We start from the raw sequence: 72,089 nt of genomic DNA on the forward strand, positions 1-72,089 counted from the left end.
GCAGCTTCCCTGAACCTTGGAGAATGGCTTCCTGCTTGCCTAGTAACTGAAAACCGACTCTGGTCTGGACAAACCAGTAAACTGTGCCATCAAGTGGACTGCAGCTACCCCTTCAACAAGCTCTGAACCCAAATCTTAGCTCCTTCTTACAAGGTTGTCCTTCCTTGAGTACTCCCCCTTATCTCTGGGGTACCATATGGAGCTCTCTTACATCTTATCTCTTTTGTCACAATTTTAAACTTCTTTTCCCCCTGTGGAACCCAGGAGAGAGGGAGGCAGCCAGGTCCAGGGAAACACCACTTCTTCAGCTGCTGCAAATGCTGAACTCCTGGGAGTCTGACCAGTTTAAAACTTTTTTTTTATATTAAGCTTCTCTTGTTTACAATCACTGTGTGGTTTCTGTTTCTAGATTGGACCCAGACTGATAGTTTCCCATCAAGCCAGGCTCAAAGAAGCAACACAATGAAAACCAGCCACTGAAAGTTTCCCTAGACTTAGTCCTAGATCTGTAAAATAGTTCATGTACCTGAAGAAATGCAGAATATATAAAAACTCAAAAATCTTAAAAGTTTTGAGGGCTCAAGAGGTTAGAAAGCTTATAGCCAAGTCATCCAAAATACAAAAACATTAATCTTATTTGATAAACTGTATTATCAAAAAAGAAATCTCTTCCATAATAGGTTTAATTTACCTCATTTTACAAAGGATTTGCAGGACATCACATAAATAAAAGACATGGTTTCTCCTATCTTGAGCTTACAACCTCATATAGGAAATTAGGCTTAGAATGATCAATTAACACTTTAAATTTACATGTTTCTGGTTATACATCGTTATGTAAGAGACAATATCAAGGAGACAAAAGAAAATCAATCATCTAGTATTTTTTGAGACATTTTCTCCCCTAGGGACACAAATTTGCTACAAGAGGAATATCAAAAACATAAACAAGAAATATAACAGCTAAATGAGCGATGGGGAAGGAAAATGGAGAGCCAACCTACCAGAGTTTGGAAAGTGAGAATGTTTGGAAAATTAAGTATTAACTCTGTCAGAGCTTTAAAGAAATGGCAGAATAAGCTTTAAATAACCAGAATGAAAGAAAACTGAGTATTTCAAGTATGGGAAATAATATGCATAAAGGTGAGAATATACATAGAAAGTTTGGGAGAATCTGAGTAAAGCAATTTAGCTGCAGCAAACTTGCTGAAATAAATCAGTAAGATTACAGTGGCGGTGTGTACAACAGTATCTTGTAAACACGAAGTCAGGATGTCTTTGGATGTATGAACTGAAAATGAGGGGAAGAATGGTTAAGGGTGAATAAATACTAGGAGGCAAATGGACTAGAGTTTCAGTTAATGTAATGAACTTGCTACATTGTAAAACAAAGTTATTAAAAAAAAAGTTATGCAGACATGTCTGGTCTATGGTAAGGACAATGTAGAATAAACTGGGAGGGTAAAAAACTAATATTTTTTGTTCAAAAAAGGAAAATGATCTTAGCCACAGATGAATTTTGTTCCCTTTCATGCTACTTGCCTATTGTCAAGTTTACTTCTTGAGAGCACTTCTAACAAAGAGGTTTTGAGACATAGTGAAAGGTGGGACAGGAAAAAAGGAAACAAATTCAAAGTTATGAGCGATTCCACATATTCAAAACATAGGGGAAAAAAAGAAATCTTGTCATGATTTATCTTCAGGCAACATTTTGGTATAACTGCATATGATTTAACAAGACATTATCCCAAACATTGAATACTAAATAACCCCCCAAATCCACATTTATAAATTTCAACAAGAAATAACGTGACTAGAGAGACATATAACCGAAACAAACCCAAGAAGACAGTTCCTCAGTTTGGTCAGAAATCTCTCTGAAGCTGAAATGAATTGTCCCAGAAAAAAACTCAGAGTTCTTACTGATTAACAAAGAAAATACAGTTGAGTTTCAAGTCTTCACATATGCATCACACTTTTATCCTTTGATCTCAAATAATTTTTGGAATTAGGTTAAATTTCTTCATGCTCAATTAAAAATCTGAAATGTCTTATTAAAATTTTATCACTTTTTCTATTTAGTATTTTTCAATATACCTAAAAGAGAGAAAAAGGTTGATAAAACTTTGTATTCACAATTCTATTTTTAAAATCTAATTGTTCTCATCTGCTTTAAATTCCCAACTCAGCAGTCTCAATACTGTTGTCTCCTTTTTTTCCTCGGGAAATCTCAAAATAAAAAATACTGAAATATTTAACAATTAACTAAATCAATTCCTTTAAGAATTTATTGAACATTTATCATTCACATTTTTTTCTTGTTTGAATCTCCTATATATATTTTTGAAAGGTTAGAATTAATCATTTAGATAAAGTTCTCTTTTTTGCTAAAAAAACTTAAACTTCCATATTTAATACAAAAGGAAAAATACTCTGGGGTAAGTATAATCAAGTTTCTTAAAATACTAGTTATAACAAAATTTTACAACAGGCTTATCTAATTTAGTACTGGATATATGTTCTTGCAAATGGGAGCACTAACCAAATCAGTGCTACTCAGAGTCAACACAGCATAATAATCCCTTTGGAGATGCTTTCTAGGTATACTAAACATATTATAAATGATCAACACATAATATGTAATTATCTGATATCTTTGTCTGCTCTGCCTTTAGAATTCGTTGAATACTGGATTTCACTGGAACATGCTCCGCTCAGATCTATGTTCATCCACTTAAAATCTATCTGCACTTTTAACGGCCAACCACATTTCAATCATCAAAGTAATGTCTTGTTCGATTGTATGCAAACTACCTGCTGTGAAGCAGAAGACCATATCAGAAATAAGAATGTCTGTGGCAAAAACACCTCCACAGAGTAAACAAAACAAACTTATTAGCAAGTGACTCTCAAACTGGGCAAAAAGAATAGTACAGTGACTGACTCACTAGGCAAGGAAAAAAAGACAGGATTCACTCCAGTCTTAGATATGTAAGTTCTATAACAAAGGTCTTAGATAGTGCTTTAAGTTGGGGGGAAAAATTCTTTGACCCAACGTACTTAGAAATTCCTATTTGACAGTGAAGCTACTTATTAGCAAAAATGCTCCAATTTGGGTAGTGTTAATTTGTACTATTTGTATACATACCTATTCTTTAATTTCATCAGGCTTTTTTAATATGCTTCACCATGTCTTATGAATTATTTCTTCATTTTGTTGGTAAAGATGCTTTCTGCTTATTAGATGCTCACTTGGTAGAAGTTGCAAAATTATAGAGCTCTGTTCAGTCCTAGCTAGTGACAAACCTTAAAGAAAGTTTGCTTTAAAGAAAGTTCAGCACTTACAAAATAGTTTTAAAATACAGAGTTACTTTCTAATTTTCCATATTCATTTAAGTTTAGTTATCAAATTTCATAAAGCAACTGGCCACTGATACAGTTTTTACTAGTTTGAGCTAACCTCAAAACTTAAATCTGGGAAATAATATCAAAATATTAAAATCTCAAATATACCCCCCCAAAATATTTTATAAACTGTCAAGTACTGTCAAGATTATCTTACATAGAATCAAAGCATTAATTAAATGAGGTTTTCCTGGAATTCACAATATAAAACATCCTTTTAGCACTGCATCAATTAATGTTATTTGCAAATATATTCTTAAATGTTTGCTTTATGAAACTTGAAAGTAACATACTTCCATATGGATAAGATACACCTTAACAATTTTGACATTCCTCAAGCTCCTTAAGTGGATACTAACTTTATATAAAAGAGTCTATTTAAGAGATTTTGGATAGAAACCAGGAAAAGCTTCTTAATGATCCAGAATCAGATGATAAAATGATGAGGAGGCTGAAGAAGTTAAGTCCATGTAAACTTCAAGAAGGGAAATCATCCATCTTTGACTATTAGACATCTGACAGCCTGAAGACCAAAGTCAGACTAGGACATATAGTGTGGGTCCTTACAGTTCACCTCCTGGTATTGTGGCACAAAATGAGGATAGGCCACAAAAATCTATGGACATTTTCAAGTCTGGATTTTAAAAAATATATAATACTTGAACCAATCACAGAATAATATATGGCTTCTAATTACTTTGTCAGTTTAAGCAATAGGAAAAAAAAATACATTTTTGTTCTGTGGTGATTACTTATTGGTTAGACTTTTATTTTCCTCTTCACATTTTCGGTGACTGTTTCCCACTGGAATCATCAACCAGGTCTCTCAGGCGAGATAAATGGTGCAAAGCCCTTCATTAAAAAGTATAAAACACATTATAAACCAATATTAAGGACTGAATAAGTAATGCAAAAAGAAATGGTGATTACATTGTTTCTTAACTTCAAAATTAGTATGAGAGATGTTTATGGAATAGTTTTAGTATCAAAACTGAAAACTTTCCTTTATAAAACCTTGCAATCTGAATAACTGAGGGTTAAAATACTTCATCTATAATTCTATAAACACTGACTTAAAAAAATTATATGTTTGACATTTAAGGGTTTTTTTTTTTGGAAAGTGTGCCAAGTAGCCTAATAAGAAACAATAATAGGTATCATTTGTGTCACACTTAAAGCAACTTTTTCATTAATTTTGCAGAATGAAATGATACCTTCTGATATACTGTATATATCATTTAAGAAATAAAGGACATAATTCATTTTTAACATGTACATTCAAGGCAGCTAAATTTAAATAGCACTAAAGAATCAGTTACAATTGAGGAAAACTCATTTTTATTGAGCATGGGGGAAAACAAATGACAATTACATTGAATAATGTAGTATTATACCAACAACCTGGTTTTTCTCAATCATCCCTCAGACAAACCAAGAAGATAGGAGCCCTTAACTTTCTAGTCTTCCTCTAAAATTATTCTTCCAGCTTTCTTTCTCCCTTACCCTTCAGATCCTTGAGTATCACTCAGAAAATATCAGTTAATCAACCATATTTCAGATCTCTGATAAATACGAGACCAAGAAAAACAGAAATAATATACCAGTAATGTCTAAGGTGAGAAATTAGTGAGAAGTTACTGGAAGGTGGTGACTATAACACCTTATTCTACAGTCTCCAACACAGGTTCAATTGATGTATATTAAATAAAATGCATCTTCCACTTTACCAAGGATAAGGAGATGGAGGAAATTAGTAGTGTTAATTACTGCATTATGTCTATTTCCCTGTACTCTATTTCTTAGACACTTTTACTCAAATGTATTAAGAATCTGAATTCTGCCATCCTTTTGGCAGCTTCTGTTAATTTTTGAGATTGTCATCTTCATTAACTAAATGACAATAACTCACCCAGAGCTACTAAGCAATCAGAGGTAAAATTAGACTTTATTATTTCTACATCCTATAGTAATATCTCTCTACTTAAAGAATTATTTTCTTCCTACAGACATATTTATGAGGAAGAAGATAATCTGTAAATATACTTGGGGCTTATCTTCCTTTTTCTTTTCAGGCTGTGATTCAAGAGAAATAAGATGACAAGTGGCTAGAATCTGATGTTACTGTTTACAAATCGGAGGGTCAACAGATCCTTTAGATTTAGAGGGTCTAAGAAATTGGATGGGGAAAAAATCATCTTTATTTTCACAAAATGCTACCTCTAAATTAGCATTTCCTTCCATTATGAATGTAAGCAACAGCCAAAATCTGTGACCTCATATGCCATAGAAATCAGAGGTATTTTCATATCACATTATAGTCATTGCAAGTATGTTTTATACTCATCACTACTTCAAAATTACAATAGTTATATAAGAGTTACAAAATTACAACAGTTATTAAACCCACTGTTAAAACATACATCCTCTAAGTCTTTCTGTCTACAGTCCAAAAGTTCATATGACATAACTGGCCAACTATTAGACAACTTTAAGTCTAGTTGTTCATCCACCAAATAGTGAAGTCTCACTGATAACCCAGACATCAATGCCTTCCAATATTCCCTTTCTTTAACTGTTTGCTGATCAATATGTGAAAGGTAAGTAAAAGAGCACACCATGGTTTAATGCATTTATTCAAGTTATGCAAAAGGCCTTCACACTAATACATGTTTTTACAAAATGAATTTCAACTTACCTGTATTTTAAACGTATTGTCTTATTTTAAATGCAATAAAGAGAAGCATATATTATTAGAAATGTATTTTAATATTTTCATAGTTAATTCACTATAACTGGTTTCCTTTCTAATCCCATATAGTATATTTTATGTCTTTAAAACAAAATGTCAGGTAGAAAGGGGAGTGGGTAATAATGGGAAGGAATACAAAAGCTAAGTAGAAGTGTGAAATCTTCAGTCTCCCTACTTCAGCTATTCAATCATTTGGCAGTTCCTTTCATCTAACCTCTATCTCCGTTTTGAGAATAAAGTGATCTGTTTAGAGAAGAGTCTATCAAAAGTGATTGGTATTTCAAAGTTAAGTGTAGGGAGAAGGGAAGGATAAAATTGTAGAAGGAAATTATTCTTGATTTTCTTCTCTCAAAAAGTGAAAAAGCAGGCTAATGGGGAAAACATTAACCTAAGGGTTGTATTACAACATTGAATAGTCATTCACCTTAAAAACTGAAATTAAAAAACTCATTTCTTATTGTGACAATGCATCTATTGATGATCATTCAAGTAAATACTAATCAACCCACAGAAACTCAGTAACACTGATTATGTGATGGCACTTTAGCTATACTTTACTCATTGACGTCTTACATTTGTTTTTCTACTAGTACTACTTACTATACTGGCTGTTCTCCTAAATACTATGTTTACTGGCCTATAGTCAGCCTAGTATCCAGCAAGAACTGAATGAAAGGCTTTTCAGAACAAATTGCCTACTATTTCCTAGATCTAAGTAAAGTATGAGCACATTAGAATAAAGAAAAATATTTGCTTTAGGGTCAAGTTTTGCAAGTCTGAGAGCTAATTCTGTGTTTCCCTAGTGTAGAATGAAGACCAGAAAATTGAGCAAGAAGAGATCTGAGAAATGAGACAATTTTCCAGCTATCATTAAGTTTGGTTTTCACAGCATGGCCTTTAGTATTGAGAATTACAAAATCTTACACATTCATCTCCAAATTACATGTAAAACAACACATTCTGAAGCCAAAAACAAATTATTTGTGGATGACTGATGATTCTGCAATCATCTACTACTGCTCACCTTTACAGTATGCAAGCAATATACAACTGCTCATTTTTTACGACCAGCCTAAGCACATGACATAATAAAAGATTCTAGAAAAGGCCCTTGTTCAAAATCTACAATTTTTTCACTTGCTTAAAGATAATAATTTTAGTATGTAAATACATAAGACAAAGCTAAGTGTTATAGGGATACAAAACAATTACAACTTTGATTCCTACTAAAAGCAAAATCCCTCCGGGAAAAATAACATTTTAAGCTGCTACCAATCATTTTATGCTTCAGATACAATGAATCTTTCTCAGCTATTTCTAATGAGAGAACATAAGAAAACTGAGTTTCCAAGGGAATAAAAAGAACCCATACTAAGATCCTGGAGTTTCCTAAGGCTAATGAAAGATATTTTAAAACTGGTCAGCAATCCAAACAGAAAGAAAAGAAGTTATTTGAGGAATGGGGAGAAACGTAATAAGAAAGCACCCAAGGTATAATCTGTAACTTCTGAAAAAGTTGGGTCTATTTATTTTAAAATATGAAAAGACCATAAATCTAAACAGAACATTCTGCAGTCTAGAAAGAGAAATTCTGAGACTGAATTTTTTTTTTTTTTTTTTTGCGGTACGCGGGGCCTCTCACTGTTGTGGCCTCTCGCGTTGCGGAGCACAGGCTCCGGACGCGCAGGCTCAGCGGCCATGGCTCACGGGCCCAGCCGCTCCGCGGCATGTGGGATCCTCCCGGACCGGGGCACGAACCTGTGTCCCCTGCATCAGCAGGCGGACTCTCAACCACTGCGCCACCAGGGAAGCCCTGAATTAATTTTAAATTATCCTTAAAACAGTCAATCTAAAGACTGAAAATAACGGGGGAAAATGTACTAACGTGCTTTTGTAAGTCTAAACTTACTTCCTAACAGTACAAATGCCTTACTGATAATACTTTTGAAATGTAAAGTAAAAGCCAAATTCAGATTTGCTTCAGCTGCTCCAACAGAATCAAAAGCTAAAAGTCATCTAACAAAACATGAATCTCACGCCTTAAAAATGGCATTCTATATGTAGCAAGACTACTGATTGCCTACGCTAGAAAGAAGTTACTACTATCAAAAAAAATTACAGAAAATGGTAAAAGCACCTATAATCAGTATCAATTTTTGTGGTTATTTAATTACTTATGGCTCAGGGTTCATTTTCACCGAGAAAAACATCTTCCAGGGTATGAACTTTAACTCGGAAAACACATTTACGCCTTTGACACAGGTGTTCATATCAAAGCTTGAGGTCATCTACTTTGAATTTTAAAGCAGAACGAGGTCTTTATCCTAGATAATCAACTGAGGCACTGTACCTAGTCTAAAAGGATAATGCACCACTATCACTAATGAGAGGAGTGTTAGGAACACAGGCTATAGAATCAGACTGTCTGGTTTGAATCCCGGTGCTGTTTTACTAGCTATGTAACCTTGGGCAAGTTACTTTATTACTTGATTTTTATTACTTGATCTGCATTATGAAGATAATAATAGTACTTAACCTCATAGGGTTGTGAAGATCACATGAATTACATACAAAAGCACTTAGAACACTGATACTTGGTAAATGCTCAATAAATGTTAGTTATTAGTATCATTATTCACTGAATCCTATTAAATATGAAACACTATATCCAAGACTATGTCAAGCTACAAAGAAAGAGGCATTAATTCTACCCAGAATACTAGAAGTAGAGGGGAAAAAATAATCACACATATATACATATTTTTTTAAGTATGAAAACAAAAATGACACATATATCTCATGACAATTAGAGTCATAAGTTTACATGTCTACTGTTTCACTTTTCCACCGCTTCCTTAGGTAAGAGAATCCTAAGCAAATTCTGAAAGGACAAAAGGTAGACCGTATTTGTTTAGCCCCACTTACAGTCAAGCAAAATGGTGTTTGTTACAAAGTAAAAAACCTTAAACTCAGTATTCCATCTTTTGAGGGCACTTCATATTCACACGATCAAATCCATAAAATAAATATCCATCTCTTCTACCAATATCATGACTATAGGAAATTCTTCCCAACTTTTTAAGACATGTAACTAAGAAAATAAGTAGATTAACACCTTAGGGCATTTAGACCTATCTTTATATCCAGGACATTATATCCACTTAAATTTCTGTGGCAATATGTCAAATAATGATATACTTACTTATGATTATTTATCTCTTCTAGAGGGAATATATGACAACACATTTCATGTACAAGTTGTTCTTCCAGAATATCCACACCAATACTATCTCAAATTGTTGGTATTACTCAGATATAAAAAGAGAATTTCCCTAGGTCATTCACATCTATTATATTTTAAGTGTCTACAGTTATCCCGTTAGGCCCTAGGAACATTTTAAATAGAAAATAGCACAAGTTTAAGAGAAAATTTCAGGATTAAACAATATGCTCTGAGAATCTTAAATATACCTAGCACACCTCCTCTTCCAGCTACTTTAATTCCATCCTGTAACCTTCTGATTCCAATCAGAGATGTCTGTATCCAATAACATACTCAGAAATTAACAGAGAACACTTACTTTTGAAGTGACCTATTAATAGGAGTCATACTTTCCTTCAACTGTAATTTAGAGAAATCATCTTCTGAAACCTATTATTAAAAACACCAAATACAATAAAACAGTGAAAATATTCTATAATTATACACTTAAATGCTATTTAATATGTGATTAATAAGAACATTAAAAATATTGTCTGCATTCCCAAGGAAATACTTCTAAGCAAATAATTTTCAGTAAAGCATTAAATATATATATATTTTTTTTATTCTAAAAATACTACAACTTTTTCATCTTGCAACTGTCCTAAAGTATGCTTCTAAATGTTTGTTCATTAAATATCAAATCTTGGCTTGAAATTATGACTTTACTGAACAAGGCTTTCTCTCAAGAATGTTTAAAAGGGGAAGGAAAAGAAGGATGGATTGCACTGTATGTTAGTGTGATGATCATCAGAATGTAAGGAGAAAAATGAAGAAATACAACTTAAGTGAGTAGCACGTGATAGTTCCTAAAATCTAGTACACTCACTTGTAATGAAAACTGAATTTTGTAAAGCTCTACTGAATAACAAAATAAACAGTATCAATTAAAATGTATTAAGTATTTTCCAGGTATTAAGTTTTTACCAGGTGCCAAGCACTATAGTAAGTACTTTCTATAGTTTGTTTCAATTTGTCTTCTCAACAATCTCATTTTACAGAAGAGGAAACTGAAATTAAGGAGGTTAAGTGATCTGTACAAATACTGCACTTGCTAGTAAGTGGCAGAATTAGAATTCACAATCGGGCTTGGGAGAACATAAGCTAGGTTTGTAAACACTATACTACTGTGAGGAAAATTCGACCCCTATGAAATATCAGCCCAAAGCAGAAACAGATTTCCAAATTCCTAGGAAATATACAAAAACACAATTACTTTAAAATAAAACTTTACATAACCATATTGAGTCAATAAACACATGGTAACAAAATTAAACGTCAGATGACAAAAGTAATGGGGAGAAGTCTAATGTTGAAAGGTTCTCTAGGCCACCTCAAATATAAACACAAGAAGTTGGACTAGACAGAATAATTTTATAGGGCATTTTAACAACTCTTACAATCCTTTCATCTACAGTTTTAATAACATCATATCTAAATACGATGTTGTATTTATAACCATAAACTTAATAGAACAATCCATTGAGGGGTGCACAACTGCAAAAATCTTACAGTATTAAATTTGAGTAAGTTACTTTCTAAAAAAGAGAATAACAGTTTAACTCTACGACATGTGTTATATACCATGCTTATTAACATAAAATTAGAGGTCAAGCTAAGAAAGACCTAGGAGGAAATCTTATCCTTCACAGATCTCAATTCACATTCATAGATCTCAATTCACATTCATAGATTTCAATTCATAAATTAAGTCTGTGCTTACTTGTTTAATTTCGCCTTTTGGCTCTGTGGTTTTATTCCAATTAAAACTTTCTTGCACTGCTTGAAGATTAAATAACATTTGTTTCAGGGCTTCAACAGGACCATGATGTTTCCCTCCAGAAAGAGTACAGCTCTAAAAGTTAAAACAGATGAATGATAAACCATCCAAATTCAGAAGGGGAAAAGTTGTATTTTGTATTATTTCCCCACAATATAAAATTAATGCAAAATCCAAATAATACATGTCAATAAAGTGTTCCAACAAATCAAAACTGTAACTCATAAACCTCCCCTTACCCAGTCACTTAAAGACAATCATTATTAACAGCTTGGCATATCCTTCCCAGTCCTTGTTCTTTTAAAATGAATGGTACATGTTTACATTTGCAATGCATTCACTTAGTACATTTAAAATTATAGATTTTTAGAACAGAAAGGTCTTCAGAGAGCAGGTAAGTCAGTATGCTCTTTTCAAGTGTGTAAATTATGCTGGTTATCAGCTGAACAAGGACTAGAATTTCAAATATCATATGCTCTGCACACTTCCAAATACCTTTTCACACAGGGAATGCTGGTTTTTCACCTCTTTATGGACCACACATTCCTTGCTACCTTAAAAACACTCACACCTCGATTACCACTGATCTTATCTGCATCCAAAGAAGGCAACAGCACTTAGCCACATAAGGTGGTCAGTTAAGAGAACCTGTGCAGGATATTTTTAAACTCCTTTTTAAAAGTCTTACCTTTATTTTTACATCTTTCAAATGAGTTGCTGTGTCCTGATAATCATCCACAAAGTGGAAAATAGGCCTCTTAAGATGTCTATAATTTAAAATATTTCAACATAGACAGTATAACATATATAGGAAGTTAAGCATAGTGGCCAAAAAGATTTTAAAGGCACTCTCCATAGTTATATGAACAGGGTATAAGAAACAGGTGTGGGATCGGTCAGATTGGCCATCATCAAAAACTCTAGAAACAATAAATGCTGGAGAGGGTGTGGAGAAAAGGGAACACTCTTGCACTGCTGGTGGGAATGTAAATTGATACAGCCACTATGGAGAACAGTATGGAGGTTCCTTAAAAAACTACAAATAGAACTACCATACGACCCTGCAATCCCACTACTGGGCATATACCCTGAGAAAACCATAATTCAAAAAGAGTCATGTACCAAAATGTTCATTGCAGCTCTATTTACGATAGCCAGGACATGAAAGCAACCTAAGTGTCCATCAACAGATGAATGGATAAAGAAGATGTGGCACATATATAAAATGGAATATTACTCAGCCATAAAAAGAAGTGAAATGGAGTTATTTGTAGTGAGGTGGATGGACTTAGAGTCTGTCATACAGAGTGAAGTAAGTCAGAAAGAGAAAAACAAATACCGTATGCTAACACATATATATGGAATCTAAAAGAAAAAAAAAAAGGTCATGAAGAACATAGGGGCGAGACGGGAATAAAGACACAGACCTACTAGAGAATGGACTTCACGATATGGGGAGGGGGAAGGGTAAGGTGTGATAAAGTGAGAGAGTGGCATGGACATATATACACTACCAAACGTAAAATAGATAGCTAGTGGGAAGTAGCCACATAGCACAGGGAGATCAGCTCGGTGCTTTGTGACCACCTAGAGGGGTGGGATAGGGAGGGTGGGAGGGAGGGAGACGCAAGAGGGAAGAGATATGGGAACATATGTATGTGTATAACTGATTCATTTTGTTGTAAAGGAGAAAGTAACACACTATTGTAAAACAGTTATACTCCAATAAAGATGTTAAAAAAAAAGAAACAGGTGTGGGAACGTAATAAAATGGTGCAGCTCCTGTGGAAAACAGTAGGGTAATTCCTCAAAAAACTAAATATAGAATTACTACAATGATCCTGCAACTCCCCTTCTGAGTATATACCCAAAAGAAGTGAAAGCAGAGATTCAAGCAGGTATTTGTACACCTATGTTCATAGCAGCATGATTCACAACAGTCAAAAGGCGGAAGCAACCTAAGTGTCCATCAACAGATAAATGGATCAACAAAACATGATACATACATACAATGGTGTATTATTCAATCTAAGAAAGGAAGGAAATTTTGACAGATACTACATGGATGAACCTTGAAGGCATTATGCTAAGTGAAATAAGCCAGTAACAAAAGGAACGATATAGTATGAGTCTTCTTATATGATGCTATGGATTGAACTGTGTCCCTCCCCCAGAATTCATGGTGAAGCCCTAACCTTGAATGTGGCTGTATTTAGAGATAAGGTTATAAGGAGGTAATCAAGGTTATGTGAGGTTATAAGGGTGGGACCCTGAAACCATAGGATTAGTATCCTCATAAAGAGATACTTAAGAGCTCAAGGAAAGGCCATGTGAGGACAAAGTGGGAAGGTGGCTTGTATGCAAGCCAGGGAGAGAGCCTTCACCAGTAACAGAATCAGTCAGCACCTTGATCTTAGATTCCCCCACCTCCCAAACTGTGAGAACCAAATATCTGTTGTTTAAGCCACCCAGCCTATGGTATTTTGTTATGGCAGCCTCGGCAGACTAAAACATATATGGTTCCTAGAATAATCAAAGTCATAGAGACAGAAAGTAGAATGGTGCTAGCAGAGGCTGGGGGTAAAGGAGGATGGGGAGTTAGTATTTAGTGGGTAGAGTTTCCGTTGGTAAAGCTGAAAAAGTTCTAGAGATAGATAGTGGTGATGGTTGCACAACAATGTGAAGGTACTTATTGCACAGAACTATACACTTAAAAATGGTCAAAATAGTAAATATTATATATACTTTACCAAAATTTTTTTAAAAAGAAAGAAAGAAAAAGAAAATAAGGATCCAGTTCCGCCTATACTCCTAGAACCTTGGAGACAGCACCTGAGGCATTATCTCTAAATGATCTGCATCCAGCCACTGGTTTAGAAGAAATTCAGGTTGCCTAATGCCAACCATAAAAATTACAAAAGCTTGCCTCTGCAATTTGCTATGTCTGCCTTGAGTGAACTTTTCAGGCAAAATTGTGGTCAGAATACCAAAAAAGAAAAGTACAAAACAGATTATATGAACTGTTCTGTGCCATTCACGAATGAATGTTTAATAAACGTTGGCATGTTTGATAGAATTTGTTGAGACTTCTCATTAAATCCTTGTAGTGAATGTCTCTGAATACGTCTTTTTGTATAGTATAGCTCTGACTCTCAGAACTATAGTAATGTTTCACATATTCAAAAAACAATTATTTAAACCACATAAAATGTGGGAATAACCCAATTTACACAATAAAAAAAATGAGCCACTTAACAGCATTACAAATGAACAACATGACCACACTGAAAGGAGTTGGGCAGAAAATAATTAACCACGGTAAGTTTGGAAAAGAATATTTTGACTGGCTATTGTAAGGCAAAAGACAAAAAGAACCACACACAAATAATATAATCTAATTTGTAAATGTGTTTCTTACAGCAGTATGGGTTAGCAATTCTGAAACTAGGCATACGCTAAGACTGAAAAAATAAGTAAACCTATTATAGATAATAAGAGTAAAGATTCTCACCAGATGAGAAAGAAGTTACAAATAAGGAACAGAGGGGTTAAAACAAACCCTGTGATATTGGACGGGAATCAGTAGTATCAGTACGAACTCATGATTTTATACCTACATATAAAATATACATATGTAAATAGATATACAAATATGTATGTGTGCACGCGTGGCTTAGTAAACTTATGTTTCCTAAGTCTGCCTGCTGAGGAAGTCTAGAATAAATAAAAACCCAGCAGCAGGGCTTCCCTGGTGGCGCAGTGGTTGAGAATCCGCCTGCCAATGCAGGGGACACGGGTTCGTGCCCCGGTCTGGGAACGGGAAGATCCCACATGCCGTGCAGCGGCTGGGCCCGTGAGCCATGGCAACTGAGCCTGTGCTCCGCAACAGGAGAGGCCACAATAGTGAGAGGCCCGCATACCGAAAAAAAAAAAAAAAACAAACAAACAAACAAACAAAAAAACCCAGCAGCAATAAGCACACCTAGTGCCTAGATCTCAGTTTCTAAACACCATTTTCCAATAAAAAGAACCATGGCTCCTCAGAGAAGTGCTCAAAAAAGCATAGGGACATGTCAAAAGGACACAGGAGCCAACCTGAAGCAACTCTTTATGGCCTAAACTAAAACAATTTAAGCAACAAAATAAGTAATAATATTGTATTGTATTAAACCTAGAATAAAATAAAATATCTATGAGTCCTAATATAAATAGTTGAATAAATAAATGGGGGAGAAGGAATAGCTCTTCATTACAAAAGAATTTCAATTAATAATGCAGACAAAAAGTCAATATCCACCAATGGATACTAAATTAGTAGATGAAAGTTTGATACTACTTGCATAGTCTCACAGTATCTCCCCTACGATATTTATTAATTACAAGGGGAAACCATGTTTTACTAAAGAGAAAACCAGTAGGCACCACGTGTTCAAGACTAACATTACAAGTATTAATACATTATAATTTTATATATTACATATTATTGTATTAATATATTGCTCTGGACTGAACGTTTGTGTCCCCCCCTACAATTCAAATGTTGAAGCCTAATCTCAATGTGACAGTATTTGGAGGAGGGGCTTCTGTGAGGTAACTAGGTCATAAAGCTAGAACTCTCAAGAGTGGGATTAGTGCCCTTATAAGAAGAGAAACAGAGAGCTTTCTCCCTCTCTGCTCTCTGCCATGTGAAGATACAACGAGAAGATGACCATCTGCAAACTAGGTAGCAGGATCTCACCAGACACCTTCATCTGGACTTCTCAGCCTCCAGAACTGTGAAAAATAAATGTTTGTTGTTTAAGCCAACTGGTCTATGGCATATTATTACAGCAGCCTGAACTAAGGAACATATCAATATTACCAATGATATCAATATATCATGAACCCTCTGATATGATGCACTGAGAAGGGCACAGCATGATTTCTGTTGCATTCTTGCCAAAAATTCATAACCTCATTCTAATCATGAGAAAACTTCAGATAAACCCAATTCAGGAACTATCTACAAAAAAACACAACTGACCAGTAACTTCAAAAGTGTCAAGGTCATGACAGACAAGGAAAGACTGAGGAACCATCAGACTGAAGTAAATTAAGAAGACATGACAACTAAATGCAATGCTGGATCCTGCAACAAGACACTGGTAGAAAAACTGGTGAAATCAGAATAAGGTCTGTAGTTCAGGTAACAGTACTGGGCCTATGTGAGCATTATGATACGAGATGTTAACATTAGGGAAGCTGGGAGAAGAGTGACAGGAACGACCTCTATTATTTTTGCAACTTTCTGTACATCTAAAATTATTTTAAAATAAAAAAACACCGTGGTAGTGAGGTTGTGTGTGTAAAGGCATAAGAAAAGGGATTAATTAGTTGGTTAGTATTTAACAGTCATCCATCTCAAACTTTGAAAAACTTAGGCAAATCTGTGCCTCTACCAGCACTCTTTACCCAAGTAAATTGTACCACCCAATCTTTAGTTGCTTGGCTCAAACATCTTGGACTCATCCTTTGAATCCTCTCTATCTCCATCCTACAAGGTCACCTTCAAAACACATCCCAAGTCTAACTATTTCTGACCACCTCCAATGTACCCACCTAACCCAGGCCTTTACAATTCCTATCCTGGAAGACTGCAAAAGCCTCCTAACTGGGTTCCCTGTCTTTCTCTAGCTCCTTTCAAGGTCTATGTTCCATACAGCTGCCTGTTTATATTTTAAAATGTAGATCTGATAATTTCATTCCTCCAAAGTACTCCAGTGACTTCTCATCTCGCTAAAATAAAACATAAAATCTTCATTCCATTGCTTACATAGCTACATGATCTGACTCCTGGTTACCTCTCCATCTTATCTCTTAATCATTCTTCCTTGTTCATTCTGATTGAGCTACACTGACTGGATTCTGATATTCCTTGAACATGCCAAACACTTTTCTGCCTTGGGGTTTCTGCACTTACTATTCCCTCTACATGTAAAGTTACTTCCCTATGGGTACATACACGGCTTATTCACTCATTTTAGGTTTTGGCGCAAACATCACCTCACTAGAGAGGCCATTCCTACCTACTCTAGTTAAAATTTCTCTATCCCAAGTAATTTTTCTTCATAACATTTGTAGTATTCCCTTATATACTATATTTTAATATAGCTTATCTCTCCAACTTGGAATAAAAAATCCAAGATGCAAGGTTTCTTCTCTCTTATTTACTATTAGGAATACAGTTCCTAGAAAAGTGCTTGGTATCCAAATATTTGGCAAATAAATATTTGATAATTAAGCTTCACTTAATCAGCATCTGCTATAGTATCTTATACAGAGCTCTAAGGTCAGAGACTTCCCGGGGGTCCAGTGGGTAAGACTCTGCACTCCCAATGCAGGGGGCCCGGGTTCAATCCCTGGTCGGGGAACTAGATCCCACATGCATGCCACAACTAAGAAGTCTGCAACCCTGCATCCCACAACTAAGACCAGGTACAGACAAAATAAATATTAAAAAAAAAAAAAAAAAAAAAAAAAAGAGCCCTAAGGTCAGACATATTCTGACAGCCTCTAGTTTCTCTAGTAAATTTCACTGAAGGAATAGATGTATATTGTATTAAAAGTTTTAGCTAATTTTTGTTTTGAGTGTTCAATCTCTCATATCTTCCAGATGTTAAAATATCAAGTGGATTTCAATATTTAACAGCCATGGCTTATACTTCTAAATCATATTATATATCATTCCTTATGTGTACATATACACATTTACACTTTATTTTAGGGTTATTTGCAAGATACACATATGCTGATTTTATAAAGCTGGATAATAAATTTCCCATTTTAAATCATAGGAATGTATAATTGCATCTTAGAAACATAACTCTCAATAAGCAACCGCCCTATGGGAAAATATAATTTACTCTATAAGGGTCTGTTTTATATGTTTTCCAGAAGAAAAAAAAAAAAACCATTGTAATGACAATTTAGGCTCCCTGTAGAGTTCAATCCCAGGTCACTCTACTTTAGAATACTAAAATAAAATTATCAATAATTCTAGGAGTGATGTTATGGATGTGTGTTGGGAAAGAAGGGATTTGAGTGATTTTTTGTTTTATACTATCTAAATAACTTAGAAATTATTATCTCTATACATTAATCATAAATATTCTTTTAATAAGTTAAAAAGATTTAACATCACCCACCTGATTATCATTATTTAAAAAGTCTTCAAGGAACCCGTCAGCATACTTTGCCCTTGAAGTTTGTTGAAGAAAATCATCAGAGTTAACCGGAACAGGAGATTTGCTAGGATTTAAGGATATGAGACAGCAAATAAGTTCCCAATTTACAAAAATTAGACAGTATATAACTGATGGTTATCATTTAAATTAAAGTGGTCACCACTAAATAACCATTAGGATTCATATTGATGCTGTTTAGTGATTCCTTTACCTTCTCCCTAAACTTCTTCCTTCATCCCACCCTATCTCCTTGCTTCTCCTTTAAAGCTTTAAGGAAAAACGATAAAGAAACTGAAGACATTAGTCTCAACTAAACAAATAAGCCTTCAAATATAAATATCCTCCAAAAGCTCATTTGTTTGAAGTAAGCAGTGCATTTTTCCAATTAAACATTGTTAGTTACTCAATATTAATATACAAAACTGCCAGAAATTTAACAGTTTCTACTGGGATGGCAGTTACATGCTCTTCTACGTCAAAGCAATAGGACAGACTTCTCCCCCAGAACTGGCACATATTAACATAGAGGACAGATTAAAGTGGGAGAAGGATCAATTTTGAAATTAAAATTCCTGAGTTCAAATACCAGTCCCACTCACTTATATGACTTCACAAAACTTTATATCTTAACTTCAGTTTCTACATTTGTAGTCCCACTTATGTTACAGAAGTATTGCATAAATTAACTCTGTATACCTGGTACATTGAATAGAGCTCAATAAATAATAGTTTCTATCTTGATGTTCAAGCAGAAGGAAAGGGCATCCCCAGCAAAAGTTAAAAATTTTCCCCAAACCAAATTCTATTAGTTACAGAGAATAAAGAAACTCATTTTTTCTTTTTCATTTACATATCAATAGAAGATGTGTCTCTAACTCAAGTACTCAGATATCTAAGAATCTTCTTAAAACATTTAAATGTCATAATGCTAATTTTTTCTCAATAATTAGCAGCACTTCATTATTGACTCATTTGATTTGTAATTTACTAGGAACTTTTTCTCGCTTTCAAGTAGTCTTTTCCCCCATTCTTTACCAAAGAGTTTGAACATCCACCAACTATCAAAAAAGCATTTACCTGATTATAGAAGATGGGTGCTGGATACATAGGGAATCATTATACTATTCTTATACTTTTGTATTTGTTTGAAATTTTCCATTATAAAAAGTTAAACCAAAAAAAAAATTGTCTGGCTGTAGTTATTCTATCTCTCAGCACACTACTTTGAGTATTTCCCAGTCAGTTTTGTTTCTGATGACAGATTGATAATAATTTGTCATTATCACACTGAAGTCAGGTCTACTCCTTCTTCTCACACCATCATTAATTTAATGTAAAACATATCCATCATAATATGAATTTCATCTTCCAAAAACCAACTACTGTACCATAACGTACTAGGGCAAACCATTAATAATAATTATACAAGTCAGAAGTCATAGTATCTAATTACAAAATACATTTGATGCATTCAAAAATTTTACTCTTTATTTAAGCATCTCTGATACGATTTGCTCACCTATTTTGGTTCCATTTGAAAGCAAAGTATTGCAGCTATAGGATTTTACAAATATAGATACAAATACAAATACAACCAACTGATAAGAAAATAAGAAATTAGTAAACATGAAAGATAAGTTTAAGAATTAAGTGAGCTAATTATTAACCCAAGTTTTTTTTTTAAAGTTATTAATGAACCAACAAGTGCGAAATGAAGCTAAACAAACAAAAAATACTCTCGATGATCATCATCACTATTAAAATTTTTAAGAGAGCATCATAAATCAGAAACTGTCCTAAGTACCTTATATTTACTTATTTTTTTGAACACCTTTATTGAAGTATAATTGCTTTACAATGGTGTGTTAGTTTCTGCTGTATAACAAAGTGAGTCAGCTATATGTATACATATATCCCCATATCCCCTCCCTCTTGTGTTTCCCTCCCACCCCTCTAGGTGGTCACAAAGCACTGAGCTGATCTCCCCGTGCTATGTAGCTACTTCCCACTAGCTATCTATTTTACATTTGGTAGTGTATATATGTCCATGCCACTCTCTCACTTTGTCCCAGCTTACCCTTCCCCCTCCCTGTGTCCTCAAGTCCATTCTCTACATCTTTATTCCTGTCCTGCTCCTCGGTTCAACAGAACCATATATACATTTTTAGATTCCATATATATGTTAGCATATGTTATTTGTTTTTCTCTTTCTGACTTACTTCATCCTGTATGACAGACTCTAGGTCCATCCACCTCACTACAAATAACTCAATTTCACTTCTTATTATGGCTGAGTAATATTCCATTGTACATATTTGCCACATCTTCTTTATCCATTCATCTGTCGATGGACACTTAGGTTGCTTCCATGTCCTGGCTATTGTAAATAGTGCTGTATATTTATTTTCTAATCAACTGAATCCTCACAACCCCGAAGTAGAAGTAATTTGTACAGAGTCTCAGCAAGGAAGTGACAGAGCCAAGATTCCAAACTAGAATTAGTCAGTGTCCACTTACAAAAAAATAAGATGTTCAACTGAGAAGCAATCAAAAAAAGGATTCAGGAATTAACAGACTCTGTCTATAACAGAATGAAGGCTTAGACAACTGAAGATAATAAATTATCAGAGCCTAAGGCAGGATACAGGATTACAAAGAATGCATTTCTGATGAATATACGTGTAATAATATCACTAAAAGAAACTTTCATACCTAAGCTCTCGATTCTTCTTCTATACTCACATTCACAGGTATCTAGGTAGACACTTTTTAAATTATTCTGAGAAACTATGGCATAGAAAGGTTAAGTACACAAATGAAAACAATCTTAGAAACTGCAAAAATTTACCATACAAGAAAATGCACCATTATTTACAGAAAATAATGACTAAGAAAGTAAACTGTAAATGAAAAGAAATGAATAACTCTAATACATTGAGAGAATACAGAGGAAGAAAAAACTTAATGTAAAAAAAGTAACAAGAATTTCATAGCCTTCTCCATTTGCAAAATAGTTGCTTTTGGTTCTAATTCCTCATATTTAATATATATCAATATTTTACAGTGCAACAAAAGGACCATGTAACAAAGACAAAAATTATATAATGTACCTAAGATTATGAAATATTATGCCATCTTGTGGTAACAAATGAAAAATGCAATTTAAAGCAAGCAACACTGAAAGCTATGCTCTACAGAATTACCATGTTATTACCACTGTTAATTATCATTGTTATTTAAAAAATAAATCAGATGTCCACATGACATTCTTCATTTGGAAAACTGAGTAATTTTTCTATTGTAACTTACTTACAAAGTAACAGGGATATTTTCCCATGATCTTTCTGCTTCAAGTTTATCTAATGAACAATGACTGTCATCCTTTTTCATAGACTTCGGTGATTCTTCAGTACAATGCTCTAGATTCCTCTTGGCCTTCAGGATAAGCAATTCAATTCTGTCACCTAATTTAAAAGATCACATTAATTCTTTAAGAAAAGAAATAAATGCAAAGCACAGCAAAACCTCACAAAGGCAACAAGAATTCACATAATTTGGAATACACACATATCTGTAATAGCAAGCTATGTTAAAATGTGACATCTGTTGTGACACAAAGAAAAAAAGAAAAGACATTTTCCAGTCACAAAATGCTACATAAATGAAGACCATAAGAGTTCAAAACAGATATATCACTTGATGGTTACATCAAGAATATGACATAAAAACCCCTAGATGTGAGGTCAAATTTATAGCACTTTCTTTGGTTCTTAAAAACAACAGGGCTTCCCTGGTGGGGCAGCGGTTGAGAGTCCGCCTGCCGATGCAGGGGACACGGGTTCGCGCCCCGGTCCGGGAAGACCCCACATGCCGCGGAGCGGCTAGGCCAGTGAGCCATGGCCGCTGAGCCTGCGCGTCCAGAGCCTGTGCTCCGCGATGGGAGAGGCCACAGCAGTGAGAGGCCCGCGTACCGCAAAAAAAAACAAAAACAAACAAACAAAAAACAATTACCACTGAATGGCTTTTTGGATCCTGGGAGAAGTGGATTGTCACACTGACATTGGCTATGTCCAGAATCATATTTACATTCGTTAACTAATCCTTTATCATCACTCAAGGAATGTGAATTGTTTGAAGGTTCAAAAGAATATTCAAAACAATCTAATTTATTCATTAGCCGAGAAGTTCTTTGTGCCTGGTAACTATGCCTAGGGGAACAGTGATCTTCTTTAAATATCTGATAAATCCTTTGACTATTTGTATCGGGCAGCAAGTCTTGATTGTAGAGCCAGACTGGGTATTTGAAATCTGGTATACTCGTTATCCCTGAAACATTAAGGTCAGACTTCTGGCTAGTGAGCCATCTTGGGTAATTCTTTTCAAGATTGTGTTCTGAACTGTCCCTAAAAGATGATTTCTTGTTAAAAGATAAAGATGGTACAGAAACACATTTATTAGCCTTATCCACAAGTTTTGGGTTCTTCAGCCTACCACGCTGCTTTCCTTTTACATTTGTGTATACAACCGGGGTAACTAAGTTATCCTTGCCCAGGAGAGCGGCTGGTTCTTGAAAATGTTGATTCTTTTCACTGTTGGATGAACTCAGTCTTCCACTACGTTTCTTGCTTTTCTTGCTAATTCCATGACCTGCTCCAACATAAGTGAAAGAAAACGATCCATCTGCTGGAAGTTTTAATAGATCATCAGTTGTTAGGCTAACGGAGTCCATGTCATTAATAGTCTGTCCTCTACAGGATAAGGACAAATCTTTTTTGTCATCAAGATTTTCAAAAGCTGAAAAACAAAGCATAGTTCTGTTTCTCTTCCTGTATCACATATAAAAATACTTCATAATATTCAACAGTAAATGAAAATTAAGAATTAAGAATCATGTTTGTCATTTTCCCTTCTGGAATATACTACCCACTTCTAAGAGTAGAATGTAAACTTTTTCCACACTAGGGGCGATTTTGTAAGTGCTCAGAAAAGTGTTAACTGGATTATCAGCAGATGCATTTTCCAAACTTGTATTCATGGAAACCTTACCAAGGAAAAACCCTTTACATCTTGTGAATATTACTATCCCACAGAATACAGATCAGGAAGACTAATATAGCCCTATCCCATCAATTGGAATTGATCAAGTATAAATTCTGAAAGGCTGAGATTTGTTTAAAGTCATTAAGCTAGTTAATGAAAGCTAGAACCACCAAGTCAATGCTATTTCCATTATGCTATAATAGAATGGCTTATGCGTTTAGGATCAGCCATCTACTATTATTAGTTACATTTCATGAGCTTCTCCTCCAAGGTCAAAAGGGGATCTTACCTGAAAACTCCTGAGAACCAGAAAATTACAAAATCATTTAAGAAATATATCCAGATCTCAATATTACAAGTCATTTTTACCCCAAAAGAAGCATTTAGTTTTCCAAGGCTACAATACATCTCTCAAAATGCTTTAAATCGGTAGGCAAAAAGAAAACGAAGAATAAAGCATACCATTCTTTGGTTTATAAACATAGTTGGAGAATTCTGGCATATTAGCAGAACATTTATCGATGTTAATCTTTCCAGTGCTTGCACCAAGATACATTTGGCTTAGATCAAAATCATCAATATAGGCCTGTAGAGCCTGAGATGCAGAACTGTACAGTCTATCCTTATACTGAAAAGAGCCATCAGAGTTAGAGGAATTACTACCACTCAGGTTGCAGCTTGCTAACAGAGAAGATACTGAAGATCCCCGAGAACAAACTCTGCACTTTGTATTTAATTTTGCCATGGCTTCCTCAAAATGCGTTATTTCTACTCCTTTCTCTTAGAAACAACTGTAATACAAAAACAAAAGGTTAAAGTTCCAATTGAAAGGAATAATAGCTATACACAGAGAAATTACTAAATCTGTAAATGTTTTGTAACTTTCTTTAAAAAATAAAATCCATTATCTATAAATTATTTTTAGGTAATGCACATTATAGATTATCTGTTTTAATTATTGTGAATTCCTTCATCATCAATTTAGAAAACATTTATTGATCACCTATTATGTGCCTGAAATTATGTATACAAAAATCATATAAGACTATGTATAGAAAGTACCAAGGGAAGAATACTCACTTTTTTTTTAAAGTCCTAAAAGCTACTGATGTACAGTCTTTTCTTATGCTGATATAGTAGTCTATGACATCACAATACCTAACATTCCCCTATACAAAATATTTTTCAATTCTTAAGCCTACCACCACGTGCTGCACATAGTAGGTGCTTGATAAATTTTTAAAAGGCATCAAATGACGTAGCTGAAACAAGAAGGAACAATGGAGAATACCCACCTTCAACATTTTAAATGCCAATATGTAACTTTAGCCAACCCCTTCCCCCAAGACTTGAGAAAACAAAATAATATACAATATTCATTTATAAAGAAATAAACTGCAAGTCTTACCATATAATGAGCTAGCAAAATGTTCTTTTCCTAAAATAACACTGTCAATAATCATTTTCTGACATTCTTTTTTTTAATCTTTCTTTCTTTTTTCGGTACGCGGGCCTCTCACTGTTGTGGCCTCTCCCGTTGCAGAGCACAGGCTCCGGACGCGCAGGCTCAGCAGCCATGGCTCACGGGCCCAGCTGCTCGGCAGCATGTGGGATCTTCCCGGACCGGGGCACGAACCCGCGTCCCCTGCATCGGCAGGCGGATTCTCAACCGTTGCGCCACCAGGGAAGCCCCCTGACATTCATTTTTGATACTATCCTCACTATTTTCAATTCTTACGTAAAATGGATTCAGCCCACCTCTCTTTCAAAGGAGACTTAATAGTTTGGAAATTGGCTTAATGTATTCATCTGTTTTTCCATTATTAAAATTGAGAGAATTCCAGTCTACCTTAATATAGCAACAATAGGATCTATATTTGAAAACCTAAGAAATAACAGAATGAACAGGCACTACTTCAGTAAATAATATGACATTCTTTTAGAATTAAATCAGTGGATTTTCTGAAGTAAAAATGAAAGCTTAATGTCTAGGACTTAACACATGCTATGATGTTATAAAATTAATATGTTTAATTTTGGGCTATAATTTTTGGAACGTTTAAGTTTTAACAACTTTTAATGTAATCTTAGTAACTGTCAAATTTGACTTTAAAATACTGAGAAAGTTTTCCGTTTAAGAAGAAAAGAGTAAAAGGTCAGAGCTGGCACTAGTCAGTGCAAGCAGCAGCAGAACATACGATAATGGTTATTTAGCCTCTGATTTCCCTGAATGCTGTGATACTATCGGTATACCTCTAAAGAATGGCTAGGCCAAGTCAGCTCTGCCCTTTCTTCACCCCTCACTAATGATTTTAACTTTTCTCAAGTAAACATTGCTTGGATAACAAACCTGACCAAACGTTTCCTCCCTTATTGCAACACAGGACAGGTTACCGATTTTATAATTTATTTTACAAAACCTTGAAAACGAAAACAAAACCCTAAAAGGGAAAGCTGTTGGATTATAGTGCTCAGTAAGTGGGTAATAACATTTATCTTAATTCACAGGAGGCAAAAAGGAAATCCACAACTTAATTTTTATTGTGCAAAGTTTCTAAAAGTACACCAAAGAAGAAAGAAAAGTTTAATCAACTCCTGTGCACCCATCATCCTGCTTCAACTACCAACACAACGAAACTCTATCCACCCACTTCTCACTTCCGCCACAGAATTATTTGGAAGCAAATTCCCTGCATCTTACCATTTCTTCCGTTAACACTTCAGTGTGTATCTCCAAAAGGAATTCCATCATTCCGACGAATAGAACGTTAGCACGAGTGGCCAGAGATCTCTACTACCTTTCATTCAAAAACAGAACGTAGAGCGTTAAATTACCAATGAGAATATCTCACAGGAAACGCAGAACTCTGAGAAATAACAGCTCTGATTTATGTTATCAAAATAAACATGTGTTTGTTCTGCAGCAAAAAACCAAGAATTAATGACCCTGGAAAACGAAGATCGCTGGCGCCCCTGCAGCGGAGCATCTTCGGCTTCAAAGCTTCCGCCCTTAACTAGGAAACACCTCCCCCGGGGATTCCAGCACCCACCCCCCCACCGCAGTCCCAGACACAGGCTTCTCACAAACCATTCATCAGACAACAAGAGCGAGCGGACAGTTTTGCCGAGGTGACGGCCCCTAAAGCCCAAGACCCTGCCTCCCTGCCCGCTTCAATCGCCGACAGCGCCTCGAGGTCCAAGTCAGGTCCTCTCGGTCCCGTTCCGCGACCCACCCATTAAAGTTGCCCGCTTTCCACCAGGACTCTCATCCCGCCCCCTCCCTCGGGAGACAGCCCACCCCTCCCCTCGGGCTGTCAAAGGATGGGACGCCTTTCGAAAATACACGCCCTTTTCCGGCCGAACTCACCGACGAAGGCCCGAAAAGAGAGAAAAGGGCACACGTCCTCAACTCTCCACCCAAAGCCCTGGCCTGCCACCCGACGGGAGACGCGACAAAGCGCCCAGACCCGGACGCCACCCGACCTCAGGCTCCGCTACCTAGCAGGTTCCTCCGCCGTCACAGCCGAGCGCATCGCCCGCGCTCCCTTTCAAACTGACCCAACATGGCGCTGGCTTGCGGTGCGCATGCGTGGCGCTCGGGCGCTGGGGCTAGAAGGGCGAGGGGCAGGGCGTTAGGTCGCTCTTCCTGCTGGGAAGTGTAGTTTCTCCCTCCTGGTCTTTCTTGGGCGGGGAGGTTCTCGACTTCCGCGTCGCTACCCCGCGTGCCCTCCCCACCTCGGTCACGGCTCTGCGCGGCCGGGCTGTGCATATGACAGGCTGAGCTTCCTTCGGACAGTTTCCCGGGGCTTCGAGACGGGGCGGGGCGGGGATGGGGACCTGGGGCCCAGGCGGCTGCCGTTTCGGTCGCTGAGAGCCAGTTCTACAGCCACAGTCCTTCCGACACGCTCGGCCTCCCCGCTTTCAGAGCACCTCCTCCCCTGATAAGATATCGATTCGGCCGGGGGGCAGATCCCCCGACCACTTTTTTACCTCCTCTTCAGGGCCTTCCCCTTCCCATCCCTGAGCCCGGCCTTCCTGGGTTTCCAGCCGGCCCCTCACCCTCAAAGCAGATGCGGAATTGGAGGAGGGAGTTTGGCCAGGGATGGGACTTAACAAACTCCTTGGGGACCTTGATTCCCAGGGAAGAATGGCAGTGACCCAGCACGGATTGGGGACCCAGTCAGGCAGCCCAGAAACGGGGAGATTATACAAACAGATGTAAAGACCCACTTAACAACATGTGTGAACCTGTCTACAAGGCTGGGACGGGATATGAGGTGCGAAGAATCCAGTTTCAACCGAGTGGTGTATCAGAAAAAGATGCCATCTCAGTGTTGGTTGTGTTTATTTTCCACTGACCCTATGGGTGAAGATATCCTTGACCATTACTCCATTTGAATATGTTCCAGTTCATCCGATGTTACATCACCAGGTAATACAACTGTGGTCTTGCTGTTTGCTCTTTTCTTCTCTTCACCCTCTCTAGCCCACTTAACCTTCCCTTTTTTTCTTAGCAAATGAAAAAGTCCAGAAGCTACAAAATTTAGTTGAGTGGTTCAATTAAACACATGTTTATTGTGGCAGTAAGTAGTGGTAGTGATTTGAAAATGAGTAAGACAGGGCTTCCCTGGTGGAGCAGTGGTTGAGAGTCCGCCTGCCGATGCAGGAGAGACGGGTTCGTGCCCCAGTCTGGGAAGATCCTACATGCCGCGGAGCGGCTGGGCCCATGAGCCATGGCCGCTGAGCCTGCGTGTTCGGAGCCTGTGCTCTGCAACGTGAGAGGCCACATTTTTATCCACATTCCACCTAAGTATCTTTTTAACCTATTCTTTTTACAGATAATTTCTTAAAGGTTCTTTTTCATAAACATTATCTTTAATGTTTCTCTTACTACCTTTGTCTTTCATTGAGGAGAGATATATCAGATGTTTCCAAATGAGTACATAAAGTATAAATAAAGGACACTGAGAAAATATTAAGGAAATTATCAAATATATTTACCTAATTCATGGGTCAAAATAATTCTACTTCCACTTCATTCCTTCACAGGTTGAAAGCTATGGAGATCTCCACAAGGATTTGGAGAAGAATCCTAATAGTTATTAAAATTCTGGACTAGATCTACTAGGAAAGGTAAAGTAACCATGAGTCTACTGGGAAGGAGGAATTATAATGGTTTACTAATGCTTTTCAAATATACATGTCAACTACGTGCTGTGCCTTGCCGGAGAACTAAACACGAGAAAATAGATTTAAGATCCCACCTAAAGGTCTTTAGGTGAGAGCTAAGGAAGACGTGTGCAGATAATTAAACTTTAAGAAGGTTTATTCAGGCAGCTCTTAGGAGAGTTTTTTTTTAAGGTAGATTTAAATGTGTCCATTTTAAGAAAAAAAACTTCTTGATCGCCAAGAAGGGGCCCGACACTGTTTCAATCACTTCTACATATATTAACTCACTTAATCCTTACAATGAGCCCGTGAGATAGGTATTACTATCCCCAATCTATAGAAGTGAAAACGGAAGTTCAAAGTTTAAGCAGTTGACTCAGAATGATAACGCTGGTGGTGAGTGGCAAAACCAAGATTTGAATCCAGCTCTGTGTTGTCATATTCCTTCCGCCACGCCAGCCAGCTTCCCTTAATTAAAAACTGGGTGATGGGCCAAAGGACCAATGAGACTCCGCCTTCCTGAGCTCACTCAAAGCAGAAACAGCATCTTACTCAACCTTTTTTGCCACATCTACCACAATATCTAACCCTTAGCAAGGATTCAGTAAATGTGTTTGAGTTGAATTGATGTGAATTTGATCCTCTCTGAAGAGGTAACATTTAAGCAAAGACACCAATGAAGAGGAGTCAGTCCTGTGAACATATTGGGGAAGAACATTACAAACAGAGGGAACAGCAAGTACAAAGGCCCTGAGGTAGGAAGTTGCTTGGTTGTATTTGAGGAACAGCCAGGAGGTCAGTGTGAGTGGAGCTAAGTGGGAGAGAAGGAGACAGGTAGGAATTGCCTCTGGAGAGGAAGGCAGGGGTCAGACCATTTAGTGCCACTGCCACTTGCTTTAAAAAGATGAATTCCCGGGCTTCCCTGGTGGCGCAGTGGTTGAGAATCCGCCTGCCGATGCAGGAGACACGGGTTCGTGCCCCGGTCCGGGAAGATCCCACATGCCGCGGAGCAACTAAGCCCGTGAGCCATGGCCGCTGAGCCTGCGCGTCCGGAGCCTGTGCTGCGCAACGGGAGAGGCCACAACAGTGAGAGGCCCGCATACCGCAAAAAAAAAAAAAAGATGAATTCCCAGTAACACATGATCAATAGATTATGCTGCTTTACAAGAGAAAGGAAGCGTGATTTAGCTGTTAGAAACAACAGTTTATTGAATAACTGTTATGTGCCAGGCAGAGGGGTAAGACATTGAAGTGCATTATTTCATTTAATCCTCATATCAGTTCTGCCAGGTTAGGTATTGTCCCGGCTTTACAACTTGAGAAAATGAGGAAAGAGAAATATGAAATAACATGGTTCACAATTAGTCTGTGGCAGAGACAGGATTTGACCCAGGTCTCTTTGACTCCAAAGCCAAAGCCTGCTCTTTTTACTACATCACATTTTTTCAATTGAAAGACTATGAATAAAAAGGAAGAGATTCACGCATGCATGCATTCCAAAAGTAGTTACTGTTCATTGCTATGTGACAGACATAGAAATAGTATTAAAATGTAACACAGCATTTTAAAAAGTTTTTGTACGATTACATTCTCATCAGTCATTTGTTTTTAAAACTTTGCAGGTAGCTGGACTGTAAGGCACTTGCCCAATAAACTGCTCAAGAAATGTTAGGTTACTATCAAGATACATCAGGCTGGAAAGTGGTTAAGACTTCAGTAAGAAAAGAAGTTAAATATGTTTCAAGAGTTTGTTTTCTAATGAGAAACAGTTCATTGCAAAGACATTTAAAAAAATATTTTCTTTTACAGGCCAAAAAAAGTTTTTACTTTTGCTTTATTTTTTGTTCTTTGTTTTTCATTTTTTCTGTATCTGACAGCTAATTTATTTGTGGATTTTTATTCCCCTTTGAGAAAAAGATAACTGTTTCCAGCAAGGCTTCTAAGAAATTCCATGTAAATCTGTAAGTACAATCTCCTATTTACAATCATTGTTTTGAATTCAATGACATGGATGTATCTAGAGTTCAGTGCTAATTCATTAGCTATAAAACGTTATTTGATAGTGAACAGGAAGTAGAAATTAATTATAAAGTCACGTGTTTGAAATGTAAAATTAATAAAATGAGCAATATGTACCATCTAATTTCCAAATCGGAAGACAATCAGAAAAGAAAATCACTTCTAGTGAATAATTCGCTAAGATAGGAAATTTCCACTTCAAGAAATACTCTAAAAATAGGGCTTCCCTGGTGGCGCAGTGGTTGAGAATCCGCCTGCCGATGCAGGGGACACGGGTTCGTGCCCCGGTCCGGGAAGATCCCACGTGCCGCGGAGCGGCTGGGCCCGTGAGCCATGGCCGCTGGGCCTGCGCGTCCGGAGCCTGTGCTCCGCAATGGGAGAGGCCACAACAGTGAGAGGCCCGCATACCAAAAAAAAAAAAAAAAAAAAAAGAAATACTCTAAAAATAGATTGATATTTTATTTCTAACAGTATTTCGTGCTCTTTTAAACACTTCACCTTTCCATTAAATGAACCACTTAAAGATAAAGTTTATTTTCCCAATATATTCCTCTTGCTAACATATATAATTTATTCTGTAAGCTGCTTTTAAGAATATTTTTGAGGATCCTGTTATTTCAGATACAAGTACTCTAAGGGAAATTGTGCTGACATTTTTTTTTTTTTTTTTTTTTTGCGGTACGCGGGCCTCTCACTGCTGTGGCCTCTTTCGTTGCGGAGCACAGGCTCCGGACGCGCAGGCACAGCGGCCATGGCTCACGGGCCCAGCCGCTCCGCGGCATGTGGGATCTTCCCAGACCGCGGCACGAACCCGTGTCCCCTGCATCGGCAGGCGGACTCTCAACCACTGCACCACCAGGGAAGCCCTGTGCTGACAATTTTAAACCTTCCTTTTAAGAGTTGTTCCTTTGTTGCTCGTGATATCACATTAATGCCGTCAGATCATCATATGCTATTGAGAAAACCAAATATTATTTAGTTTATTTTTGAGGGGTAGGGGTCCACTCCTTTTCACTACTCTGTTTTGTGCTTATTGCTCTTTTTTTCATCTGACTCTAATTATCTATCTTGTGTTTCATTTCAATTTTTTTACTGTAGGACAAAGCTGGTGTACTTTCTCCTGTTCATTTTAATAATTATCAGGAAGGTAATCCCTTTGTTATCTAAATAATTAATGATTCTAATAGTTGCACTTTCGAAAATAGACTGAGCAGGGAGTGGGTAACGTCAAGCCCAGGCACACTATGGGAATAAACTTTTGGATGTTGTAGTTTTTTGGTGCCTTCCAGGTCAGACCAGTGTGGACAGCAACCTATGCATCAAAGAAACCTTGGAAGGTATTTGTTCTACAAACACTTGCTGGGTACTTTTATACAAGGTGCTCTACACAATGCCTAGAGCCATTCAAAAAATAGCCTCAGTAAGGCTGTTTTAAAGCTTTATTCAAATTTTTCATCAGCGATATTGTACTCTTACATGCCATACTACACAGACAAAAGAAATTGAACCTTTTTGCACTTGCTTTAGGAGAAATTTATATGCACTGCATACTAGTTGATTTATTAATACACAGTAATATCTTATCCCAAACCTTAGTGATTTAGCAGACACTGTCTCATGGTTTATGTCATCAGGAATCCAGGTGTAGCTTAGCTTGGTGCCTGTGCCTCAAGGATTCTCACAAGGCTGCAGTCACGGTGTGGTCTGGGGCTTAGGTCGCATCTGAAGGCAGCTCTGCTTCCAAGCTCACTTACACAGTCACTGGCAGTCAGTTCTTCGGGGGCTTGTTCGACTGGGGACCTCAGCTACTTGCCAGCTCTAGGCTGGAAGCCTTCCTCAGTTCTTGACGTATGAGCTTCTCCATAGGGCTATTCACAACATGCCAGTTTGCCTCCCTCAGAGGGAGGGATTTAGGAGAGAGCCAAAGAAAGAGCAAACAAGGTAGAAGCCAGAGTCTTTCTGTAACCTAATCTTGGAAGTGACCCCCCCCCCATCATTTTGGCAGTTTTCAGTTTATTAGAAGTTGAGATCACTGGGGGCCATTTTAGAGGCTGCCTATCACACATTGATTTTGGCAAACTCTCTTTTAATTCTTTTTTACAGTTGAACTATCATCCAATAAATACCAAGCACAGCTTCAAAATTAAGACTGCTAGAAGACACACGAATCTCAATTTTGCATGCTTTTGTCAAGCACAGCCCACTGATTCTTACAAATTTAGCATGTTTACGTACAGAAGGAGAGTGTGACTGGAGCAGTTAATATTTTTCAAAATATCTATATTATTCTAAATCAGCTGGGGCAGATATTTAGGTTCTTCCAAAGGAAGTCAATCTGAACATATTGATCAGGTTGGTCTGCCTCAGTCGAAACGTTTACCTCCCCCAGCTCGGAATGAGAAGAAGGTGAGATTGCCGTCAAATAAATCAAGGGAAAAAGCTAGAGAAGCTTAAAATTTTCCAGTACTTCAAGCTTCACAGTTTTATTTATAGGGTTATAAATAATCAAAGCAAGAAACATATGCATGTTAATTTAGACTGGACAACGAAGTGTAAACATTGCACACTTGGGGGATGTATAGCATGGTCTAATATGGTTTGCCAAGCTAGCGTCTGGGAGAAATTATCCTTCAAAATGCCCTGTGGGGAAAATGGGTTGCATTGTCAAGTTTTTCAAAACACTCTGGACTATTTTCTCTAAGGTTCAGAGAAGTTCTAAAGTAAAGACATCTGTCAAACTGTAATTCAGACTCTTCCAAATGTTTTCAACAAAGAACATGCTTGCAAAACATTGACCTAGATAGATAATGGGTCACTCATCTCAGATTTGGATTCTAAGAGAAGCTCTAATTGACTAGGTATGTACAGAGAGAAGTGATTTATTTTTCATTATCTCCCTACGATCATTCTCTGGCATCTCATGGATTATTTCAGTAACTTCCTAGTGGATTCCTCATATATACCTTTACTCAACTACATCCTATTCTGCACACAATGGTTAAAGTAGATTTTTGAAATATAATTCAGTGTTGCTCCCTTGCCTAAAATCTTCTAAAGGCTTTGTTATGCTCTGCAAGGCACTATCTGGCCCCCACCTACCTCTCTGACCTCTCCTACCACTGCATCCTTGCTCTCCTTATGCTACAGCCACATAAGACTACTGTTTGCACGAATGCACTGAACTTAAAGTCATCTCAGAGCCTTCGTAGTTGCTCTTTTCTTGCCTAGCGCGCTCTTCACCCAAATCTTTCGAAGTGATGTCATTTTTGTTTTCAAGATCTCAGCTTCATTGCTTCTCTTCAGAGTGACCTTCCTAGCCAATTGGTCAAAGTTCTCAAATACACCAAGCCACTGTTTACTACCCTATTCTGCTGTTACCTTCTTCATAGTATCTATCACTAGATGAAATTTATCTTCATTTGTTGTCTTATTTATTACATCTCTTATTAGAATATAAACTTGAGAATAGGAACTTGAACAAGAACCAGACTAGAAATAAACTCGTGTTCATCGTAGTATCCCTAACACCAGAACCAGTGTCTGTCACATAAACACTTAATAAATATGTCCTGAATGAATTTGTAGACTTTAGTTATGTTATATTGGCTGCCCAATAGAAAGCATTTAAACATATTTGTTTCCCTTATAACTACAGAACAACAACAACAAAACCTGAAGATATTTTCTCAACACTTTCACCTTTTCTTATTAATTTCCCACCCAAAAAGCTCCTTCTGTGGTTAGCTTTGAGCACTTGCCTATATGCATGAGAAGGGGGCCAGTTCTTTGGTTGGAATTTTTTTCCTTTCTACCCTCAAGAGATGAAATACAGACCTACCAGCACACAGTTCAGCTGACACATTCCCCTATGTTCCCTATTAATTCCCCTATTAATCTACTGTATATCACACACTAAGCTAAATAATTTCATTTTTAAATTTACCCATATATCCCACAAAAAGTTTCTATTGCCTGTTGTTTTTCCTGTGTATAGATGACACTTTCCATGTTTCTCTGCATGCATACCTCACAGTTTTCTTGAAAACTGGACATTTTAGGGAATTCCCTGGAGGTCCAGTGGTTAAGACTCTGCACTTGCACTGCCGAGGGCGCGGGTTCGATCCCTGGTCGGGGAACTGAGATCCTGCATGCTGCGTGGCTCGGCCAAAATCAATCAATCAATTTTTTTTTTTAATCCTTAAAAAAAAAAAGAAAACTGAACATTTTAGGTAATATATTATAGCAACTCTGGATACAGATTCCACCCACTCACCCAGGGCTTCTTATTGCTTGGGCGTTTGTTTAGTGATTTGTCTGGACTAATTCCGTGAAGTCTGTTGCCCAGCCAGTCTGCAGCCTCAGATGTGCCTGCCCTGATTTTTGTCCTTGTTTTTATCTTTCAGCCTGGCATCCTATAGGTCATCCATAGGTTAACACAAGCCATTATTGGTCACAAGTTGTGCTTAGCACCCAAAGCCAGTAAGATTTTTACCCTTTACTGCCAATTCTGTGTGTGGTTTGGAAACTGTTTTCACAGTTCAGGGAGTTTTATGGTTTTGCCCTGCATGTAGCCAGGGGGCCAGTAGCTTGGAAGTTGTGTCACCAGTCATTCCCCAGAGGACATAGCCTTGGGGTACACACATTCTTCCAAACCACCAGCGACGAGTATGATTTTATTTTAAAGTGGTCAGAATAGCTTATTGCTCAGTCAGTGATGACTCAGAGCTTATGCTTAAGTCTCTTGAGCCAGGAAGACTTCAGCCCTTCGCTACTTAATCTGTGTATGGCTTGGGGAATGCTTGCATGTCCGTCGAGCCACGTATTGGACTGATTGCTCCTAAGTAGGGGCAGCCTAGTACACCCACTCTGATTTCTCCTGAGTGTGGGCAACCTCGTATATCTACTCTCATGAGGGGGAGCCTGTCATTCACTCTGATTGCTCTGAGTAGGGACCTATGCACTAATACACTGAAGCCAAGTTAACACTTCCACTCCTTGAGCAAGTGGGTAGCATAGGGGAAGGATGGTACCATGACTTTCTCAGTTTGCTCCTGTTATTCTAGGGGTGAGAGGTGATTTAGGCCCCAGGATTCACAGCCTACTGTGCCTTGGGCAAAGCCCTCACCCCACCAGTGAGATCAGGGTGTCGGGAAACCCTAGTCTTCTGAGCAGTGCATGCGGGGAATAGAGCCTCTACAACATGAGCTGAGAGTTTCGGTGATGAGAGATGTCAGTGCCCTGCTGATCCCAGGATGAAACCATAGCCCTAGCCTGGATCTGGCGGGGAGAGGGGGCCCCTGTCTTCTGGTCTGCACCCAGCTGGAGCAGAGCTACCATAGAGAGAGTGAGGGGGATGGCTGGAAGAAGGTCGTGGCTCAAATGCCACAGACTCTGACTTTTCCTTCCTAGATTTAGTAGATTTTCTTGAATAAATGTTTCTTCATTTCCTGTGTGCTGTTAAGTCAATTCCTCGGGAATTTAAGTAGTTTTTAAAGGTAATGTTCACCAGTTCAATGACTGTAGAAGAGGGTTTCCTTAGCTCCTCACATAGCCACTCTGGAAGTCCCACTCCCAACTCTAATTATCACATAGGAAATGCCAAAAGTAAGATCACTGAAAAGCCTATCATCTTACAGGTGCTTCCCCAGTTTTATAATTTCTAGTATGCAAAAACGGGCACTTTCCACTGTTTTTCTCCTCCCTTATCCTCCTAGTTTACTGTTCAGCAGTACTCATTCACAGAAGCCATAAAAGGCTATGAAATGATTTAGAGACACATGTTCAAATTAGCATGTTGAAACAAATGCACATTTACTAAAAGGTGTTCATTGCTTCATGAAATGATGATCTGTAAGAAACATAATTTCATGTATCAGTTATCCCACATACCAGCTAAAGCTTGTCAGAAACTGTGAAAGAGAGAATAATTAAAATATTTTTAATTTGACTTGGTCACTTGATTCATAATGAGCATGAAGCTTTATTATAAATCTTAGTAGAATATCCAAAGAACCATTCGTTTTAATGATCAATAGATATAAAAATATAGTTCTTAGATTCAAATATGACAAAATGGATATCTCTGAAGAGTCTTGAGCACAGTAGACACTGAATTGCTCATTGAGTGATAGATTCAAGTATTCAAGACATAGAGATGTTTTATGTTTCAAAGAGGCATGATATTTACATATTTTTTAAAAGCCAGTAACTCCAATACACATCTAAATAGTGAATTAAGATAAGGTACTTTTTTTTTTTTAAAGATAGATTTTATTCATTTTTTAAAATTTGGTTTGTTTATTTTTGGCTGCGTTCGGTCTTCGTTGCTGCCCACGGGCTTTCTCTAGTTGCGGCGAGCGGGGGCTACACTTTGTTGAGGTGCACGGGCTTCTCATTTTGGTGGCTTCTCTTGTTGCGGAGCACGGGCTCTAGGCGCACGGGCCTCAGTAGTTGTGGCACGCAGGCTCAGTAGTTGTGGCTCACGGGCTTAGTTGCTCCGTGGCATGTGGGATCTTCCCAGACCAGGGCTTGAACCTGTGTCCCCTGCATTGGCAGGCGGATTCTTAACCACTGTGCCACCAGGGAAGGCCAAGGTAAGGTACTTTTTAACTAGTAACCTACCCTCTACCCAAGATACAACTTTAATTATAGTTCATTATCTTATAGGAAGCAAAATAAATAATTTCTGCCTTGCAGTCATATAATACCAATCACTCAAACTTTTCTCACCTTTACAAATGACTGGAAAATGAACAATTAGCCATTGAGTAGACAGTCTAAACCAGGAGTTGGCAAACTTTTTCAGTGGAGAAGCAGAGAGTAAATATTTTAGGCTTTGCAGCCCCTGTGGTCTCTGTTCTAACTACTTAGCTCTGCCATGATAGCACCAAAGCACAATACATAAGTAGACATAGACAATATATGAATGAATAAGTATGGCTGTGTCTCAATAAAACTATTTACAAAAGCAGGAAGTAGGCTAGCTTTGACCTATGGGACATAGTTTGCCAACCCCTATCCTAAACAGAAGATATGAAAAATCACAAATCCTCAAATGCTGATAAACTTATATGTATATTAGGGATTCTTCTTTCCTCCCATAACAATTTTCATATCCAAGTCATAGAAACACATATGTAAACTACCCCCCAATGTATTAGTATAATATAGTGAAAAGAGTATGGGATTGGGAAGCAGTCAGAGTTTCAATCATGCATTATTATGAACTCAGGCACATTTTTTTCTCTTCCATTATAGTTTATTAAAATATATTGAATATAGTTCCCTGTGCTGTAAACCTTTTTGTTTATCTATTTTATATATAGTAGTTTATATCTGCTTATCCCAAACTCCTAATTTGTCCCTACCACCACCCCCCTTTCCCCTTTGGTAACCATAAGTTTGTTTTCTATGTCTGTGAGTCTGTTTCTGTTTTGTAAATAAGTTCATTTGTATTATGTTTTAGATTCCACATACAAGTGATGTCAAATCATATTTGTCTTTCTCTGTCTGACTTACTTCACTTCGTATGAAAGTCTCTAGGTCCATCCATGTTGCTGCAAATGGCATTAGTTCATCCTTTTTATGGCCGAGTAATATTCCATTGTATATATATACTGCATCTTCTTTATCCATTCACCTGTTAATGGACATTTAGGTTGTTTCCATGTCTTGGCTATTGTAAATAGTGCTGCTGTTAACATTGAGGTGTGTTTATCTTTTCGAACTATGGTTTTCTGCAGATACATGCCCAGGAGTGGGATTGCTAGATCATATGGTAACTCTATTTTTAGTTTTTCAAGGAACATTCATGCTGTATTCCATAGTGGCTGCATCAATTTACATTCTCACCAACAGTGTAGGAGGGTCGAACACATTTCTTAATGTCTCCAAGTCTCTGTATTCTCATCTGTAAAATGAGAATAATAATTATATAGATAAGGGTTGTGAGGTTTAGGTGAAATACTTTACACAAAACTCTTAGCACAGTGTCTGGCACATATTAGGTGTTTAGTAAATGGAAGCTGTAATTATTATTATCACAGAGCAGCTTGAGGGTAAGAAACATTTTTTCTTGTAGCACCCCTGTAGCCTCAATACCTGGCACATAGTAAGTGCTCAATTAAGTATTTATCTAATGAATGATAAACAGAAAGGTGTAAACATTTGAAATTAGATCTCTACCTCATAGCTATACCAATCTAAATTCCAGATGAATTACAGGCTTAAATGTGAATATAATATTTAATAATTAGACAATCTTAAAAGAAAGTCACAGTATTTTAAGACTTTTCCCTACAATAAATGAATGAATGAATGAATGGAGTGGGGAAGACTGTGAAGTAAAAACAGGATGTTCCCCAAGACACTTAATTTATAAAGGCATGTTTTCCAGCTGTGACTTTTCAGCAAGGTATCTAGACTTATTTAAAATGATGTTGTTCATTCACTGTATTCAGTTATTCATTAATTACTTTCTAGGTGCTGGTAGGATAGTGATGAGCAGAAAAAAATGCATATACTTGTAAAGCTTATAATCTTGACATTCTCAAGAAAAAAAACCTCTTAAAGTTAATTTTTCATTATTTTATCCAGCAGATTTGTTCCTCAAGGAGTTTTTACTCTTTGTAAGAGAGAAAAGTACATAAATACCTATAATACAAGGCAGAGTGGGTGACTACCATAAAAGACTCAATATATGTGAAATAATAATGGCTAACATGTATTGAACCGTTAATACATGCCATGTGCTATCCTGTAAATATATTAATTTATTCTGTCCTCATGACAGCCCTATGAGGTAAATATTACTCTCTCTACATATGAGAAACCCAAGACTTCGAATAAGGACACTGTCTAAGGTCAGATAACTGGTAAGAGCTAGAGCTAGAATTTGAAAACGGGTGGGCTGACTCTATATGCTACTCTCCTAACATTTTAATTTTATTGCCTGTGTGTACTAGCAACTATGAAACATCAGCAAAATCAAATATTAAGTATCTCACTGTAAAGAACTATGCAGATACAGGTGTAAAGCATTATTAAAATTATTACAAGCCAACTTCAATCGAGAGTTTTTAATAAATCCCTGTCTCTTCTAGGGAGCTTCTTTCAAATGTCAGGGAGGCTCTGCAATAATATATGGGTATGATCAGGCCCTACACATGTGTGGAAACTTGATATGTAACAGATAAGGCATTACAAAAAAATGGAAAAGGATGAACTATTTATAATCAGTTGTGCTAACATAAGTGATTATTTATATGTAAAAAGTAAAATTAGATGCTGACCTCACACGATACACAAATATCCATTCCAGGTAGATTGAAGTCCTAAATGTGAATACAAACTATAAAATTTCAGAATAAAATGTATGGAAGTAGCTTAATGATCTTGAAGTAGGGAAGGATATCTTGTAGAAGACATAAAAAAGCACAAACCATAATGGAAAATATTGGTCAATTTGACTATGGTAAAGTGAAACACTTCTGTACCCAAAGAGATAAATGAAAAGGTAGGCTGTAGCCAGAGATATAATAGTTGCAATATACATAATTAATAAAGGATTTAAATTAAAAATATAGAGAACATCTATACTAAGCATTTAAAATATTATACAAGAAGGATAGCTATCCATATGCATAAAATTTTAAAACAAAGTTTTGAAAGAAAAAAGCAAAATGCTTTTGTAAATTATATGTAATGTATGTACCGTTACTTAAAGTTAAAAATCGAAACTTCCTCTCCAAAATAGAAGAAACAAAGCAGCTGATGCCTAAACGTCCTCCATTTCAATATTGTCCATCCCTAATTTTATCATGAATAACTATAAAAGGGTTTGAGCAAACCTTCCAAAAAGAGCTTCAGCACATTATTCCCCTTCTTACCTTTTTTTTTTTTTTTGCTTTCTATCTCTTCAACACTTATCAAACCATATAATAATTTTTTGATTATATGTCTGACTCTCTGCTAGGCTGAAGTATATATATAGTTAACCCTTAAACAACACGGGTTTTAACTTCGTGGATTTTTTCTTGATAAATACATATTATAGTACCACAGGGTCTGCAGTTGATTGAATCTTTGGATGTGGAACTGTGGATATGAAGGAACCACAGATAAATAGATCCGACTCTAAAGTTATACACGGATTTTTGACTGCATGAGGCTCAGGTACTGCTAACTTTCATGTTGTTCAAGGGTCAACATAATAAACAGTAAATGTTTGTTCACTCAGTCAACAAAAGAGTGCTATTAAAAGATTAAGGGTAGTCATTATCAGTAAATATATAGTAAGTGCTTAATAAAAGACACCTAATTCCATGTTAGTTAGAAATACAAAAAGGTCAAAAACTATCCTCAAAATTTACAGTATAATTAGAGAGAGGGAGAACAGATTAATAAAAAAAAAAAGCGCAATCTAGGGAGGTATATACAAACCCCTTAACAATAGTTTTGTGCTTAACTTTTAACTGTTTTATATCTGCCTTCTTTTTCAAAGGACCTGATAATTATTCAGGTTGTTTTGTCACTGTCTTCTATAGAGCTTAATAATAAGCTCTTAAAAACTTTGTAGATCAAAAGGAAGGAAACCTTAAATACTAAGAAAATTTTAGGATATCTCACAGAGAAAACTAGAGACCAGCTGAGCTTTTAAAGAGAGACTAACATACAAAAAAATAGTCTAATGACTTACTTGTTTAACCTAATCATAAAAACAAGGTTCAGAGGAAGAACTCTTCATAAATATAACAACTATTTTCTGTAATAATAGCATTTAGTTTTTACCTCACTTCCTCCAAAAATTTTAACTTTTTAGACGTTTAAAATTTTGACTTTACTTAAACCTATCTCCTTAGTTTAGAAAAAATGATTAACAGAGAGAGAAAGTATGGCCAATATTATTCAGATTTCATTTTCATTTAACAACCTACTGCTAAATAGTGGGTTTTAATCCAGTTTTCTCACATTGTCCTAACTTCATTGATTGTGATAGCCCAACCCAATTCTATTGATGGATTAACATAAAGGTTAGTTACTTCTCCAAATCTTGACATGTGAAAAATAAATGAAATTCAGAAGTCAATGTCTATAAATGGAGTTTAATTGTAACACAAGCGTGCCCATTATATATTGTCTATGGCTGCTTCACTGATACTCTAGCAAAGTTGAATAGTTGCAACATTGAACATGAAGTTTGCAAAGCCTAAATTATTTACCATCTGGCCCTTTACTGAAAAGTCTGCTGACCTCTGCTTTAGACCATATTACACCCTTCAATTAAGAATTAAAGCCACAAGATATTGTACAACCACACAAACTTCTCATCAATTACTGTTGGCTTATGATAAATACAGTAGGTAAATGTTTATGAGAAAGAGTTTAGAAAAATTCTAAATGAAAGTAGCCCCTTTAAAAAGACAACTATAGAAATATTATAAACAAAATTTGTAGAAAAATGAATTTTTAAATAATTTATATTAATTATTACAATGCATATTTATATTAACCTGGCTACTTCCAATTGAATATTAGTATTTTAAATTGCTGATATTACCTTCAAGTTTTCTTTTTTTTTTGTTTTTTTTTTTGTTTTTTTTTGTTTTTGCGGTATGCGGGCCTCTCACTGCTGTGGCCTCTCCCGCTGCGGGCACAGGCTCCGGACGCGCAGGCCCAGCGGCCATGGCTCACGGGCCCAGCCGCTCCGCGGCACGTGGGATCCTCCCGGACCAGGGCACGAACCCGTGTCTCCTGCATCGGCAGGCGGATTCTCAACCACTGCGCCACCAGGGAAGCCCCCTTCAAGTTTTCTTTACATTATTTGCTAAATTAGTGTGCTTTATACTGTGATAGCATTATATTTTCAACTTAGACTAAACTTATTAAATTTTGAATTTTCTTTTTTTTTTTTTTTTTTTTTTTTTTTTTGCGGTACGCGGGCCTCTCACTGTCGTGGCCTCTCCCGTTGCGGAGCACAGGCTCCGGACGCGCAGGCTCAGCGGCCACGGCTCACGGGCCCAGCCGCTCCGCGGCATGTGGGATCTTCCCGGACCGGGGCACGAACCCGTGTCCCCTGCATCGGCAGGCGGATTCTCAACCACTGTGCCACCAGGGAAGCCCAACAGCACTTTGTTAATCCTTCATCACAGCCTAGGAAGAACTGTTAAGACTCCGTTAAATTAACATTTCTTAGTGGAGCACAGGGTGCCAGTGGTGAGCCAGGTTCAACAAATGACCACAGGAGAAATTGAAATAGAGAAGTTTATTACTCACAGGTCGAGGAGGAAGTGTAGAGCACACCTCAAGCGCCGCATGTGGGGAGGTCAAGGCAGGCTGCAGACAGAGAGAGGCAGGACCTGAGGCACATGCCTTTATTAGTGTCTGTGGGTGGAGTGCTATGGGGTTCCTGGGCTAAGGGGCAGATTGATCAATTGGAACCAAAAAGAGCAGGGTTTTGGTACGCTCCACAGGGGGCACCTCACCTAAGGTGCTCACAAGGGGAAGGCCCTGGAAAGTGGGAGAGACAGTTGATCAGAAGCGCTGTTGGGGGAGTCATATCAGGAACTTACATTTGCTTGTGACTCTGAGAGCTGTTATCTGGGGGTGTCCTTACATGAGAGGACCAGTGTTAGTCTAAGGCCCCTGCAGCCTGCTCGGCCAAACAAAACGGATACTGAGGCAGCAGTACCATGGAGTTGCTTAGCTAAAGTCTCAAGGATGCACCATGTCATGCAGTGTGACATGGGAGTTGCACTCAGGAACAGAGTGAATAACTAGGGGTTGTGCAAGGCAGGCTTTGTAGTGTCAAGAGGTTGAGGTGACCCCTGATTCCTGCAGGAGGATCTGACTGGTTGTTGGAATAACTCTGCAGGGTAGCAGGGAGCTGAAACGCACTACTCAGGTATAAGTAGGCATTGTGTCTGATCCTGCTGATAAGGAGGGTTGTTGGACTAAGGGTTCTTATCTGTGGGAACAGAGTGGGGAGAGGAATTTGCAGTTAGGCCATTCACAACCCTCCCAGTTTTACCAGATGTCAAAGCAGCACATATATTGGCCTTTAATTTTAGGCCTTACACCACAGGCTGCTAAGTCAATATATTTTTCAGAATATATTACCTAGTCAATGAGGGGTAGTAGACACAATATTGTACTGGAAATCCAGGTTCTAGTTCTATACATATCTCTAGTTCTACATGTAATTTAATGTTAGGCTTCAATTTCTTCATCTAAAAATTCAAAGATTAGATAATATCAAGATTCCTTTCTGATTCTGTCACACTTATGATTATATTAACCCGTGTTAGATATATGATTTGCAAATATCTTCTCCCATTCTGTAGGTCACCCCTTTTCATTTTGTTGATAGTTTCCTTTTCTGTGCAGAGGCATTTTGGTTTGATGTAGTGCCACATGTTTATTTTTGCTTTTGTTGCCTTGCACTTATAATTATACATCTAATGTTTCTTTAACACTGAAAATGCAAGTTGACTTGGTGATAAATTCTTAAAACCTCAAAGCCCTGCTTTTTCCAAATACAGTCCAACCTTATGCAGTGAAATTCTTTGGAGAGCAGTACAAAGAACAACATTAAATAATTGTTGCAATCTTTATGATTTGATTTGTCTCAGGACACATTCATATGTCATACCATTACACAAAGTTTTGCCATGGGCTCAATATCCCCCTGAGACTTTATCGACTTAGTGTATTTGAAGCACTACAAAGGGAATATGGATATTATCAGTTGTAAGTTGAAACATTTTGCCCACACTTTGGAATTACTATGAGTCATTAATAAATTTTTTTACCTTTAACTCACAGTTTGAAAGAAACAATATTTTCAATTAATTATTTTTGTATTTACTTAGTGAGACCAATAAATGCATGTTAATATAGATAAGCCTGAAGTTTTACCTAATTCTAGAGATGCCATTTATATCATAGTCAATGATTATGGCATCTCCTGGCCTTTTTGCAGCATATACCCTGCAGCACTCAGTATAGATAGATACTTGCAGGCTAAAACATCACAGCATACATTATAAATCTACTAAGAAACAAAATTGATCTTTGGATATATACTTTTGTATTTAAATTACATAGAATGGGTATATCTAGAAACTGAAAAAACTCATGAAGAAAATTTCAATAGATAGGTGTTTTCATAAATGTGCTTATATTTCTTTTAAAAACTGGAGGTTTTGATATACCCTTATCCACCCCACCCCCCCGCCAAAAAATGGGTCACTCTGTAAAATACAAATACGTAACCACTTCCTAATTTGCGTTATTCACTTAAAACATACCAGTTCACATCCCAAAGATCTTTGGACTCCAAGAACTCAAGATAATTCATGGTGAAGGGACTTCGGTAGGACAATGGCCTAGAGCCCCTTTTTTCCCTGTAATTCAATTTAATCTCACTATTCCTATGTGAATAGTTTCCCCTACTGTAAACTACTTGGGGAGGGACAGTTAAGTGTTGTTAATTATTATTTTCCAACGAGGTTGCAGTTACTTTGACATATCTGTAGGACTCTAAGTTTCAGAGTCCAGGGCTGAGTCATTGCTCTGCTGATAGCACTCACGCACACAGTTAGCTCTCTTGCCCATACCACGGGGGACTGATGTTCATCACTTCCACACAGTTGTCTCACATAGTTTCATACAGTTGTCATTTAGTCGTCTCATTTTTAAATGGGGGCACATAAAAATTTATTCACTGCCTGTAACACAAAATGCTGTCCATTTGAATCATAGGTCTGTTATTATCTAGATTTTGAAAGCATTCAATTATCTCATTGTTAGTGGTCAGAGGGAAGGTAAAAAATAAGTATGGAAGATAAAATCAATACACAGTTATAATCAGTCATTCAGTGATCACTACTGAATTTGCTTTAGTGATTCTCTTTGAATGAGTTTTTGATGATTACTGATAGTTTTCTTCTTAATGTTTCTGTTGTTGTCTAGCTTACCGTGTACCTTGCTTTGAGCTAAATATTTTGCATGCATTTTCTCACCAATGAGGAAACCGAAGTTCACAGAAATCGAGTTACATAGCTAATAAGCAGCTCAAGTCTTTCTGATTTTCCAGAATCTGTACTAACTACCATACGATGTGCCTCACAAAAGACCCATACTTGTTTGTGGAATATAACAAAATTTTTTTAAAATAAAGATAAATATAATCTCCATATTTTAAACAGTGAAAAAACATGTTAATATCACTTCTGGCAGTACCATTTTGCCAACATAATTGGCTCTGTTAAGATGATGAAACAGTAAAAATGGGAAATTGATTCAACCACATTTGTCTCCTAAGCTAGTCCTAAGCTAGTGCTTAACATTATATTTCTACAGAAGTGACTGCTTATGTTAAAATCATATAGGAAAATTCTCTGACAGAGCAGGATTCAGTTGCACAGAATAAACAAATATATTCTGTTGCACAGAATAAACAGTTGCACAGAATAAACAAATATATTTGGAAGAGTATATATAATTATCATAAACATAATCATAATCAGATCACCTTCCTTCTAACTTCACATACAATGTGCAGTTATGCTGTATAATTCCTAAAACAAAATCAACTGATTTTTAATTATATATTGAAGTTAGCTACAGGGAATTGGCAGAAAGGGGCATTTAAACTACTTCTATTGACAGACCAAATAACTACATCAAATATTTTATTTTAAAAATTTATTAACCAAAACATCTATAAACCCACTATCCTAATAGAATAAGTCTCTTTCTTTGTGATTTCTGCTTCAAATCTCAGAAAGTAATTGAACAATACTTTTAACAGTTTTTCCTGTATGTGAAAGATAACAGCATCTTTCAAAGTACTACATGAAAAAGTGTGAGAGGACAATAGTGATCATACTGACATTCTTTCATTTTTGGCCTGTGTACACATTCAAATGTGCAAACATACATACACATGTATAAAACTGATGTCACTGCTGATAATAACTAAGCTAAATCAAGTGCTATGTCATACATTTTTAAAAATATGCTACTGGAAACAGAATTTTTCATCTTTGTGGAATAAGTTTCATTTTAATTTTTTTTTTAATCACTTAGCTACTAGTGCGGATTTTCCAGCATATCCTCCATCTTCAAATTATATCCATGGTTGTAACCATGCTTGTGGCTATATATGTTCACCTCTGCGAGAGTAAGTGTTATTTCCATATATTTATTTTTTAACAGTTTTTTAGTTCAATTTGTAATTTGTTAACTAACTCACCAGAAATATGTTCTGGTATATTCTGTTGGGAAAAAAAATTGCCCCTAAATAATTTTTTAAGTATTTTTGTCTTAAGTATAATCAGAATGGATAATTCCCTATAAAGTATGATTTGAGGTTTCTGGCACTAGTCACGTATATACAAACATCCTCACCCCCTCCTATTAACCTTAACCTCATGTTTTATGTTTCTCCATTAGAGTCACTTCTGTGAATTATTAAGGAATTTTTGCAAATTAAAAATAAATTCTCTAGAATTATAATGCAGTTACGTTTATCAGCAATGAATGCTTTACCTTGAATAAATTCTTTCCAGTGGACTACCTATTGAGAACAGATAGATACCTGCAGAATGAGCCATCCAGTAGGTAAATTCAGAAAGGGAAGAGCTGGAGAAATTAGAGATGAGTCACTGCCCACAGGTGGCCAGCCGAGGGATAAGATGGTAACATCCAATACGCATAGTCTTTAAATGCATATATATTAATTCAGTGTATATCATTCTACAAATTCGTTATGTTTTAATTTTTGGTAAATGATTTTATATTAAATAAAAGATATTGACACATAAAACCAGGTGTAAAACTTTGTAGTGGTCAGATATAAACCACTCAATATGAGAAAAATATGTTTGTGAAGGAAGTCAAAATAAAATTACATTTAGACCCGTACTGCTTAATATTTTCTCTACTGAATTAGAGCACGAAAAGATATTCACAGATATTTACATTAATGGACAGGATCATTGATGCAGATGATGATGTTGATGACGATATGGCTTTTCTGCCCATCCATCAGTTTTGTATCTGTGGCCAGGACTTTATTCTCCACAGCAGGAAAGAACAAAACAGGGAAGGATTATTGCTCCAAATCAGCTAGGTACATCAGCTGCTGGTGGGGACTCTAGCTGGGAAGCTGCACAACCTAAAGTGTGCTTCGCAGGCAAAGTCCCCTTCTTGCACCTTGTCACCATTCCCTTCCCACTGCAAAAAGCACAGGACAAAAGCTCTGATTTAGATATCCCGCCTAGGGTGGAAGCTCTGCCTAGCATCCTGCTGGACAAGAAGGGTACTGACAAAAAAGTAATTTTGTACCTTCTCTTTCCATGCAGCCCAAGTCCTGTAGTAAACTTATAAAACATATTATCTGTAGTAAAGGTACTCTACGGTAAATGTTAGAAAGGCTTTGTTAAGTGTGTAAAGCCCTAGGAAACTCAAATAGAGATTTAAGACCATACAAACTGCTAGTGAGTCCAGCCATTTGAGACAATGTAAAAATAGTCTAAACTCTGCATAGAGAGGGTGTAAGAATGTAGACACTCACGGTTTGTTGGAGCAGTGGTCTTCAAACCCCCCAAGAGAGTTTTGTAAACCTGTATACTGCCTTGCACATTTTAAAGTTGATATTAAAATTTTTCATAGCATTATATTAAGAGGGTACAATTTCCAGCATACTCTAAATCCTGACATTTACAAAAAATGTTTATATCACCCTTCTAAGTGCATCCAATGGAATCTAAATACCGTAACAACTTGAAACCCACCATTACATTATCAATTTCAAAATACATATAACCTTTAACAGTCAGAAAGTTTATGTCATTTCTTTTCTCCTTGATTCCCATATTTTTACTCTTTTTCCCTTGCATAATTTTATCCTAATAGAATATATCTTATGCTTTGGGTTCTTTTATTAATCACTATCTGTCTATTTTCTATCATACCTCAGCAAAAATAAGTACCTAATTTTTAAAATTTGTTTTATTTTCTATGACCCCAAGTATCTAAATGTTAAAATATTTATATGTGTACTGGTTTAAATTGATATTATTACACATTGATAAAAATAAGTTACATAATTGTTCAGTATAAAAGCAAATTGTTATTGGAAACACATATTAGCAAAACTTAGCACTTACTATGTGCCAGACACTGTTACAAACAATTTACATATACCAAATAAGTTAATTATTTGCTCCTCACAATTACCTCATGAAGTCGGTTGTATTACTGTCCCCATTTTGCAGAAAAGAAAATGGAAGCCCAGAGAGATTAAGTAACTTTCTCAAGGTTACACATAGGTAATAGCAAAGCTCAGCTTCAAACTATGCAGACTGGCATCAGAGTCCATGCTTCTATCAGTTACACTCATTTAACTGTAAAAAACATGGGACAAAAGCGCTGATCTAGATATCCCATCTAATAGAATGAGACAACATTTCATATCAAGTCTACTTCTACTTTGCATTTTTATAAAATAAACATAAGAAACTTTGTTCACATAAATGAGTGAGTTAAAATGGAGAGAGTGTAACCCTAGCACTGTCATTCAATCCCTTGAAATTCTTCTGAGTTATGTACTGTGAATTACATAGTGACCTATAATCAAAAATTGTTTTTAATGACCTATCAGGTGACAACTCAATTAGATCCTTACATTTTATCGAAAGCAAAGAATTGACATGACTTGGTAAGGTTTTATTACCCAGTCATCTGTCATTCACTTTCTCAATTCACTTCAAATAGATTGAATTTTCCCTTTAGCATCTCAAAGATTTTTATATGCCAGAGTAGAGCACCTTGGTACCACTCAAGTATTATTCGGGGGAAATGACAGGCATCCCTTGGTTCTGTAAAGCAATAGAAGGGTGGTGTGAACAGGCTGGTGGCCAGAGAAAAGCCAGAGCATCTCCATCAGAGACGTATTCTCAGATCAGTTTAAGGAAAAGTTACATGGAAGTTAGGGATTTGAAAATTTATTCCCTTAAATGTTATTCAGTCTCTCATACCCCTTGGCAAGTCTTCATATACTCTAGTTTGAAGATCACTGGGTTAGAATGTAAAATACTACAGTGTTCTTGGAAGGCAACTTGGAGATAACATTTCAAAATGTTAAATGCACAAAAACTTTGACCTAGAAACTCAGTGTAAGTATTTATAGAAGTGCAAATGGATACATTACAAGATGCTTTATTTACAGTGGCAAGAAGTGAGAAACAACCCCATGACAGTCAATAGAGAACTGGTTAATAGAGTATGAAATACCATATGCAATCAGGAAAAACAATTAAGCCGATCTGTATAGACTGACACAGAAAGAGGTGCATGATATCATACTAAGAGGAAAATGAAACTAGTTCCAGAAAAATAAATATGTCTCATTTTTGTAAAAACAAGAACGTACATGTGCGTATATGTGAGGTACATATACATATATGTACATACATGCTATCTTTGTATATCCATAGACAATAACCTGAAAAGATACAGTCAGAGTTATAGATAGTGATTATCTCTGGTGAACAGAGTGAGGGGAATTGTAAAAATGCTCTACAGTTTAAACTTTCATAAGCATATATTTTATAATTTTTAAAAATCAATAAAATGACAAAAAGGAAATGATAACTAAAACTGAAGACTTTGAGATATAGTCTGACTACTTAATATTTTTATGTAAAATAGTTACTTATGAGTGTGCAAATCACTCTAGATTTTTTTTTCCTTCCTTCCTTCAGGAACTGTTTACACTGTCATAAGCACCATATGGGCAATCATTGGTGAATAAGACAAGAATCCTGCTCCTTATAAACTTGCAAACTCAATAGATACACTTAAAAATTCTTCATATGTTTTAACTCTTCCTTTGTTTACGGGAACCCAGCATATTCCAAACTAGTGATGTTTGTCCACACAGAAATGAGAGGAAAATTGGCCCCATCAATAATTGAAGCAACCGTGCCTTCCAATTTAGTACGCTTCCTCATCAATGTAAAGGATGGAGTAAAGACACAAAATTCCATCAGGACGTGGATGTCATCGTAATGGGCATTCGTCACTCCTAAAGAAGAAATGAGGCCATTTAAAATCATGTGTGGCAGTTAACTGCCTTTTACTTCTAAGTCAATATGCATAAATACTGTTACACTATTCTAAACTGTATTCTTGAACAAACTACTGAAGGTACTTTGTAAAAATAAGAGCTCACAGTTGTACAAGAGAAGCATTAAATATCGTTTTTAATCTCATATAAGAATAATGTTAAACAACAAGTGTTCTTAATGCACTTTTATCTTTTGCTTTCTTTCCCTGGAAAATGCCCTGCAAGAAAACATCAATAAGAAAGCATATACAGTCAGAGGTCAGCATTAATTAAAGATTAAAATACATTTTAAATTGTTTTTCTTTCACTTACTGCTTAAATTGATAACTGTAGGAAACATGAACATAAAAACTGAAAAGAATTCCACTAGAATGTTTGACAACTGATATCTGGAATCTGCAGCTAAATCGTGAATCAATTTTTGGTCTGGCCAGAATGTAGTAGCCCGTTCCTCCCAAGTCCTTCCTCGTGAAACTAGAAGACCTGTGCTTACCACAACAGAAAAGCATAGGAAGACTCCAGCATAGGTGGCAAGAAGAAGGCAAACTGGCCAAGGAGCTGGGGACTTGAGGAATGTCTTAGCAGTGAGTTCTCAGGGTTTCCTTATTGCCATTTGTATATTCCAGACAGGGCGCTGCAGAAGCCTCCAACCTGGAACTGCTGACAGGAAAGAAGAAAAAAGGGATGGGGGAGGCTTTAGGAAAAAGCCTGCTTCTCCTCTCCATAGGAGTGTCCACAAACAAGAGGGTGGCCCCGCAGAACACCAGCCAAACATCAACCTAAAAACTGCACCTACCCCACCGTGTGGGCAAAGCAGAGCGACTCTTCCACCCCACCTCATCTCTGCGCCGCAGAAGCGGGCGGTAGTGCCTGAACACCCCCAGCCTGTGGTGTCGGCAGGGGTGAGCAGGGAGCTCATCTTCCACCTTCCATCCGGCAGAGGCAGGTATGGTGCCTTGAAATCCCTGCTGGGGTGGTGTTGGTGGGACTCAGTGGCAAAGTGAGCTTCTACCCGCACCTGGCAGCAGCAAGCTTTAACCAGCTAGGTCAAGGAAGAGCTAGTCACCAGCCAGCTTCCCTGATCCTTGGTGTCACCAAGGCCCAGCGCGATGTGAGCCTCCATCCCCACCCAGCATCGGTGTTTTCCCCTCTATAGTGTGTTGAATGGTGACCCCCCCAAAAGGTACACCCATGTCAAATCCCTGGAACCTTGAATGTGACCTTATTTGGAAAAAGGATCTCGGCAGATGTAATTAAGTTAAGGACCTCAGAATGAGATCATGCTGGATTATCAGGCTCTAAGTCTAGTCACAAGTGTCCTCATAAGAGATGCACAAAGGAGAGACATGCGGGGAGGAGGAGGCCATGTGAAGACAGAGGTAGAGATTGGGGTTGTGCAGCCGTAAGCCAAGCAACACCTAGAGCAGCCAGAAGCTGAAAGAGGCAAAGAAAGATTCTCCCCTAGAGCCTTCAGAGGAAGTGTGGCCCTGCCGACACTTTAATTTTAGACTTCTGGCCTCCAGAACTGTGAGAATAAATTTCTGTTCCTTTAAGCCACCAAATTTGTGGTAATTTGTTACGATGGAGATAGGAAACTACTATACCCTCACTGGTGTCAGCAGGGCTCAGTGGAAATCTGGGCCTCTGCCCCTAGCTTGCATGGACATGGGGTCAGTCAGCACTCCACCCCCCTTCCCCTCCCTGGTGTCATCGGGGCCCAGTGGGGAGCTGAGCTTATACTTGCACTTGGAGGCAACAACTCTATGCAAATCAGTGCCCATTTTTGCCAGGACGGGGAGCTGAGCTGCCCCCTCACATCTGCAATGAGGGTCGGTCAGTGCTTTACTTTCACCAGGGTGGTGAGAGCAGGGCCTCGTGGGGAGCTGAATGTACATACCCACCAGTCCTCGCATTACACCTCAACTAGGAGGCTGCCTGCTGAGATGGAAGGTTCGATAGGATCCAGAGTCCTTTGGAAAGGAAAGAAGAACATGAGAATGGGTAAAAAGAGGTGAAAATGTCAAGTGTCATATACTATTCTCAGGAGTATATTAAATCACATTTGACGGTTGACGGTGGTACAAAAGCGATTCATTGGAGGAAGGACAGCCTTTCAGCAAATGTTGTTGGAGTAACTGACATCCAAAGGCCTAATCCTGCACTTTGTACAAAAATTAACTCAACAAGGAACATGGGCTTAAATGTAAAACATTAAACTACAAAACTTCTAGAAGGAAAATCCTCAGCACCTACAGCTAGGCAGAATTCTTACACTGGATACCAAAAGTATGATCCGTATAAGTAAAAACAGCAAATTAATCTTCATCAAAATTAAAAATGTATGCTCTAGGGAAGACCCTATGAAGAAGTATTACGGAAGGTGTCATCTATAATAACGAAAATCCCATATAACGCAAAAGTTTGAAGGTAATGCTGTCATCCAAGTAATATGAAAAATAAAAATAACTTAATTCTAAACTTAGATTTTTCTTTAAATATTTTAAATAATCTTTCTAATCATGCAACTCTCCTAATAATTGCAGATATTCAGACATTACTGGAATTACCAAAACAAAACAAAAAAAGTACTTAATCAAATGAAATGCTTATTCCCTATGCACCTTCAAATCTTGGATCTTATCTAACTGTGACGTTGGACATATAACAGTAATGAACCAGAACCGTGCAACATGATTATATCAGTTAAGAAAATATTTGGCTGCAAAAAAAGAGGACTTTCAGAGAACATAAATGTTGAGAGGTTTATTGCTCTCACACAGGAAGTCTGGGAGTGTGCAGTACAGAGATAATAATAATTGGGACCGGGGTGGCTCTTTACGTCACTCAATTCTGCTTTGATTGTAGCTTCTGTCTTTCTGTCCCAGTGGCACTGTCCCAGGGTTCCAGGCAGGACAAAGAAGGGTAAAAGCTAAAAGACATTTTAGCTGATTTCATCCTGGTACGTAGCCTTTTTGGAAACCTCCACGTTCAATCCAAGATGTTCACATCTTCATTAGCCAAGAGTGGAACACACGGCCAGGCCTGGCATCTGAAGGTATTCTAGCATCTGTAGTAGAAAAAGCAAAAGGGAAGTTCTACTGGGGTGCAGAAATAAAATATTACAACATCTACTTATGTTCATTTTTTTCAAAAAATCAATTACTAATATATGCTGTGTACCTTGCCTACAGTGTCACACTTCACCAGTTATGAAAGGGTCCTGAGATATATTATAAAAGACATTCTGAGGAGTAAGAATAAGTTCCACAATGTGGAAGTTTTGAAAGTGATTGTTGGCTTTCAGTATATTTTGACAAAGTGGGTTTTCTAGGGTTACAGTTAAATTGATACAGTTTTAATGAAAAAAAAACCCTTGGAAAATGGAGAAGTTAATTTAAAAGATTTATAAAGAAACTAAGGATTGAAAATGCAAATAAAGCAAAAACGAGAATATAGCAGAGCTGACATTTCATTAATGTGAGATCTTTGCAACATTACAAAGTAAACAACAATAACAATATACGTAGTTAGATCTCATAAGAAGTTAGAAAAATTATCAAGACTATTTGAAATATAAAATTGCATCCACTGTCAACGAAAATGAGCTTCATCCTAAATGTCTTTTCATGTCTTAAGATATCTAACGATAGAATAAATTTATAATTTTAAACTATGTAAAAATAGAAGTACATTGAATTAAATATACCTTTTGGTCAAATAGTAGGTGAGTATTAAAATCAGTATTTGTCCAAATCAAGGCCAGCTCCTATTATCACCACCACAGAATGAACTGGGACAGAAGGATAAATCTGAAATTTTATCAAAAGATATGTATTATAATTTTGTTTAAAATTTTTAGGAGTCTACATTTTCAAGTTTGACAATAGTGTGCAGGGAAAAATAATTTCTCAGTATTGTCAGCTTCTAGACTATACCTACAGTCACTATATTGTACCCCTTCAATACACAGGTTCAAGTGGCACACATAATGATATTACTAACTCCTTTGGACATAAAATCTGGGAAAAGTTTCCTCCGTTCTATGAGTTTCAAAATGAACTTCGATTTCGGATTCATAGCTTTGGCAAACCTGAAAATTCCTTTAGCAAAATGGCAATCTACAATAATCATTTTAATAAGTTGCTTTAAATTTTATCCTCCAGGGCTTCCCTGGTGGCGCAGTGGTTGAGAATCCGCCTGCCGATGCAGGAGACACGGGTTCGTGCCCCGGTCCGGGAAGATCCCACATGCTGCGGAGCAGCTGGGCCCATGAGCCATGGCTGCTGGGCCTGCGCGTCCGGAGCCTGTGCTCCGCAATGGGAGAGGCCACAACAGTGAGAGGCCCGCATACCACAAAAATACAGAAAAAAAAAAAAAAAAAAAAAAATTTATCCTCCAGTTGAAGGTTGTTTGGGGATTCAATTGGTTGAACAAAATAAGTTGTTTTTCACTAACACTTTCCTCACATACTTTATCTTTTTCGTAAACTAAGATGACTTATGTATACTATTTGTAAATTATTGTATAACTATCAGTTGCCACAATAATGATGTTTAATAGACAACCATAAAACCTCAGAGGCATACAATTAACTTTATCTATCCTAAGTCTGGCAAACGGCTGTGGGTCATCCAAGAAACGATGGCCTGGGCTGGAGCAACTGGAGTGACTTAGCTCTGCTTCGAGTCTCCATCCTCCAGACGCCTCACCCGAAGGTGGAAAAAAACCAAGTGCTTTTTCAAGTCTAACATCCCATTGGCAAAGCAAGTCACTCCACCAAACTCGTAATCCTGTATAAGCAAAGAAATAGAATCTGCCTTTTTAGTGAAACTGTAAAGTCCCATGGTAAAGGAGTGTGAATACAAGAGGGGAAGAAGTGAGACCATTCATGCAGCTGATCTATGACAGTTCACCCTCTGGTCATAATCATATTCCTTCCACATGCATGATATACTCACTCATTCCCAAGACCCCCAGAGGTCTCATACAATCACAGTATCAGACTTCAAGTGTAGAACTTTGTGATATATATCAGGTCCAGATGCAGCTTCTCTTGGTTCAAAGACCTATGAAATAAAAACAAGTTTCCTAGCCCTCTGCCTCAACACACATGCAGCCAGTGTACAATAATAAAAAAGGAACAGGATAACCACAGTGAATAGTCCCATTGGAAAGGAGGAAGAATGGCAAGCATAGAGTCACTGGTTCATAACAATTCTGATATCCCACTGGGCCTGCCATTCTGACGACAGGGAAATGCTCCCTGATTAGACCCAACCCTGCTCTCTGGGAGCTGCTCCCTGATTCATTGTTCTCCAGCTGTTTGTCACGCTATCTGAGATGCCCTTCTTTTCCCATCACCCTCCTTTATTCTTTGTGAAGAAATGATCCTTGTTAGCAGCTGAATAACTTTCTCAGGATGCTTCCTACCCAGAAAGTCAAGAGCCCAGAGACCTCTGTATAGCTTGACCCCTCTTTTAGTCCAGGCAGTTGGTGTTTTTGCTAGTAGTACCCTCTTTAAAACTTTTGAGCTTTCTGTAACTGTCTGGTTATGGTCCATTACATATTCAAAAGCCACACCCCTATAACTGGTATCAACATACACTTCTCTAGATTTTCCTATTGCTAATTTTGGATCTAACTTCTGTGCAACCACACCCTTAGGCTTTTGTCCACTTCAGAAGATCTCAGCACCACCTTAACTCTCTCAGAAGTCTTATCAAAATATCTGATAGTCACAATCTTGATTTGATGTTTGACACATGCTCACATCTCACTTTGAGACTTTGCTAACTGGGGTGGCTGGAGATAAGATGACAAGTTTTCCAATTTAGCAGTTCTGGCTCTCTATGTTACCTTTAACTTCTGCTTGCAACCTAACCATCTTTTTTTTTTTAGAAGTTCAACTCTTTCTTGTACGTAGTATATTCCATGTAGCTAAAAGCCACCAGGTGGCGGTTTCTACATTTTGCCTGGAGATAAACTTGCCCAAACCCAAAAGTTAATTAGGTGTATTTTCTGTTTTCCAAGGTACCATAGGCAGCCGTTTTATCAAATGTTTCATAAAAGCTGTTTAATAAAGCAGTTTCCTCATCATTATTTCAACTTCTGCTAACAGTTTTCTCAACTCCCTACTGAAGCCAATACCATATTTTCAGGGTTTTGTTGAACAGCTCCCCACTTCTATGTATTAACTTTTGTAGTAGTTATTAACAAAATAATGCCACAAGACAACCACACATTTTTTTGTTGACTCAAGAAGGATATGTGTTCATCATAAAGTTATCAAGTATTTGTACTCTCTCAACATTCATATTAACTGTCAATCTCTTTCCCTACTCAATAACTGAAAATTGTTCATTGTTTTCAATATAAAATTAATAGCTTTCATAATTATTGATTACTGCAACATTTTACTTTGCAATAATAATTACAAATGTATACTTTGACTGATGGAACTTGGTTACATCTAGAAAGCTTACCTATATTTGAAAGTGAATACTCAGATGATCATAATAAATACAAGTGTGATAACAAATGCTCAGTGGATTAACACTGATTAGATATGATGGTACACCACATAATCACATGATAATTTCACACACAATTTCGGTGAGGCCACAAATGATGCTGGAATACTTGATTATTCAGCCACCCAAAAGCCAAATAACTCAGTTTGGCTGAATACTATACCAAGTCTAGAGCTGAAGTCTGGTGAATCCCTAGTCAAATATCCAGATATTGGGAGTATGTGCCTCCACATTCTTTTCACTGCTATGACATTACATCCAAAAATTTGATGACACTGAACTAGAATAAGTCCAAGTCTAAAGATGAAATATTTTATCAACATCTCAAATTTTTCTCTCAATATATGTCCATCCACGTTTGATTTAGATAAATCACATACACACACATATATTTGACAGATTCTGTGCATTGGCTTACCTCCATTCTACCTTGTTTCTAGTTGGAGAGGTTGGGAAACAAAACAAAAAACAAAACAAGACAAAAAACGCACATCCTAGGGGTTGCTTGTATTTAGTCTTCTGGCGGAAAATTAGGCTACACCCATTGTATGAAGTCTTGTGAGAGCTGTGAGTGAGGCAGAGGCCAGTTTTCCTATTTTGTTGTTGTTTCTGCTGGCCAGCAAGAACAAGGAGTGGTGAGAATTTTCTTCTGTGTTCCAATGTCCACAATTCAATAATTTATTTACAAGTGACAAAACAAATGTGGTAAATAAGAAAACAAATAATTAAATCTAAGTTTGCAGACAGAAGACAAAACCTTGGGCCATACAAGGCGGGTAATGGGATGAGGCTGCTCAGGAACCCACAGGACTATCTTCTCAGTAAAATGGTGAACTAATAAAAATAATCCAACCACAAAATAAACGATGAATGAAGGGAGCAGTGGGGAGGGGCGAGGAATATCCCCTGAGAATCCATGCCTACAGTGAGCCCAGATCTAGGGTTTAATTTTCAACATGAGAAATTAAAATGATCCAAGCTTGTGACTGCCCAAAGTGCTGGCAGAAGCAAGTGCAGATATCTTCTGGAGGGACACATCCATATCCAAACCTTACAGGAGTCTCATAGATAAAGCCCAGCAAACATGAGCCCATACTCCAAAATCATAGGATACATGAGAGAAAAGGCCAGCATGAGTAAAACTGTCAGTAGAAATAATAAGACAAAGAATTAAAAGTCTTCCACCAAAGAATTCAAATATTTGTATTGCCTAATACAGAAGAAAAATGACTGTTTAAAATAAAAGAAAGACAAGACTAATAAACTGGGTTTAATACAGAGTACAAGAAAAAGTTCAAGATGATTTTTTTTTTTTTTTTTTTTTTTTTTTTGCTGTATGCGGGCCTCTCACTGCTGTGGCCTCTCCCGTTGCGGAGCACAGGCTCCGGACGCGCAGGCCCAGCGGCCATGGCTCACGGGCTTAGTTGCTCCGCGGCATGTGGGATCTTCCCGGACCAGGGCACGAACCCGTGACCCCTGCATCGGCAGGCGGATTCTCAACCACTGCGCCACCAGGGAAGCCCCTCAAGATGATTTTTAAGAAAAGGAAATAGAACTTCATACCATTCTAGGAGCAGTACAGAACAGAAACAATCTAGGTATTTTAAGCAGAAAGGGATGGATTTAATACAGCTAATTAGGCACCTAGAACATTGTTGGAAGAGTGGGAAGGGCAGGTTCTAGGCCCTGAGGAATGTCTTCCAGAATACTATGGAGGCAACCTACCAGGAGAGCAACTACCTCTAAGTCTATGTTAGAACCTTTAAATGCAAGAATATATATTACAGCTGTAATTCAAACGTCAGAAATCATTACTTATACTTCCACAAATAGGTCTTGACAACCATGATCTGGTGACCAGGCACTGGAATAAGGAGTCTAGTCACCATCCCCATAACAATTCTATCTCCAGAAAACTGGAGAATAGACTAAGGAATGTTATTGCAAAGATGACTCATGCCTGCAGAACCTCGACAGCAGAAAATAGCCAAAAGGGGCAGGAAGATAGACTCCATCTCACCTTCACCATGTAACTTTCATTGCACTTTCACCTTTCAGAAATTATGGAAGTGTATGTAACTGGTAAAACCTAATTTTTCCCACAGGACTCATGCTACATTAGTGATGTGATGCTAACATGACTTGCTAAAGATGAGTGGGTAAAAACTAGCTGAGAATTATATCCCCAGATTCTCTCAACTCCAACAGAAGACTGGAGGTTTACTCTGCAGAGAAGAGTAAAACAGATGGACTCTGAATGGGACAATGCCAGGTACATTGGTTGACAACCTAGCAAGTGTACTGAAAACAGAATTAAATGACTTTATGTACATTGAATGCTGAAACTTCTAGTCCCCTTCCCCCAGTTTGTTCCTATAACACAGGTTATAGGAACCTTTTTAAACTGTCCCAAACTGTTTACTTTTCTTAACCTTTTTTTTTTTCTAACTTTCCAGTTGTCCAATGATTTCTGGCTGAAACAATTACACGGATTATTAGAAACTCTGTAAAAATGTATTATCTAAAAAAGTAATATACTCCTTCATATGAATTTTAACTACCTTACCAGAATACTGCATGTAGAAAATTCTATAGTCTTTGATCCTAAGCACTAAATATTTGCATGGTAAATAATTTCTGACATTCTTGCTCCAAGTTACTGTTTTTGATGACCCCAAACTCCCTGTTAAATATCCTTCACAGTTAGGGAATTTTCAGATGTCAAGAAATCTAAAATTAATTAAAAGTCCTCACCAGGAAGAAAATATTTTTAAACAACTTTTATTCATGTTTGTACACTTTATTTTTATCATCCTTTCTTTCTTATATCTGGAAAGGATATAAACTTGAGAACAGACCTCCTCCAAATCAGTGCTGACCCACACTTTGGTGTCTTCTAGAAACATCCTCTATGTCTTGTAAATTAAAAAATGTCCACAAGCTTATATCTGATTCTTAATCTGGAAGGCAAAAGGGGAAGGCAACAACAATGGGAGAAGTAGGATACCCATCAATTTAGTCACTGTGTATATTTATTGTGGGTATGATATCCTTAATCTAATCTCTAAATCTTCATCTACAAAATTGTAGAGAATATTAAAACACACCTAATCCATTGTTTTTAGACCCTACAGACTGGCCAGAGGAAATGGACTTCTTCCATTATCTGACATTCTTAAAGACCTATCCCTTTGAATTTCTAGTGTCATCCTTCCCTTAATCGACTTGTATGGAGAGTTCCTTCTAGTTCTTTACAACAAATACACTCCCCAGCCCAATTCCCCGCTGGGCCTCTGCCACACAACTCATTTGTTCAATACTTACTGAGCATCCTCCGTGTGCCAGGCATTGTGGTAGGTTCTAGGTATACTAAGAACCATTAACTGAACATACACTGCTTTGGTAATTTTTTTTTTTTTTTTTTTTGGTGGTACGCGGGCCTCTCACTGTTGTGGCCTCTCCCGTTGCGGAGCACAGGCTCCGGACGTGCAGGCTCAGCGGCCATGGCCCACGGGCCCAGCCGCTCCGCGGCATGTGGGATCTTCCCGGACCGGGGCACGAACCCGTATCCCTTGCATCGGCAGGCGGATTCTCAACCACTGCGCCACCAGGGAAGCCCGTGCTTTGGTATTTTTTTTTTAAATAAACTTATAGAATGGTACATAGTACTTCAGTGAAAGACATATACATTTTTAGCAGGTTAGCTGGCAATAGAATTTCTTATAGCTATTTCCTTAATGAGGTGAATTTCTTGAGCAACTCCATAGTTCATAGAAAAAACCTGCTCTTTGGTACAGCATACCAATGATTTGGCCACTCTATTTTTTATATACAGTCATATATACCTTCCTCCCAATGTTTCCACAATGAATGGAAAATGTACTAATGCTAACCACATTCTTTTTATTGAAAAGCAATATAAAATAGCTTTAGAAATAAGAGGAAGGTAATATTTTACATTATTTCTGTTATGAATATTTTTATGCTTTGTGCCAGAATTTACTTCCCATAACTATGTTTGCTTTATTTGGAACATTTTATATTGTGTATCTACATTATTGAAAGTATTAGTGTTTAATTTAGAAGAGCTTAATAAGCTGTTAATCTGAGAACAACGGTCTTTCCCTTTTTTCTGAGCATGCTTATTTATGTACAGTTTGGAAGTCTGATCCTGTTCTCTTCCAACCAGCCAACAGTTCTTTTTGTACCTCTTCTGGTAGTTCATAGAAAACTTCAGGATCAATGTCAGAAGGAAAAGTAATTTTCTCTTTGGTAGAATCTTGCTCTCTATTTTCTGTAAGTCTTTCATGAATAAAGACTGTTGCCATCGGTTGTTTATGGTTGTCTGAAGTGAAGTTTTTGGAGAAAAGTTGCTCACTCTGCAAATCTGGAAATGAATGGAAAACAGATACAGCAGGGTCTGTTTTTGAAAAGTGGAATCCTTGAGACTCTTTAGGTCCTTGACTCATTAGCTCATCTTTTAAGCTACTGTCTATATAATGTGAATAATCCTTTTGGTTAGACGTATAAGAGGAACTACTGCTATTTAAGCCTGATGTTCCTGGTTCACAGGGAGATACAGAGGATATCTGTTTGGTATTGGATAAATGATCCCTAGGATTTAAGGAACCATCTTGCATTTGTTTTGTAGAAAAGAAAGATAATACTCCTCTAGAAGCATGTAATGGACAACTCAAACTTCCTTTCCCTTGAACTTTTTCTGTAGACTTTCCAGAAAGGATTTCTTCTTGAATTTCTACTGGAAGCTGCTTAAAGACCTCTTGGTCAATACCCTCAGGAAGTGAGGAGAGTGGAAATTCATTATTGTCTTTTTCTTTAGAAAAACTTGTAGTATCTGGTGGAGACTCCCCAGTTCTTGTACTTTCAATTCTTCCAGTTGGTAGAAAATCCCAATTTGTTTCCTTGTCTTTAGAAAAATCCTCCATATGAGTGTCTTTCATTTTCTAGAATACAAGGATAACAGAAAAATTTAGATAACTGATATCTTTTAAACATTCATGCTGCTGAAGTGTGATTGTAACTATTATCCGACCAACATGTTTCTATCCTACTCCATAACTTCAATCCTTTTGGCCAGTTACAAACAACCAGAAATGATCAATCCACCACAATTAGTCACACAACTGTGTGGATCTTTACTCACTATTCCAGGAAGACAGCTTCCTTCCTAGATAGCACTGAGCCAGAAGATAGGTATGTACTGGAAACCTGGAAAGGACCTTAACCGTCACATATTCAAACTTTCGATTCTGTGAATAAAAAGACTGGTGGCCTAAAAAAATAAAATGATTCACCAAGGGTATCTAAAATATATGTATATGCACAGATAGCATCAAGGGCTGGTTTTCTAAAATTCCCTATTTTGAAGAGTAACATTTAACAGAAAGAAAAAAAAATACTCCTATGGTAAAAACCCAGTATCATTAAGATGTAACACTATTCTATATTTACATGAGATAAAAATTTTAAAACACCTTCCATTTTAATTTGCCTAATTTTCCCTCTAGTTTCAAGCACCATAAAAATGTACAGATAGTCAAATATAATTCAGGAAAAATCAACACATTAGTAACTTCCAAAAAGTAAAAGGAGAAGAGATTTGGGTCACTTTTTATTGAGCACGAACTGTGTGCCAGACATGTACAAGGTATTTCCACTTATGTTTACCTCTCTAATACTACTGTGAATGAAAGACCTTTAATTCTCATTCTACAGACTAATTAAAAAGTAAACATCTTTTTAAATGTCAGTTAATAAACAGAATAAAAAGGGTCACTGAAACAAAGTAATTTGAAGAGGGCACTAATTCAGTATTTCCATAACACTATTCTGTTTTCATTATAAGCTTAAATGTAAATGAAAATATTACTAAAATTATAATGACTGATTAAACAATAAAGGAAATAATAAAAATATTTAAAATTAAGAGTTGGACTTCCCTGGTGGCGCAGTGGTTAAGAATCTGCCTGCCAATGCAGGGGACATGAGTTCGATCCCTGGTCCAGGAAGATTCCACTGCAGCGGAGCAACTAAACCCACGTTCCACAACTACTGAGCCTGCACTCTAGGGCCCGTGAGCCACAACTACTGAGCCCATGTGCCACAACTACTGAAGTCCATGCACCTAGAGCCCATGCTCTGCAACAAGAGGAGCCACTGCAATGAGAAGCCCACGCACTGCAACGAAGAGTAGCCCCCGCTCGCTACAACTAACTAGAGAAAGACCGCGTGGAGCAATGAAGACCCAATGCAGCCAAAAATAAATAATAAATAAAATTTCTAGATAAATAAATAAAATTAAATTAAGAGTTAATTGTAGTCATAAACAATTTAGTAAAAGATGATTATTTTTTAAAGCATTTGGTAAATAAAAGTTTGCATTTTCTTTTAGTCATGTGAAAATACGACTAGCCTCTGCCTCTCTATTGCCACACTCTTAATTTCTACAATTGTAAAATGAAGAGTCGTATTCTATCAATATTGCTACCAGAATTTTATGTAATTTCAAAATCAAGAAAATTTAAATATCTGAACAAAGACATTTGGTGGGGGCGTCGCTGGTAGCTTATGTATAAATTGACAACAAGATTAGATTTCCAGTATTTGAAAATATTTTCATATGATCTAATCATCATATTCCTATATACTGTTATAAAATGTTTTAACAGTTCCAAAACAGAGAACCTCTATCAAGGTTTTCTCTTTTATCCAGCGATGTTTATGTTTTACTCTTAGATCACAGTACAATATACTTAAGGCTAGAAACCATAATATGAAAGGCACTATTACAAGTTAAGTCATTTGAATCATATCACCCAAAAGAATCCCTAAATTATATCAGTTAAACACAAATTTATATCTCTAATTTAACCATACGAATCCAGTAACAGTGTACTTACAAAACTGTGCTTGCCAGAGCGTGAAGTTGTTGATAATGATGGTGTTAAATAATAATCAATAGTCCCTTTCTTAGCAGTATTTAGGGCTTTAAGGTTGCAGAAGCACACACTTAAAAGGGTAAGATGAAATGGCATCTTCACATTCACCATATTTCGAAAAAGTTTCATAAGTACATCAACCATTGGGGTCATCACATCATAATTTCCTAAATAAAATGTTTAAGAAGACAATATCTAAACACATTATATCATAATTAATATTAAGAGCTTAATCTAATTTATATTGCTTAGATTAAGAAGTTAAAATCCTAAATAGATATCATTGGGACATCTTGACATTATTTACTGAACTGGGACACCTCAACATTATCACCAACTGCCAAATGAGTTAAAGTTTTCAGAAGATTTGAAATATGGAACTTTTAGTTATGGGAGAATGATGAGGTCAGAAAATCTCCCCATAAAATTAAAATAAAACTGAACAAAATGGTCAAAAATAATCATTCTGAGATTCTGGAATGAACCAAAGGCAAATGAAGTGAGAAGCACTGATTTATGAAAAGCTGCTAGAACTTAGGTAATGAAGTGGGGATGGCAGCTTTATTGGTTGGAGTTGCTTGTATCCCCATTTACACAGTGCAGTTTGTATAGTAGTTTTACCAGGATGAGGCTGGCTGTGAAAGCCAGAAGCTTTGCTGCCAGAAAGGACTGACCTGATGTGAGGTAGAGGGCAAAAGCCCACACCCAGCAGTGTTGCCAGAAAAATGAACAAACTTGGTAGGAAACAAAGGAAATCACATAGCTCTTGAGCCTGGGGTTGCAACTGTGGTTGCGGTGAGTGAAAGATCAGTGGACCAGCCATAAACTTAACCAGGAGATCTGGAAATGAGAGAACCACAGAGGGACTAGATAAGCTCTCCTCACAACCCCAGCTGACTGAGAGCTGCACAGACAGAGAGGAGCCAAGCTTTCCACACGTCTCTCACCAGAATGGCAGCAAGCATACCAGGGGAGATGCAAGAGGGATGAGCTGAAAATAAAGGCCAAGGCGGACTTGAAAAAGGCCTAAATTTTTAAAGAGCTCTCCAACCCAAGCACTTGTCTGTTGACAGAAAATGAAAGCCTTCCAGGCTGTAGTATTTGAGCAAACCTTTGACCAATTATTGTCTAACCACCAAACTATGCAGATACAGGGTAATCTCCTAAGAAGACAAAATTAAAAATTTAAATTTAAATTAAAAAAGAAAAAAAGTTAAGCAGAGAGATCAGGGGCAACACATCACAGGGGAGGTAGATTCTGCAGCTTAAGTCCAGACAGGTTATAAAGAAAGAAAAGGAAAAAAAAGCCCACAGGGAAAAAAAATCCAAATCCAGAGTTTCTAGAATACATTATCTAGTCCAATTTTCAACAAAACATTACAATACATACAAAAAAAACACCAGGAATGTGATTCATACTCAGGCAGAAAAAGCAGTCAATAGAAACTGACTTTAAGTTCAATTTAGCAAAGACTTCAAAGTTGCTATTACAGATACTTTCAAAGAATTAAAGAAGATCATTTTAAGGAATTAAAGTAAGATATGATAACCACTACCAAAAAAGAGGGAGTCTCAATAAAGAAACAGAATCAAACATACAAACAAAACAAAACAAATGGAAATTCTAGAGTTATAAAGTAACCAAAACAACAACAACAAAATCACTAGATGTGTAACAACAGTTTTGAGGTGACAGATGAATCAGAGAACTTGAATACAGCTCAAAAGAAATTATCTAATCTGATAAAGAAGAAAAAAAGTCTGAAGAAAAATGAATAGAATTGCACACACCTATAGGACATTATTATCAAGCATACCATCATATGTGCAATGACAGTCCCAGAAGAAAAGGAAAGAAAAAGAAGGAAAGAGAGAATATTTGAAGAAATAAGAGCCCTAAACTCCCCATATTTCATTTAAAAATTTAGTCTACAGGGGTTTCCCTGGTGGCACAGTGGTTGAGAGTCTGCCTGCTGATGCAGGGGACACGAGTTTGTGCCCCGGTCCGGGAAGATCCCACGTGCTGCGGAGCGGCTGGGCCCGTGAGCCATGGCTGCTGAGCCTGCGCGTCCGGAGCCTGTGCTCCGCAACGGGAGAGGCCGCAGTGGTGAGAGGCCCACATACCGCAAAAAAAAAAAAAAAAAAAAAAAAAAAATTTAGTCTACAGAATTAAGAATCTCAATAAATCCCAAGTAGGATAAACACACACACACAAACACACACACACACAGACACACACACACAACCACTTAGATATACCATAGTCAAACTGCTGAAAATGTCAGAGAGGTAAATAACTCATCACATAAAAGAGAACAACAATACAACTGTGCCTGGTAACAATTTATCGCCTCTCAGCTACAAATCACCCTTCAGTAACTGCTGTGTGATAATGCGTTGGACTCTAAAATTTTTTTTACATTGAACTCAACTGTCAAGTTTTGTCAGTAGAGAGAACTGAAGGACCATTAAAGGAGAAAGGGTGTTTCTCTTCCTGGTTCCAATGCACTGTCATTTACCTTTTCTTGCTCCCGTAACATGGTCTGTGTGCAGTATATATGTGTGGAAATATCCAATAGTGCTGTGCCATACCACGTGTGTGTGGAACGCTCAGTCCCTCAGCAACCTCCAGCCCCAGTCCAAGCCTAGTGACCATGTTACCATGGCACTAGCAACTCAAACACTGCACATACCAGGCCTGTGCCATAAACAGCACCCTGACTCTTCCTGCATACCCACCTAATAGGCTTGACTTGCGTATGCCACAGAGGGTTGTTTCCTCCAGCCCTTCCTATGTAGGCACCATACCCTCCACCTTTGCACTAGCAGAAGAATGAAGATTCCTTCAGCATAAACACCTACCAGTCTCAGCTTGCCCACATCCTGGAGGATTGTTAACAGAAGCCCTCCCAACATGGACACCTGCATACCGCAGCTCATGCGCTGCCCTGCCAGTGAGCAAACTCCCAACATCCCAACACCTCCTGTGCACCCACCAATCAGCCTCAGCTCATCTTTAGATCAGAGCGTGGTATTCTCTTTGCCCAATAACTATGGGCCAGCTCTGGGCCAGGTAACTCAAAGGATTTCTCTACCATTCAGTGTTCTGCAACCACACCTTCTCCTTGAGGGTTAAGAGGACTCTCTTTTCCAAGTTTTCCCTTCCTTGGATACTTTTCCTTAGCCCTCAGGTACCTCTTAGAGTATCTTTATAGTCACTCCCCTATCATAATTTAGTAACTCTTTGAAACTTTCCCTGTTCAAATTTCTGTGTGGTTATTCTCTCTTGATTGGAACTATTAACAGGAATCTCTCCTGATTAAGCTATTAACAGCTGCCTCCTCATCAAAAATAATTAAAACCAGAAAGCAATGGAATACTATATTCAAAGTATAGAAAGAAACCAGTAAAGGATTATATATCCAGACAAACTGTCATTCAAAAATGCTATTTTGGAGAAGTAGTCCATAAATTTTAGATAAGTAGAATGGTTTGATAGTGTTGCTCAACTCTTCTTTTTAAATGCAAATGGAACATTCTCCAGGGTAGGCCATATGCTAGGCAACAAAATAAGGCACAATATATGTAAAAGGATTGAAGTTACTTTAAGTATGTTCTCTGATCAACTAAAATCAAAATGGAAATCAGCAACAGAAAGAAATTTGAAAAATAATCAAGTATTTGGAAATTAAACAGCAAATTTCTAAATAAGTTTAAGGGTCAAGGAGGAAATCACAATGGATATTAGAAACTACTTTAGCCTTAATGAAAAAGAAACACAACAAAATTTATGGAATGCAGCTAAAGCACTGCTTAGAAGGAAATGTATAACTTTAAACTTGAATTATTAGAAAAGAAAGTAAGTATAAAATAAATAATGTAAGCTTCCATCTTAAGAAACCAGGAGTGGAAAGGCAAATTAAACCTAAAGCAAGTAGAAAGAAGGAAATAACAAAGATCAGAGCAGAAATAAATGAAATAGAAAGACAATTGAGAAATCAATGGCACCAAAAGTTGAATCTTGGAAAAGATTAACAAAACTGATAAACCTTTGCTAGAATGACCAAGGGGAAAAAAAAGAGAGAATACACAAATTACCAAAATCAAGAATGAAAGAGAGGACATCACTATAGACCCTACAAAAATTAGGATTATAAGGGAATATTAACAACTTCATGACAACAAATTAGACAACTTGGATGAAATGCATATATTCCTAGAAGATACAAATGACCAAAACTGACTCAAAATGAATAGAAAATCAGAATAAACTTATAACAAATAAAGAAATCAAATTCTTATTCATAAAAGAACAAAGCTACAGAACTTATACTACCTAATTTCAAAACTTACAACAAAGTATCAAGGCAGGGTAGAACTGGTAAAAGGATAAACATATAGATCAATGGAATACGAAGGTCAAAAATAAACCCTTATATTTATGGTCAATTAGTTTTTGACAAAGGTGCTATGGCAATTCAAAGAGGAAAGAACATTCTTTTCAACAAATTCTGTGGAACAACTGGATACCCACATGGAAAAGAAGGAACTAAGACTCTTACTTTACACAACACATAAAAATTAATTCAGAGTGGATCTAAGTATAAGTCTTAAAACTATAAAACTTCTGAAAGAAAACATAAGAGGAAATATCTATGACCTTTAGGTTAGGCCAAGAATTTTTAGATGATATCAAAAGGACTATCCATAGAAGAAGAAAAAACAAAACAATGAAATACCATTACAGTCATGAGAATGAGTATAATAAAAGAAAATGACAGTACTAAATGTCAATGAGAATATGAAAAAACTGGAACCCTCGATACTTGATTGGTGAGAATCTACATTGTTATACTCACTTTGGAAAAAAATGTGTCAGTTTAGAGTTCAACTTTACCATACAATCCAGGAATTCCACTCCTTGTAATCTACCCAAGATGAACAAAAGCATATACTTGCCCAATGACTTACACACAAATGTTCACAGCACCATTTTTCATAACAGTCCAATTTTTCTTAACAGTCAAAAACTGGAAACAATCTAGATGCCCATAAAGAAGTTATCTCGTGCTATATAATTAATTACCATAGTTTTGTTTTCTCTGGAGTTGGGAAGCATTCCTGAGTCTTTACTTTCAATATCTATTAAAAACAACAAAGTTTTCTAGTGAAAATTTCTTATAGAATAAAAGTATTTAATAGTTCACTAACTCCCTGTGAAGACTACCCATCTTTGGATCATATTTCTAACTCAAAGTTTGTTTTTTTAAGAGTTCGACCTGCCAATTAAATTATCAGAAAATTAGTCCATTACCTATCCCTAATTTCTGAATTATGTGGGATGGAATTGGGCACTGACGACTCTCACGGCTATAGTGCTTCTCAGATGAATACCGACGGATTATTAATCTTATTGTATGTGGCTTCCTTCCATCTTGGCAGACTCTAAAAATAAAGAGAAAGATGAAACAAGGAATTAGAAAAAGTATGATCAAAAGTTTTTTAATGGTCCAATATACCTCATTTACCTAAAGGTGCCAGATTTAGTAACTGTAACAATTATAAATACAGTTGATAATTAGGCAGCAGGCAATAAAGGTCCCTGAACAGTCCAAGCAAACTTCACAAAGTCTACATATTAAAGCTCTGAAACTTAAATAAGGCTCTCAGGCCTCATGCAGAATTGAGTGCTATCAGAAAAAGAACAGAGATAAGATATAATAATAACAAGCCATTTTACAATCCAAATCCAAAACACAACTAAAAGCAACATATTAAAATCAGCAGGAAATTTAAGAAACAGAGAATCATTTAGTGACAGAAGCAAATATATTTAAAAAATGACAGTTTTTTTTACACATGTAAAAACAATAATATTACAAAAAAAAAAAGTTTTAATGAGATTATTTCTGTCAAAAAGCACTCCTCAAATAGATCCAAGGGAGTCAGTAATATCACCATTATATGGCTTTAGAGAAATAATGTGAAAGATTAATTATATACTATATTTAGGAAAGTAAGTACTTGTCCATGCATCTTTAAAAGTGTTCCATCCAAATAATCTTGGTTTTAGTGTTGAAAACAAAACTTTTAATGACATGGAAAATCCGCTTATAAAGTAGAAAATCTAACTACTAGAGAAAATAAATGTCATCAAAGAATAACACTTTCCTTTCTATATGCATCACAAACATAAAATACAAGTATTATTAAACATACTCAAATTGATTTTGAATCAGAAAATTTGGATTTTTGTAGTAAACCATTTTTTTCTTATTGCTTTATCACAAAACTTCTTGACTGCTGCTTTATTAAGATAATATCTTAAATGGTTCCTGTAAACATGTTACTAGTTTAAATATCTTCCAGTTCTATTAAGTTAATATGCAACTCAAAGAGTGTCATTTGGTTCCTATAACTAATTAAGACGTATTAGAAAAAGGTTATACTGTAAGCAATCTTAAGACCAGTGCCTAGAGAATGGATTAATGGACCAGTGCCTAGATGCATGATTTTATACCTCTTACATATCTATAGTATGAATCATCATATGCTTGAGAACATTCACACATGCACAATTATTTTTTTTTGCCAGTTACTTAGATGGCATTATACAACTCAGTCACTGATATAAGGGGCCACTATGTAGAAAAGGGAATGCCAAGCAGAGATAAGGAGAAATGGTTAATAGTTATTTCACAGGTTTAGAGCATCTAGACTCATTTCTGGGTTGATGCTCCAAATAAGAGAACCTATAAAACGTATACTTCTTGTGGTTTCTCTATGTGCACAACTTTTCCCAGTGACCAGGCATTTCACAGTAGTCTTATATTTAGCTGAAACAAAGGAGATAACCCAGTTTCACTGGCATAGTCACAGGCTCAGCCTGAGTCATATCACTGAAGCTGGGTCATGTAGCCAGCCAGCTGCATGCAGCAAATGATGAGCTGCGCAGCCCTGATCAAGACATGGGATTGCAATGCATGTTGCATGACTGCAAAGTTGAAGGAAATTTCACTTTATCAGTTTTCTGAGAGTTACAGTCATCCAAAAACCATATTCTCTAGTCACACTAGCCATCCTAGCATCATTACAGAAGCACACCTACCCAAAACTGTTAGACCCCTGACACCCCACTTTGAGAAATCAAAGAAATGGGAGGAAAAGAAATGGAGTACTGAGAAATAGATATATGATGGCAAAGGAGCATCAGAAAACTAAATGTCCTGTTCAGTTTATGCAATGCTATTTGTATACTCATAATCCCAACTGACACTCTTCATGTATTTATAGGCCAGTAACCCTGCACATACCCACAATCACTCTCACTGCTCACACACAATCCCATTAAGCTATTCCTTCATCTGACTCCATTTTCCTTCACATGGTCCGAGGCACAGGAGATAAAAGGGTTCTTCTGCTTTCTCCATCAATTTCCTATCCTCAATCATCACAAAGTTTAAAGGTGCCGTGATTCTAGAGATACCCATAAAACTCCCTTAGGTTAAAGATCAGCAGCTTAAGATCCACAGTAAACCACAATGTTACTAAAATTAAGACCAATGGAAGTAGATGAATTAAATTTAGTTAAAAACATCTGTTACTTTATAATGATCTATCTTTGCATGTTTGGTCTCCAGTTAATCGGTAAGTTCCAAGATTGAACGTGAAGTATTCTTTCCATGTACTATACACAGAATCTATAAGATGATATGGCAAAATGGAAAAATCACCTGTTCAAAAGACTAGCAAGTAGTTCTTCAATCTTATTTTTAGCTTCAACTTCTGATGAACATTTTTTAAATGAATCTTCCTCACT

General features: G+C 37.0%; 3 protein-coding genes and 1 long non-coding RNA gene across 9 annotated transcripts in view; 2 read left to right on the top strand and 2 right to left on the bottom strand.

Annotated features, from left to right (window-relative positions):
- Positions 1–639: 639 nt before the first annotated feature.
- On the bottom strand, positions 640–27,040 carry C15H18orf54 (chromosome 15 C18orf54 homolog). Of its 4 annotated transcripts, XR_009331308.2 has the most exons (10): positions 26,827–27,037; positions 26,161–26,257; positions 23,922–24,250; positions 22,431–23,213; positions 21,733–21,883; positions 18,381–18,483; positions 11,140–11,271; positions 9,736–9,806; positions 3,149–4,257; positions 640–2,097 (listed from the first exon to the last, which is right to left on the bottom strand). XR_009331308.2 is itself a non-coding variant. In XM_067016118.1 (9 exons), the coding sequence occupies exons 3-9, from the start codon at positions 24,202–24,204 to the stop codon at positions 4,185–4,187; spliced, it is 1,596 nt and encodes a 531-aa protein (XP_066872219.1). In that variant the 5' UTR covers positions 24,205–24,250; positions 26,161–26,257; positions 26,958–27,040; the 3' UTR covers positions 667–4,184. The 4 variants fall into 4 exon arrangements, 3 of the variants coding, with proteins under 3 accessions (XP_066872219.1, XP_066872220.1, XP_066872221.1); XM_067016118.1 differs by having other exon boundaries at positions 667–4,257; positions 26,958–27,040; XM_067016119.1 differs by lacking the exon at positions 640–2,097 and having other exon boundaries at positions 3,678–4,257; positions 26,943–27,018.
- A 114-nt stretch (positions 27,041–27,154) lies between these two features.
- On the top strand, positions 27,155–53,294 carry LOC136792664 (uncharacterized). The gene is made up of 3 exons (XR_010836772.1): positions 27,155–27,891; positions 28,509–28,592; positions 51,408–53,294. It is a non-coding gene; the product is annotated as an uncharacterized lncRNA (long non-coding RNA).
- On the top strand, positions 29,010–50,754 carry STARD6 (StAR related lipid transfer domain containing 6). Its single transcript, XM_067015689.1, is given in 6 exon segments — positions 29,010–29,024; positions 30,255–30,344; positions 44,276–44,393; positions 46,737–46,830; positions 50,555–50,686; positions 50,688–50,754. Coding segments are annotated over 6 exon segments (516 nt in total).
- Positions 53,295–60,737: 7,443 nt separating the features above from the next.
- Positions 60,738–72,089, bottom strand: part of POLI (DNA polymerase iota) — a 24,244-nt gene continuing 12,892 nt past the window's right edge. For all 3 annotated transcript variants that reach the window (XM_059039336.2, XM_067014763.1, XM_067014762.1), the window contains 4 exons: positions 72,004–72,089; positions 69,585–69,715; positions 64,232–64,437; positions 60,738–62,275 (listed from right to left, as the gene is read on the bottom strand). The exon at positions 72,004–72,089 is cut by the window's right edge and continues 6 nt beyond it. In XM_059039336.2, coding sequence (XP_058895319.2) covers positions 61,454–62,275; positions 64,232–64,437; positions 69,585–69,715; positions 72,004–72,089 — 1,245 coding nt within the window. In that variant the 3' untranslated portion in view covers positions 60,738–61,453. The remainder of the gene's footprint in view (positions 62,276–64,231; positions 64,438–69,584; positions 69,716–72,003) is intronic.

The sequence above is a fragment of the Kogia breviceps genome, chromosome 15, assembly GCF_026419965.1.
Source record: "Kogia breviceps isolate mKogBre1 chromosome 15, mKogBre1 haplotype 1, whole genome shotgun sequence".
Taxonomy (NCBI): Eukaryota; Metazoa; Chordata; class Mammalia; order Artiodactyla; family Physeteridae; genus Kogia; species Kogia breviceps.

Bases quoted from the DNA above. Each gene is read 5' to 3' on its own strand.
- C15H18orf54 (XM_067016118.1), bottom strand. From the start codon at position 24,204: ATGGCAAAATTAAATACAAAGTGCAGAGTTTGTTCTCGGGGATCTTCA. The intron at 23,214-23,921 runs GTATGCTTTATT...TTTGTTTTTCAG, and splicing joins TGTTTATAAACCAAAGAATG to CTTTTGAAAATCTTGATGAC. The intron at 18,484-21,732 runs GTAAGTAAGTTA...CTTAAATCCTAG, and splicing joins GAAAATATCCCTGTTACTTT to CAAATCTCCTGTTCCGGTTA.